The 65,736-nt window shown below is 33.3% G+C and overlaps 3 protein-coding genes, 2 long non-coding RNA genes and 1 other non-coding gene across 12 annotated transcripts; 2 read left to right on the top strand and 4 right to left on the bottom strand.

Moving 5' to 3' along the window:
* Positions 1-20,999: 20,999 nt before the first annotated feature.
* On the bottom strand, positions 21,000-23,725 carry LOC133696925 (uncharacterized). Of its 2 annotated transcripts, XR_009842763.1 has the most exons (5): positions 23,236-23,725; positions 22,426-22,961; positions 22,256-22,338; positions 21,648-21,720; positions 21,000-21,286 (listed from the first exon to the last, which is right to left on the bottom strand). It is a non-coding gene; the product is annotated as an uncharacterized LOC133696925 (long non-coding RNA). The 2 variants fall into 2 exon arrangements; XR_009842762.1 differs by lacking the exon at positions 23,236-23,725 and having other exon boundaries at positions 22,426-23,225.
* Positions 23,726-39,823: 16,098 nt separating this feature from the next.
* LOC133697016 (uncharacterized) lies at positions 39,824-40,454 on the bottom strand. Its single transcript, XR_009842796.1, has 2 exons — positions 40,395-40,454; positions 39,824-40,306 (listed from the first exon to the last, which is right to left on the bottom strand). It is a non-coding gene; the product is annotated as an uncharacterized LOC133697016 (long non-coding RNA).
* A 4,353-nt stretch (positions 40,455-44,807) lies between these two features.
* LOC133697720 (actin-related protein 5) lies at positions 44,808-49,952 on the top strand. 3 transcript variants are annotated; one of them, XM_062120465.1, is made up of 12 exons: positions 44,808-45,099; positions 45,217-45,287; positions 45,382-45,506; positions 45,720-45,764; positions 46,473-46,575; positions 46,706-46,815; positions 47,332-47,441; positions 47,530-47,620; positions 47,705-48,136; positions 48,374-48,501; positions 48,805-49,144; positions 49,269-49,952. In XM_062120465.1, exons 1-12 carry the CDS (start codon positions 44,999-45,001, stop codon positions 49,773-49,775), a joined length of 2,163 nt encoding a protein of 720 aa, XP_061976449.1. In that variant the 5' UTR covers positions 44,808-44,998; the 3' UTR covers positions 49,776-49,952. The 3 variants fall into 3 exon arrangements, with proteins under 3 accessions (XP_061976449.1, XP_061976448.1, XP_061976450.1); XM_062120464.1 differs by lacking the exon at positions 44,808-45,099 and having other exon boundaries at positions 46,529-46,575; XM_062120466.1 differs by lacking the exons at positions 44,808-45,099; positions 45,217-45,287 and having other exon boundaries at positions 45,412-45,506; positions 46,468-46,575.
* A 795-nt stretch (positions 49,953-50,747) lies between these two features.
* Positions 50,748-54,359, top strand: LOC133695822 (protein FIZZY-RELATED 3-like). Its single transcript, XM_062117772.1, has 10 exons — positions 50,748-51,511; positions 51,675-51,797; positions 51,957-52,061; positions 52,150-52,329; positions 52,459-52,521; positions 53,123-53,317; positions 53,436-53,537; positions 53,655-53,717; positions 53,875-53,943; positions 54,047-54,359. The coding sequence occupies exons 1-10, from the start codon at positions 51,008-51,010 to the stop codon at positions 54,098-54,100; spliced, it is 1,458 nt and encodes a 485-aa protein (XP_061973756.1). The 5' UTR covers positions 50,748-51,007; the 3' UTR covers positions 54,101-54,359.
* Positions 54,360-54,405: 46 nt separating this feature from the next.
* Positions 54,406-56,680, bottom strand: LOC133695823 (uncharacterized). 4 transcript variants are annotated; one of them, XM_062117773.1, is made up of 6 exons: positions 56,555-56,680; positions 56,349-56,435; positions 56,150-56,212; positions 55,884-55,985; positions 54,866-55,121; positions 54,406-54,776 (listed from the first exon to the last, which is right to left on the bottom strand). In XM_062117773.1, the coding sequence occupies exons 1-6, from the start codon at positions 56,630-56,632 to the stop codon at positions 54,664-54,666; spliced, it is 699 nt and encodes a 232-aa protein (XP_061973757.1). In that variant the 5' UTR covers positions 56,633-56,680; the 3' UTR covers positions 54,406-54,663. The 4 variants fall into 4 exon arrangements, with proteins under 4 accessions (XP_061973757.1, XP_061973758.1, XP_061973759.1 ...); XM_062117774.1 differs by having other exon boundaries at positions 54,866-55,118; XM_062117775.1 differs by having other exon boundaries at positions 55,905-55,985.
* A 6,777-nt stretch (positions 56,681-63,457) lies between these two features.
* Positions 63,458-63,617, bottom strand: LOC133698067 (U1 spliceosomal RNA). The gene has a single exon (XR_009842991.1). It is a non-coding gene; the product is annotated as a U1 spliceosomal RNA (small nuclear RNA).
* Positions 63,618-65,736: the final 2,119 nt, after the last annotated feature.

Genomic DNA, 65,736 nt, shown 5'->3' with positions numbered 1-65,736 from the left:
AAATGATCTCCATTGACAGAATTACCCCCCAAACTACATGCTAATTTACCACTCACATGCCTCAGAGATTTACCCCCACCCTTTATCACTGATGTTCACGTGAAAAGTACAAGAACAACCCTGAACAGGATAAGCAGTCAAAGTGGTCCTTGCCCCGGTCAGGGGCTCGAGAATGCAGGATATTATCGTCATTTGGAGCATTATACTGGGCATTGAGATTCGCGCCCATTAACTTCCCTAGCTAGGACAAGGAAACCCTATTTAGTAGAAATGACAGTGCATAAACAGTGCTAAGTGTAATCTTTAATTTCTTCAAAATCAAGCTTTATTGACTGCCATGGCAGTTAATGTGGAAAAATAATTGAAGAAAAAGGCATCTCTTTTGCGCTCTTTTTGGGCCATTGAAGGACCTAAGAAAGATACTCGCTCCCCCCACTTGATCCATCTTCTCACTGAGACGACTATACTAATTTCATTAATTATCAACATCCATGATGGTGATACATTAAAAATTAAAAAAAAGTGAAGTAAAAATAGTAACTGATGCAGCCACAATCCCACACAGGCACACCTGCAATAGCTGCTGCAATGGTTGAATGGAATCTCTCTGTCTCTCTCACAAAGTCCAGAGAGAGAGAGGAAACTAGAGTGATGTGAAATCACACCCTCCACTTCAATCAATAAGACAAAGGGAAAATAGATAATGGACATGGAAGAATAGTGAGAATTACGCATGGATGATCTCTCTATCATATTAATCTCTAACACTGAAACTAACAGTAACATCAAGAAACCATCTCCTTCTAAGGAGTTTCCAGATTCCAAAAAAAAAAAAAACAAAACCAAAAAGCAAAAGAATGCAAAAAAACAAAAAGGCTAAAAAATCTGTATATACATGTATATATATCTTGCCCTTCCTCTTCCTCTTGGATGCCAAGAAAATGCCTTGAAAATGGGTTTTTATTGAAGCAAAACCCCAGAAACCATCTCATTGAAAGAAGGAGATATAAAGTTAAGAGTCCAAAAAAGGAGAGAAAATTCGACCAATGTTTCTCTCACTAGATCCCTTTGTCTTTCCTTTCTTTCTCTTCCCAAATTCTTTAAGCATCACTATAGTCTCTCCAGCAAATAAGCATCGTCACACACCTCCTAACGATGTAGAACCTAGCTCTTTGTTCTTTAACAAGCCTTGCACACTTTCTTGTAAAAGAACATCTCCTTTGAGATGAATCCTTCATCAGAGAAGAAGTTGAGGATCTGCTTCTTGATGACCCCTCTTTCTTGGACAATTTCCACTTCTCATCAAAGTAGAATTGTGGTGGTTCACTTGCACTATGAGTGAGAGTAATAGCCATGACAATTAACCAAAAAATTACTTCTCAAGAATACTCAAAATTCTCAATTCCCTCTTTCAATGGGCTTCTAAGCAAGAATGGAGAGAGAAAAAACGAGTTACAGGAAGTGAAAACGAAACAGTGAGTTTCTTGGAGTATTGAGAGTTGAGGCCGCGTCACTGAGGCAGATTAGTGGGTTAGGGGCTCCTATTTATAATAAATTAAGAGTGAATAAAAAGGGTTGCAGACGGGTGTGGCAGCGGGTATGACCCGGGCCTTCTTTGCCTCGAGAGGCCCACCATGTAATTTTTTTTTATTGTTTAATTATTTTATATAAAATCCATTTGTATTTTGTTGAGGTTGGTTCCCAATACACACGTCATGGGCCATGGAAGGGAGAGAGAGGGTGAAGGAAATTTAATGCAGGAAGTCTCACTGAGCTGTGTGGGGCTGTAAGCCTGTAACTGTAAATTTCTTAGTAATTAGAAAAGGCATTTTTTCCCCCTTGGTGTTAGAAAAAAAAAAAACCTTTGTCTCGGTGTATATCGTGAATATGCGCCTGATTTTCACTTGTATTTTTGCCGTGAATTGTATATGAAATTTAGACAAACCATAATTTGTAATTTTCCCTACAAAGACAATGTTTTGTTCATGTCGCCTCCAATTTTTTTTTTATTTTTGGTTCGTCTATGCAGTTACAAAAATGAAGATATTTTTTATTTTTGGTTCATTTTTTGTAGGGAAAAATGAAGATATTTTTCCCTACAAAAACCTCTCAATCTTGTTCTATGATGGCATTTTGTGTTTGTGCTGCTTTAAGAGCCCTGCGAAGCAAGTAAAAATTGGGGATGCATAAATCAGCAGAGAGGAGCATGTACCAGTAAGTATTTACATTCATAAATAATCATTAATACATTCACAAAATATAAATCTAGCAGATCTCTCTGCTTTCAACTGAGTCGATCGAATAAATAGACATGATTTTACGGGGCACGATTCACAAATTGAAAAACATGCAGTCGAGGGCCTTCCAGCGATTTCTGACATGCCTATCATCCACAGACCATCAATAAAAAGAAAATGGTATCTTGCACGCAATGAAATCTACAAAGAGGGGAGGCTATGTTTTCTAAAATGCTTTCCGAATTGTTATTTATTTGAGTAGAATATTAAATTAATTTTTTAATAATTTTATATATTAATGTTAAAAATAAAAACATATTATTTTAATATATTTATAATAAAAGAATAGTTTAAAAAAATAATGCAGCACGCTACCGAACCTTATAACGAATTTTCTTAAAAACCGGCCAGGAATGCAAATTTCGAGGTTACAGGCATCCATAGCTTCGGTTACGATAATCCAGCCTCTTCAACAACTAAAAGGCGCTCCATTTGCATGATGTCATCCATTTTATAGCCTTTTCAATGGATAGGTGTCCAGCTGCAGTGCTTTCATATCAAAAAATATATATATATATATAATTGAAAGGCACCCGGTTAGTGCTAATGTTTAGCAATCTCTTTTCGTATAATTATTTTTTAAATAATTTTTTATTTAAAAATATATTAAAATATATTTTTATTTTTTAAAAATTATTTTAATATCAACATATTAAAATAATCTAAAAATATATTAATTTAAAATAAAAAAATATATTTTTTAATTTTTTTAAAAATATTTTTAAAATTAAAAAAACAAATCGTAACCGTGCCTAAAGTCTAAACTTTAAAAGCTCTAGAAAGGCCCTAGAGGGCTTAATTCGTCGCTTCCAATTTGATAACCTTTTTTTTTTGTTTTGTTTTTTTTGCATGCCGCTCTTTTAAGAGAGGGTGTGATATTTTTTGTCTTTTTTCCACGCTTTCGGGTTGGTAAACAGTCCATTTTTTAAGTTGGTGATTGATATTTAAATTCAATAATGTTTTTGAAAAAAAAATAATTATTTTTTATATATTTTTAAATAGTTGTTGATGTGATGATGTCTATAATAAATTTTAAAAAATATATTATTTTAATATATTTTTGAAAAACAATTTGTTTAACGCTTCAAGATATATTTTTTAAACAAACTTGGCTAGATTCTATGCAGTGATGTGAGAAAACCGGATACAAATTATATTTTATCTTAATTATAATTTTAAAAGTGTTTAGGTAATAAATACATATTATAATTTTACATTGATCTCACTAAGTGTATATCTAATATTGTGATACATAGTGTTTTTTAAAAATAATTAATTTTAACTTGAAATTGTATTAAAAAATTTCATATATTTTATTTAATGTTAGCATATCAATTTATGCATTTTCAAATTAAATATACATTTGAAACGCAATAAAATACAATTTCAAATACAAAAACAAGCTTTCCAAAAGTATAACTTGTAACTTCTTATGAATCTATTTTTTAAAATCACTACTTAAAAAATATTACAATCTCAAATACAATCCGAGTTTCATTGATGCAACCGAAACCTAAAAACTTTGGCACCTGAAAATCTTCCCCAGTTAGAGTGCCATTTTGGAAAAATCCGAGCACATATCAAATCCCTTCATTGGTTTAAGCAAGAGGGTGCGGAACTTTATGGTAAATAATATATTTTTATTTATTTTAACTGTTCTATTAAAAAATTATTGAAAATATCCTAAAAAATCTTAATCACTGTGATAACAACAACAACAATAATAAAAAATGATAAAATAAATAAAAATCATAAATTTTTTTCTCTTTTCTCACGTTTTTTTTTTATATTTTTAAGATTATTTTTTTTACTGATTATAGAGAAAATATAAAGAATAAAAAAGACTTGTAAGGTGTTTTTTTCATGTCATTTTTTCACTAGAACATCCAAGAAGGGTCATATTCAATTATTCACATTATTTAAAATGGAAATGAAGAATTTTTTATTCAAAGTACTTGTTTTCTCAGGCATATTTTACAATTGAGCCTTCTTAGGAAGTTGGACGTATTGTAAAAGAAAAAAGAAAAAGAAAAAGTGAAGCAGCCCAGGATTTTATCTTCTTAGAAAAAGGACAAAAGATCTTCTTGATTTTCACCACAAGATCCAGAAATTCACAGGTGGCAACTCATCGTCAAATAAACTTGAAGTGGTGTCGAGTACAGAAAGAGAGTAAAGTTTTTTGTGATTACTCTAATGACTAATGAGTATGCATGGATTGTTAAATTTGAGACTCTAGTCGAGACTGACAAAGGAGTACAGTTTCTATACACTTACCTGAGTGCACGAACCCACCGCCCACACACCCAAAACCACCAAAACAACACGGAGCATGCTCCGACGTCCCACTAGTTTACACGCATTCCATTTCTTTTTTCATTATATATAATTATGTCTTCGAGTACAATATCACAGAGATTTTGATGTTTTATTCTGGATAGAGTAATTGATTTTTGTTATATAATTCTTAATTAGAGTCACGGAGCAGTTATAATTCTTAATTAGAGTCACTTAATAAAATACGACATTATTTTTTTTGTACGGACGTATAAGTTCAAATGTTGGGCCAGAGTGCGATGAGTAAGCAATCTCCACCATCAATAAAAATTCCAAAAGTTTTTTTTTTTTTTTTGCATTTTACTAGTGATGAAAGCATTGGGCACCATGACAAGGCGTTTTTTTTTTTAATATTCCAAAATTTGAATTTCAGCATTTTTACTGGAATTGATGGCCCAGAATGTGCACACAGCTTCATAGAAAGAGATGTATAGATATAGAAAAGCCAAAATTTCAGCATTGACTTTCTTTTTCTTTGTTTTTTTTTGGAATGGAAGTTTCATTGGCTCAACTAATCAAAATTCAATCCCAATGTTATAAATCGAGATTTAATATATCCAAAAACTCTAAAAACATATTTTTTTTAGCTCGGTCAAGAAAAAAACTCAATTTTTTTTAAACTCCATAAAGGGAAGGACCTACCTCCCTTAGACTCGGCTAAAAAAATTGACTCATCTCTTTTGAGTTCAACCTAGGAAAGAGTCTAGTCCTCTGGACATAACTACATTTTGAATTATACTCTCCATACACTCTTTAGTGTATAAAAATTCTTTAAGGGTCCATCATATTTCCATCAATATTAATACATATATCATGGATATTTTCCATCAACAGTAATACAGATGTCAGAGATATTTTAACTCATTACAATTATTAAGGCAATATTACGTTTTAAACCCTCCTCTCCATTAAGAGACTTATGAGATATAAATAGATCATTAATTCTTCAACCAAAAAAGATTTGAAATCTCCATTCTCCATTCCATATTTATTTTAAAAATATCTCTTTGTAATATTATAATGACTTAATCATTGAAGAGTCTCCAAATTCACTAAAAGAGACTTTTTACAGGTATTTGGCACCCACCTCCAGCCACTTTAGATAGGGAGAATGAATCAAATTATTAGAACCAAAAGATTAACTGATTATCCAAATATAAGTCTTGCCCCCCGAGCTACTTGGATTTTTTAGGACTTTATCAAAATAGCCTATATGAGTAACTAATAAAAAAACTATCAGTTTCTTTCTAATGACATTTCAAAATCATCTCATAGCACACAACCACGACACATTTGGGATAAAATGTTTGATGGATATACCCGTTACCACAAGCACTTGTGCTCATTCGGACTTCCAACAACTCATCAACCAAGAGCAACCCATCTTATTTTACCGCTCAGAGGTAAAATTAAGTTTTGCCACCTCAGCAAATCTTAACACCCACAACATCCCCATCATTAGAAGGGATTGACCAAGGATATCTCTAGTGTAATAGCACCACTCTTCAAGGGATTGATTAGAGGGCTCCTTAGAGTTCAACAAATCATATTGAGATATATTATCCTTGATATGAAGTAACTTTGTTTTAAAATTAAAATAATTGTCTCTCTGATATATATTTTCTATCTACAGATCTTCAATGGAAGCTTATAGACTCCTGCACAATCTCTTTAAAAGAGGTACTCCTTAACGTGATTGCATATTTTTCTTGCAAGGGGTTCTCCTTAGTGCGATTGCACAATCTCTTTGGAAGGGGTTCTCTCTAATGCGATAACTCCATCCTCCATGATAACTTGAGATGGACAACTTCAACAAAGCAATAAAACCCTTATTTTATGGACAAATATACACCATCAAGGTCAATTGAAACCCAAAAAACTAACACAACTCTCCAGACAGGCTCTCAGACCTAATATTATCTTCAAGGATGATCTCGAATCTCCCACTATCAGGTTTGATCTCTCTCTGGTAAGGGGTTCTGACGCCTCATGACCTTATCATGGAGGCCACAAACCTCCCACTTTTAAAAAATACATTCACTTTTCAAGGGAGGGATTGACTTGGTGTAATATCCCACATCAGTGGGTGAAGATTTGATAGCTAACCTTATTAGTAATGCTGGTTGTTGACTTTTCAGACGCGTTTTAAGGCCATGTGTGGTCACCAAGAACAAATCTGTGACGGCGGTAAGGCCCAAGACAAACAATATCTTGCAAGTTGGGCCGGGTTGTGACATTTGGTATCAGAACCGGTCTCATTGGTTGTCCGGTTGTGCCGACGGGGTCATCGGGCTCCTTAAGGGAGTGAATTATAATATCCCACATCAGCGAGTAAGGATTTGGTAGCTGACATTATTAGTAGTGCTGGTTCATGACTTGTCAAACGCGTTTTGAGACCATGTGTGGTCACCAATAATGAATCCGTAAGGGTGGTAAGGCCGAAAGCGAATAATATCTGACAGGTTGGGCCTGGCTGTGATATTTGGTCTTCCTGATGCAATAACATCACCCTCATTGAATTTCTCCCAGCCATTAAGAAATTGTCTAAGTACAGACTCTTCCCCCATGAGTTTCTCCACTTATTAGAAAATCTTTTTCTAAGTATGGGGTTCACCTCTATGTACTTAGAAATTTCTTTTTCAAACATGGTGCACACCCTGCACACGAGCTCTCTAGTATATCAGTCAGAGTTTTCACCTTGCTTCTATACAAAAAAATTCAACAAACTTGTCGTATCGAGTACTTTTACAAGTCTTTGCATACAAATATCACAAAGACTTGAAGGCTACTAATAAACCCAGATTTAAGGGGACTAAAAAACCCTAAAAAAACCACCTCCTCTAGGCTCAGCTAGGGAAAAGACCTAACCTTCATTTGACTCGGTCAAGGGAATAACTCAGCTTATTTGGGCTCAACTTAAGGAAATAACTCAATTTCACATGCACAACTACATCTTGGATCTTTATAAAGACTTTGAGACTATTGATAAACCTATATTTAACGAGTGTAAAAAACCCCAATAAAACCACCTCTATTAGGTTCAACCACGGAAAAGACCTAACCTTCATTAAGCTCAACCAGAAGAATGGCTCGGTTCCTTTGGGCCCAGCCTAAGGAAAAAGCTCAGTCTAATGAGTACAACTACATCTTGGATTCTACTCTCCCTCAAACCTCGAGTGTATTAAAGTCATTTAAGAGCCCATTATATTTCCATTGATACCAATGTCGTGTAAGAGATAGTGTATAAAAGTCTTCTAAGAGCCAACAATTGTATTTCTATTAATGTCTATAGTCATCTTTGTCAGCTTTTTCTAATATAATACATACTTTGGAGATATTTTTCATCAACATTAACACTTATGTTTGGAATATTTTCCTTTAATATTAGTACATGTATCATGGATATTTTTCACATTAAAATTATCAATATAATATTATGTTTTAGCATTTTCTCTTCTATTTCAGCCATCTTGGCTAGAAAAAATAAATTAAATTATCAAAACTAAAAAGCTAATTAATTAGCCAAAACATAAATCTTGGACGCAAATTACTTGGATTTATTTCATGGGACTGAATCGAAATGCAAACTCGGGGACTTTCTAGAATTCTGCAAGAGTTAACTGACGAAATAAACACAAATCTTTATGCCCATTGAACTTGTTAGCTTCCAGTTAGTGAAATGATTACGTGGGTCAGTAGATGCGACCGTACACAGTAACTGAGCCGACATGCTCTTCACATTGGGTAACCTAGTGCAGGAAATCACCTCCATTCTACAAAGACATGACGAAGAAGGGCTAATGACCCAGTGACTGACGGCTGGCGTGCTTTCTATTTTAAGCTCTATGATCTTTACAAATGGTGGCCCCAATTGTTCATCATGCGTGGCTACGACAAAGGTGGCTGTAAAGATAAAAATAATGTTTAGCGAAATATGACAGAAATATGACAGAAAGCACATTTGCAATTTTAGCGAAAGTGTACCGTATATTTAATGTTAGGAGAACGAAGTTATGATTTTTTCTTCTTCCTGAAATGCCTGAAATCCATGTAAAATCTGAACTATTGTTGATAAAAGAAAAAATTAGCTAGAGATATGAAGCTCTTCAGTTTAAGTTTTGCTATCAAATTATTTAAGAATTTCTAATATAATACCCCTAAACATTAAAAAAAAATAATTTAGAAAATGGGATTTCCCTGGTAGTTTTTACCATACAACATTTTTATTTTTACATAGTGTATGTATGATATTGTAATGCATAATGTTTCTTTTTAATATTAAAATAATATATATATATATATATATATTAATATCAATACATTAAAACAATAAAAATATCAATTTAACATAATTTTTAAATAAAACACATTTTTAAAATGCTTTAAAAAATAAAAGTTATCATACACCCCCAACACCCATTCAAGTCTCGAAACTGTAGTCTGAATGAAATGTTAATGTTGAGCATGAAATTCCCCGCCGTTAACTCGATTGTTAATAAGACAAATCCTGGAACAACGAATCTGAAAACTGCAGTGCTAGTTAGTGTAGCCTTTTGCTATTCAACCGGGATTGAAGGCAGCATTTCAATGACTTGACCATTACAATTTTATCAGCTTAATTTCAAATTCATCTAATATGGATAATTTTAAGGATAAAAATACTACTAATATTATTTGAATTATACATGAATTTTCAAAAATAATAGAACACAATAAAAATATTATACCCTAAATTTTCGTTTTTTTACCAAACATTTTGAGTAAATTATATTTCTAATAGCCATATCATTCTAGGGGACATTTTCCCTAAAGACATCCGTGTTTACTTTCTAAAATTTAGCTTTTTTTTTAAGGTGTTATTTCATTCGACCATGAACTAGTTTAATGAGTGAAATAATAGCTAGTATTTCACAAAAGGACTAATAATTAGATTTAGTTGACATTAAAGTTAGCTAATTAATTCGTTTCCAAGCTTCATTATAGTTTTTATTTTATTTTAATTTATTTTGATAATTATCCAAAACTCAGGAGGTAAAAGATACGATAACGATGGACTAAAACAATAAAATTAAATAAAAGGAATTCTTAAAGTATATTGGGCACTTAATTTGTGTAAAATATACAGGAATAATTGAATTTAAAGAATACCAATTTAGTATCATGTATATGCAGTAGAGGGAAGCATTATTCTTCTTGAATAGCGTCATCTCGTAGACTGGTGTGATCACATGGTGCACATGATGACAATGTCGACAGAGGCCAGCTTTTTATAGATTGTTTACGCATCGTATGGTAATTTAGTTAGGCTAAACTATACTCCAATATCCCCTTAATTGTGTTATATTCAGTTTCAGTTTCCATAGTTGAAGGTGCATATGTATCAACTCTATAAAGTTTTTGAAAAAGTTCAATATGACCCTTTTCCATTAAATAACTAACCACAATTAGTGGTGGGATTTTGAATTTTCTTGATTTTCTTTGGACTTATAAGGGTTTCTATAGAAAAATATTGCATGTATGGTCAGGGACGGAGCCAGGGGGTGGCAAGCAGGGGCCCGGTCCCTGCAAAATATTTTAAAATTTTCTATTATTTAATATTTTTAATTTAAATAAATAAGCTTTTTTATAATATGTATTATTATATTAGTTTTGGCCTCCCTATAAATTTCACCTAGTTCCGCCCCTGTGTATGGTGTTTTGAGAGAAAAAAGTAGGACTGAACAAGAAAAAATGAAAAACAAAAGAGCATTCCCATATTGAAAGTCTATGTGAAGTATTGAGGTTACTCGTGCCTCTTTGCCGAGGTGTTGATCGGCACTACAGAAGCTTTGTGTCTCGGGTCACAGAGATCGAAAGTCCTTATCGACCCTTCTTTTTTGGTCAAACGTCAACGTCTATACACGAGCGACAAGAGAGAGAGAATCTGGTGCGTACACGTATAAATAAGGTAGAAGGTGATTTCCGAGGCAGTTTTTTTGGGCATTGTGAATAGAAAGAAAAACTAAAAAGGTTCATTGAATGGAAATTAGTCTGATAAATTTTGGATGTTGTCCGGTCAATGGTTCCAACATTTTTTTAAAAATGATCACATGTCAATCATATAGCAAGAATTCTAGTACGGGAGTCATGATAAATTGATCCAATTGCATTTAAAATTAATTCGAGAATTGTTTGAAGTTTGAACTGCATTATGATTTGATATGCGCTTCTACCTTTGTAGTTTAGTCCTTATATGTTATTTTACTAATGGTAAAAACATATTTGAATTCATTATATATCAAAACTAAGTTAATTCTGGATCGAGATATAAGTAAATCATTAGACCTAAAATATAAAGGTAGTATTTAACTGATCAATTACATGCTCACATTCATATGATTTAGGAATTAGGATCCACTTGTAAAATGCAAACACGATATTTCTTTCCCTTGCATGCGTGAATGTGAGAGAGACCGTTGCATTAGAAGAACTGAATAGTCTCTCAGACTTGTAGTCCTTCTCATTGGTTTTGAAATAAATCTTTAACCTGGGTAAGTTGACATTCAGACAACCCTTAGATTTTCTTCCTGTTAATCTGAATGCAATAAAGGTCGGATGACTAGGGCGTCTTCAGAGGAAACATGGTGCACATTTAGAATGAAGATCCTGTGACATTTCTTGTATAAATCAGCTCTTTCTATGCAGTCTTGAGGGTCAGGTTGGAGACAAATTTAAATACAATAGTGCAAGTGATTCCTATATATGTCAACAACTTGTTGAAAATTAATCTCTAAAGAGTAAATCGATGACATTAAATGACCACCTTAAGAAATGCAATGAGCATTTCAAGGATCCTAATGTGCCCGTGTTCATCAGCTTAAAGTTGCAGTTTGTCCCGATCGAATGTACCTGTTCGGACAAGAACATATATATGGACTGGTTTAGTTGATGTTCTCACTAATATAGAGGTTCGGTTAAGTGCATTTAGACAAACAATTATAACCGGAGGAGTTCGGTTTCAGTCTCTGGCGAAATCGTTGAATTAACGGTGAATAAAAATTCAAGGTCAACTTGGACAAGCTGAAAAAGGGATCCAATCCATGCCTCTGTTACAATCCTGGGACAATCTTTGGATGTACAGACAAGAAATTTTGATCGCATCCTACAATCCGAAGTATGTGTTTTGCTCATTTATTCATTGCAATTTTATTGGCAGAAGTTCCTAAAGTGAAAATCCCAAATGGAAATTTCTTGCTTATACTGTGATGATGTTCCAAAATATATAATTAAAAGGTTATTTAATGTTTGAGATAGTTGTTAATCAATATATTTAAATGCTTAAATTTCTTCTTTTTAATTTAAGAAACTAAGGCTAATAATAAAAGCTTGAATATCTATAAAAACGGACCTAATCGAAGAACCTAAAAACCTTTCGATAATAAAGTCAATATATTTATGAGGAATGTATAAAATGATTTAAGATAATAAATTATTTAAAAGAGCTTTAAATTCAAGAAACAAAAATGTTTATTTTTTAGTTTTAAGTTGATTAATGCTCTAAAATCTATTTATATTTTATTTTAAGAGATGAAAAGTTATTAACTTTTTACCTGAATGGTTCATGAGGTATTTATACCCCTGAACCTTGTCGTTTCAGAAAAAAAAACTGCAAAGTCCTTTCTTTTCGGTAACATTAATGAGAGACAAATATCTTTTATATATCATTAATAAGTATGGTAATTAAATTCCTTAAGAGATATTGTATACACCTATAATTATAGAGAAATTATTACCTTAATATGAACGTTATTCTAGATGAAGAAAAATAACGATTCATCACGTTTTTTATAATTATATTGTGGAGAATTATTCAGGATCAGACATATAGCCTTGATACTTAGTAATGTCCAAGTTCTTTCGGTCTATCATGGTTACCAAATTTATATTTTCTTGGACTTGACTGATTGTTAAATTCAAGTTTTTTAGGTTTGCCATGTTTGGCAAACCCATGTTTTCTTAATTTGACTGACTATCAAGTCTAAATTTTTTTAATTTGATATGTTCGTGAAACTCACGTTACTTTAGATTTGACTGATTGTCAAATCCAAATACTTTGAGTTTATTATGATTGCGAGACCCATTTTATTTAAGAAGATTTTTTATAAATAAAAATCTTAACAAAAAAAAAAAAGTATTACCAAAATGGAGCACATAGTCTTATTCTTGTTTATAACGAAACCTTGACTAAATCCCATGAATCAGAATTTGAAGAGAATTGAAAGTACGTAGTAGTCTTTTATTTACTGTTGCACTTTGGCTCATCCCAGATTTTATGCTACTGTCTTTGATCAACTGGGAGTTGAACCACCGAACTCCAAATTAATCCTCTTTTCCTCGGAGGATGCACTATCAATTGTCGAGACTGCGTATTGAGCTGCGTTCTCAACTTTTTGTGAATACATTGTGAAAATTAAGGACTAGCTCTGACGAGGAAGGCAATGTTCATGGGTGCACATTTACCCTGAAAATATTCATCAGCAGTTTTTTTCCACATAAATTCCTATGGTGTCATTATTTTTCTTGCGATGATTAGTTGATGTTTTCTTTTTCTTGATAAAAATGATTAGGTTAGTTGAGCAGTCAAAGCTCTCCTCAACTGAGAAATGGATGCCAGCATACTAAAGAATTCAGTTTGTGACATCAATGTGACAACGCATGAAATTGGAAACGGCTAAAATAAGGAAGGAATAGTTTAGCCTCTTCGGATCATGAGGAGGCTAATCAAGTGTCTTATCTTAACTAACCAATTAGAGCCTCTTGTCCTTCTCGGTCGTGCCCTTTAATGGTTTCTAAATCAAGGTTTGGGACCACTAACCATGCTTTTGACTTTGCTTAGGCAAGCTTGGGCATGATTTATCTTCCTCTTTCTGGATATGTGTTTCTTTGGACACTGTTTCTAAATAAGAGTCGACTGTTCCCCTTGTGACTTCTTTTATCATCGTGCAGGAGTGTCTTCACCTCTAAAGTTACAGTAATGTTCTAAAAGCAAAGGTCAAAAAAAGAGGAACAAACTCTGGTATCAGCTTTAATGTGCTGCATTTCAAGTCGTGTAATTCCATAAAAACTTCGAATTTTAAGTCAGTGGACAAACAGTCTTCCTGCACAACTTTTCCGTTTTGTCATTTGTTTAATCAAAGCGGGATTAGAATCTCACATGCCTCCATGACAGTATAGCCTGCAAATTGGTAATCAAACCTATTGTTATGTATTGGCACTAAGCACTTGGCTGTGAATGTCAAAGTTATTTCACACAACATCTACTTTGCAAAGCTGCTATAAGATAAAAAAAATTTGCAGGACTTTTCCAAGCCTTGATCAAAATATTTTTTGTCCCAGCTTGGTCAAATCCATGTGAGTCAATTTGAAAGAGAGGGTCAATAAGGGAACATTAAACACCATTACCCATGTCTTTGTTCAAAGGAAATTATTTTTATTATCTTTCCTGTCGGAGTCTTCGTGACGTAGAATATGATATTTGGAGCAACACAATTGTTTTAGACAATGAATGCTGCCTGTATTTTTAAATTGTGGTGTCATACTTGATTGATTTTCTAATCAGATGATTAATATGGATAATGATCGGAGGAGATTTTCTGCCCCTTTGAACTTTTTTCTATTAATGATGATGGCCTTGGAACTTGGAAACAATTATCTTTCTCAAGTTATGCCTATGTCAGTATTAGGTTTCAAAAGCGTAAAATTGCAACGAAGTTCCCTTGTGGCAAAGCATTAACGCTGCTTTGATTTTCTGTTCCAACTGAATGTATGAATTAAATGAAGGCACGCCGTTCATACAAAATCGTATGTTTGATTACTACAAGTACCGAACAACGTTCTTATTTCCAAAAAACGAGAAACCAAGAAAAAATTTACTTGAATTCCACTAAAATGGATCTTCAGTATAGTCCCTAGAGAATTCTTGCCCACAATAATAACTGAGGTCAATGATTTGTCTATCTGCAAACCCTATAGGAATTTCTTTTCATGCAGCTTGCTTATAAAAAGACCTAGGCTCCTGCTTTGCATTAAAAATGGAAAAGAATGCAGCGGGCTCTTCATCGATGCCGATGAAAATCTATCACCAACTCCACTGCTGGAAATTAAAACATTTCTTTTTGAAAATACTATATGAAACAAAATTGCAAAAGCAGGAGCAGCTCCCTTAAAGCATGCCATGTTCTAAGGACAGGATGCATCCACTCTAAACTTATCAGCCCCCCCATTGGTTTCCATGGCATCTTTATTTTCTTTGTGATTATCTGACTTGACCCGAAAAAATTCTTCTCAGATGTAAATTGCAGTACCATTCAAGCACAGAATTAATTTTCTCATTCGGCACATGAACTCAAACGTCCAAATTAAGAAATGAAGAGAAGGAATCTGGGATCATGGAGTAGTTAATTTTTTTGTCTTAATATAGCTTAATTAAGTTTTGTAGTTGATTGCAATCTTTGTCCTACTCGGTCGCGTGCTTCGCTATTGATTTTGAATTTATTGTTTCGTCATCTAGGATAATAACATTGCTGCTTATAGTCTACCCTTCCTACTAACCCTGCATTGTCAAGGTCTTCTTTGTTGTTATTTTAACTCCTAATTTATGATTCCATGCTCTACACATAACATGAAGTTTGCCTCTAACATTGTCCAAACATTTCCCTTTTAAGTTGCAGCCTGTCAACAAAAGAAGCCTGTATCTTACCTCTAAACCAATTTTTTCACATTCCTGCTGCTAGTTATTTTTATCTAACCAGTACCGATTAACATCTTAATAATGTTCAGCTATCATCGTTGAATTTTTAAACCACCACCTCAATGCAGTCATCATTATGCAACCATTGGTATCCTTAAATTTGTAATCACTTACTGTGAAGTTTGAATAGCACAAGCTACAACTTGAAACATATTGGTATTGTTAAATTACAGTCTGGTGGGAGCTCTTACTGATTGAGATGATAATATCACATGCATCCACGTGGACTACATGGTTTAAATCTTCAAAGTAGAGGCTTCAGTACTTGCCCTATCCTTTTCCAAAATAAATTTAAGTTTCTCATTGTTATAAGAATCTAGATGCACTAGAAAGATAACTCGGAGGAAGACAAAAATCATGCAGGATGATTCGATGCATTCCGAGCCTCCTATTTCTGATATTTTATTCAGATATAGTTATTCTCCTTGATTGTGTCAGCAGAGGACAGTCAATATATGTGTATATTAACTTCATTTCTGTCTAATCACATATTTTTCCCCATCTGATCAATTCAACACATTGTTTGTTTTATGATGACTATATCTATCACATGATCACATATGTTTTGCTTTCTAATTTAATTTTTCGCTGACTGATCTTATTGTGGCATTTCAATGTTGTAAGTTTCAAAAGGCTGAGTAGATAATCAGTAGAAAAGGAAAAAATTGAAAAACAATTGATCTTTACTGTATCTAAACAATCAAAGAAGCCCAAGTTTTATGACTGCTAACATTTTCTTGCAAGCAATGACAGATTGAAGGCATATATAGTACCTCATAGAAACAACAAGCATGAACATTTATGCATGCGATCTGGTCATATACCTGCATGCATTCGAGCTTGAAGTTCCACTGTGTCCTAATTAAATGAATCAGTTGGATGAGAATGCGTTGTTTGGTCTACTCTTACAATTTATAACTAGTTTTGTTGCTTTTAGACAAGTTATCTTCCTCAGCAAAACAATCTGCTTTTGTTCCCATTGAAAAAGCGATGTTCTTGCTGCTAGCTACAAATCCCAGTCCTTCCACAGACAGGCAGATTTTGCTTGCGGTAGAAGTATCAAACCAATAAACAGGAAGATCTTCTCGCTTCATATACAGTAACGATTTTGTTTGTTACTTCATTCTCACTCAAATAGATCATACCTTCAAGGACAGCAACTCCTCTATGAGTTTCTTACTTGAATGTTCAGACCAATTCTTACAGATTTGCTATGTGTGTGGTAATTTATTTTTTTTTACTGAATATGAAGGCTTTCTTCCACAGAAAAATCAACTCTAGTCTGATAAAATGAAAGCCAAAATCAAGGACTAATGGTGGAATGGGAGTTGAAATTAAAGAACAATTAGTAATTGTGTGATTTTCGATGTCAATGCATTTCCAATCATGGGCTCCATATAAGTAACAGCATTTTTATAATTATAATGAACTGATCATTGCAAAGTAGGGGCAACTCCCTTAAAGCTTGCTTGCCATGTCTAAAGGATAGGAAGCACTCAAAAAATATTCATCCTTTTTTATTCGTTTTTTTTTTGGTGAGGTCTTTGATTTAATTACTCTCCTGGCATTTTTTTTTAAATTTTGGTTCGTGATTAATTAGCTGATAACTTGACTAGTCAAAATTCTCTCAAATGCTGCATGTACAATAGCATGCAAGCAAGATTTTTTTTTTTTTTTTGGCATTTAAAGCTCATCTACCACATGGAAAACAAAACCAAAACAAATTTATAAAGGAGAGAAAGCATCTAGGATCATGGGATATCGGTCAATCTGTTCTCTTAAGCAAGCTAACTTGTAATCTATACTTGATTAACCTACATTTTAAAGTCTTTAATTTTCTATTCTTTTGATTCCAAATTTATATATGGTTTTGTCCGACACTAACTTTAATGTTCACGAGCACTAGTCCAAATTTCCTCTTTTTTTTTCCTGCTTATCGAAAGCATTGAAGTTGAAAAAAATAAAAAAAAAATGCAGAAACTGAACACATGCCTTTAGTTAACAATGTAATCGTTAGCTAATTGAACAATGATCGTGTCCGATTTCCTTACGGGAAGACTTAACTGAATCTTTTTTTGTCTTTGAACATGGGGGATAAGAATACCACAGGCGCATGTGATCTGCTTGTTCTAGTTCTGATGCAATGACGTTATGTACCGCATAATTTTACAGCAGAGAGAGAATCGTTATGGGAACATGAGACATCATTCCCCGTATCTTTGTTCAAATCAATTTCTCTTTTTTTTTTCTTTTTTTCCTGGCTGTCTGAACCGAAATGTGTTAAAAATATGACGTGGAGGAACAAGAAATCGTCCATGATGATTCGGAGCAAGCTAAATTATCACTGCATATTTATTGCTTGATTTCGTGATCTTACTGTTGATTACGATTAAGAATTCAGGATTTTGTTCTCCTTTGTCAGACAATCTTGTACAAAGATCATGGATTTAACTTTAAAAACAAACATCATGTCAAGATGCTTGCTTTTTTATCTTATCGCCAGAAAAAAAAAAATATTTTTTGTATGTAACTCGAACCCCAAAATAAAGGGAAAAAATAAAGTTAAAAAAAAGCAAAAAAAATTATTGGGTTAATTTGTCACTCGACCCAAATAAAAGCGAGATCATTTTAGCTAGGCCCATTAAACGCTGCCTGGAATTATTGTTGGGCCGTGTGGCACTCTATCGAAAAGTTTATAAAGCCTCAGAGACCATTGAGCTGCCAGAAGCCCAAGGATGCTGATAAACTTTCTAAGTATTTTTGAAAGCATGATAATAATTATTTTAAAAATATTTTTTATTTAAAAATCTATCAAATAATTTTTATATTTTAAAAATTATTTCATATTAACATATTAAAATAATTTAAAAATATCAAAAAAATATTGATTTAAAACAAAATTATAAAATAAAAAATTATAAAATTATTTAAAAATACTTTTAAAATGCAAGGTTAAATACACCCTAATCATGCCCCAAATAGGTCTCTGATTCCTTATTTTTATTTTTAATTTTTTACGAATGTTGAATTATTCAAGAGTAGGAATAATTTGAGAAAACTATTTGGAACATGATTTTTCAGAATCATAGCATTAATCCAGCAATTAACCACTAATATATGTAAATAAAGATATATATAAAAAAAAGGACAATGAAAAGAAAGAAACGTCCCCAGTTCTCCAAGATACGCAGCCCTCTGAATAGAAAAAACAATTTCAAAACATCACGGTATAAGGACAAAAATGGTTGCTTACTTAACGATTTAACATTTCTGATAAAAACATATTTTAATTTGTAGGTGCATTGAGAGATTTACATTTTTTAAGGTTTAGATTTAGCGAAATTGTTGACTTTTTTTTTTTTCTTAGAATGACCTAATCAATAGCTTCATCCGTTATATATTTTTGTGTGAAATTTGGTGCATGCAATTAATTATATTATATTCATTACCGCATGTTTTATTTTAGTTACAACTAAGGTCTAAGGTTAGATTAAAAAGATTTTAGGTCATGATTTTTTATAACATCAAAAAATGTGTTTAGGATATAAAAAATTATTTGATATTGTTATTAAATCTGATTTAACAATTCAACATTAAATTCTTCAAATCTAACTCCTTACCTGGCCCTAGTTTAAATTTAATTTCAAAAAAATTGTTCTAACCTGATCTAATTTATCTTATGAGTATAAAAACAACTTGAATAACTGATTAAATTGATCAAAGTTTTGTAACTCATCTTATAAAACTTTTGAGTCAGGTCATGAATTTTGTTGGATTTAAATATTTATGTTTTAAAAGATTTTATATTTAATGATATGATAATAAAAATAAATGTTTGTAAGAATTAAGTATCAACTAAATGTCAAGATATATGTTTAAAATTGTGATGATTTTTGAAAAATACAAAATAAATTATGAATAACGAATTTAAAATTAATAAAATATTAAATGATAAAATTGAAAGTAAAAAACTTTAAAAGGTAGAATTTTTTAAAAAGAAAAAAAATTAAAAAAAAATAAGATGTTTTACGGTTTGTATAATACTAAATAAATACTAAATTAAGCACTGTAATGTTTTCTATTTAGAGAGTAATAAAAGAAGTGTTGAATTATGGAAAATTTAACTGTAGTACTTTATTTCTTGTAACTTCCCTAAAAATCTTGTAACAACGTGTAAGCCATAATTTTTCGGCCGTGTTTGTTAGTGTAATTGCGGATGCTTTTCAAATAACTTTTCGTGCTAAAATACATGCCAACGATGTTTTTTTATTTTTTAAAAATTATTTTTGATATCAGCACATCAAAACGATCCAAAACATACAAACCATATTAAATTTTAATAAAAAAAATTTTTAAAATTTTTTAAAAACACAGCCACAGCCACATTCCCAAACGAGACCTTCATCAACTTTGTACTAAAATAGTTCTGCGTGTTCGGAACGGGCTTCCCTCGAGTTTTAGTTTCCTCCATTTTATTCGATCAGTTAATTAGGTTAATGATGTCTGGTATAAAAACACAACAATACAACTAATAACTACCATAACCTCTTTTGATTCATCTTCTAAATGTTTCCTTTTCTTTTTTCCTTTTTTTTTTCTCGGATCAGTTTACACATAAATTGAAAATAATTTATTTCTTAAATGATTCTAGTGACACATTCTTCGTATTAGAATGATACATTCAGAAGATTTTAAATAAGTTTAGCTTTCAAGTTCGAAACTAGAAATCTAAGAGAAAATCTCCGTCAATCCTTCGAGATTTCTCTTTTCCTTATATAACACGTGTTTTCAATACTAAAAAAGGGAATAGAAGAAGACTACACGAACAAAACTTCAAAAGTTCCGTTAATATTATCGACTCGATTTCTTCATATGTTGATAAAGATTTTCGCTGTCGAGAACTCAAGTCGCCAAAATTCATCACTTATTAACACTCAATCTGTTTGTTGGCGCTATGAGATCACTTGATAAAATGAACTTTATTCAAGGTTTTTGGTTAATTTGTTTATTGCTCATCTTCTGTTCGAAATTGGAAAATGAATTTATTTTATACGGACAAAAAGAAAGAGAAAGAGTTGGCGGAAATTTGCTTGAATCCTTAGTTAATTTTGTGAGGATAACGACATATATATATATATAGTGTCTTGAGGGTTAAAGAATTGTAAAAAATAAGTTGAATATTTATCAGTTGAGAGATAATTTTAAATTACTTGTCACTAATCGACTTAATCATTCTTGGAGAATTATACTTGAGGGGAGAAGGATCCAAGAAAATCACAACCTTTTTATTTTGAAATTTCGAATTCGTCCATGCTGCTTCGATTATTTCTGCGTTTTCTTTTCTTTTCAATCAATTATTAGACATTTGCTTGGTATCAATTACGCTCTAATTGACATAAAAAAGATAGATTTTCCACCATTTTTAACTACTAGCTAAGAAAAAAATAATGATGATAGTAACTGAATATTTATTAGAATCTATCCATATATATTGAATTAACATGATGTTGTCTGCTTTGATGAGCGGATGCTATCCAACTCGCCGGCTTCAAGTCAATTGCTGTAATGCAAACGCAAGAAGAACAAGAAATTCATCTTATGAAGGTAAACATTGCAAATAACATCATTTGACTTGAATCTCACGCAAATTACAAAACTTCAGCTAAATATTAGGGTTTACTAATTTTGTTGTTTATTCTTTCAGATAACACAGCAGGCTCAATCCAAACCCTTGTTATAAATGAAGTCAACGCGCGAATTCAAGTGTCACTAGGCGTTCAACTAGATGATCATGAGTTTAAAAGAGTGATCTTGAGATATTGACCATCACTCAAACATTCTGCAGCCAAAGCACTTCACTGCACACCTAGAACACAGGATTGCCCAACGTTAAAAACAGAACACCCTAAATTGTCCAAAAACATAGGTAGCATCAAATATAAAGCAATCCAAATACAATACAAACTTCCATTTCATTTTCTCTAATTAAGCTCTGTAATGGCATTAGTTGCCTGGGCATGAGAGTTTATTAGTTCCAATTCCATGCATGGATTTAGTTAAAATATCTGTATACTCAGCTGTATAGCGGAACTAATTTGAATAGTACTTGGTACTTGCAGGAAGATTTATGACAATTAAGAAAAGATATGGGAGACGTTAAACCATTATACAGAATTGGTACGTCAGGAATGATGTCATCGACATCCATCACTCACAAAATCACTTACAATAACATGGTTCCTTTCAAGATTGATCATCATATAGCACAGGTTTCTTACGATGACTTGGAAATCACTTTACCTGGCATAATCGAATATGCAATATGTACATCAGATTACAATGGATAAATATATACAAGGAAGACAATTGCCACCAAAATGGAAAGAGAACAAAAGGTGAAGGATTTATGTTGAGTAGAAGAATTTAAGACAATATTGAAATGTTTATATAAACGGTTGTTTCGGTCAAAAAAGAAAGGATTCTAGTACCGATTAAAAGCCTACAGGGTAAAGCGGACAATCCACTTCATCATCTAGCTCCTACAATAGAACTACAATCAATGCTGCAAATTCTTTCTTTTCAGCCAGATCGATCAACACAAAATAATTCCCATTATTATATACGGCATGAGCAATTTCCTGAGTAGTGTATATTTCAGATTGCGTGAGCAGTACTTCCACAAGATATAATTAGACAGCCAATTGGTTTATCTTTTGCACATACATTAACTATTTACAGCAAAAACAAAAATCAAATGTCAATCTAATTAAGGTATCTCATTCCCATGGTATCTAAAATAATTATTTTGCTTTAGAAAGAAAAACATATATAGTACCTGGTAAAAACTCAGTTAATTAAACGCGTATGGGTGTATTATTATACACCAAGTAGCCTATCAAGCTAGGCACAAGCTATTATCTGAAAGAATAAACAACAAAATTAGTAAACCCTAACAAATAGCTTAAAATTAAACGGATATTTTCTTGAATATTTTATCACACACACCCCGAAATTTTGAGAAATCAGAAGATCTTCCCTGAACCTGAAAAAACAAAACATAGTTTCCAAGAATATGGTTAGAAGAACACACGGTAATTCCTTCTTTTAATGCTCAAATGTACACCTACAATATTGCTGATGAGAAACTGAAAGGCAAAATACGAAAATCCCGTCACCAAGCTAAAGATTTCCATGAAGAGGCAACGGAACAATCAAAACTCTAAAAATCTACATGTACAAAAGAGCAACAAAATGATTGTATGTGTGACTTGGTGTATTCAAGCACATCATATCCCGGGAATAATTAAAAGCTTTGTCAGTAATCTGAACACTTGCACATATTATACACAGCTGGGAATGATGATCAAGATCTAAAGAAAGGACGATAAGAGAAGAAACATATATAGAGAGAACAAAAGAACCTCCATGTATCCAAGAAATAAAAGAGGCCCACGATGTCTAACGATGTACAGGTTCATACCGAAGTACAGACATCCTTAATAAGATCAGATCAAGTGGTGGTGACAGCACCAAAAAATCACCTGAAAAAGTAAGTCAGATAAAAGCACTCAAAAGGAATCATCACAACAAATTCAAATCTCTTCAGTGAACACAGAGATTTACACCCTATTACCAAAACCCTGGTGCAAGTTCGGGTTAAACAACACAAAACCCTAATAGGTATCAAAGACTGAAAATAGCTACAACAAGTTAAGTAGTGAACCGAAACATAAGCTCCAAGAATGCTGTTTAATAATTTAACTGAGTAAAAAAAAAAGGTATATATTTCAATTTCAAAGTATTTAGTGAGTTTACCTTCATCTTTGGGAGCCGGTAAAGTTGGAGAAAAGGAGATAAATAAGCCATTTATTGCCGCTGCAGCATCATCAAGATTCCCAATTCAAAGGGCTATTGGATTGAAAAAAAGGGACCACCAAAAGCCACCATCATCACCACACACTAGCCCTAATAATGCTTGTGAATCTTGATGATGCTCCATAGGCAAACAGTGACTGGTTTCGTTAATTTCTTTTAGATCTTCGCAACCATCATCATCTCACTATCCCCATGCAAAAGAGAAGACAAAACAAATGGGAAAGACCAGAGTAGAGAGCTATTTGGCTAATTAGGACTTTTTCTCTCCTACCTTTATTTTTCTTTAACAAAGGTAACCCTAATCCAAACCCTAAATCTATCCAATGAGGGGAAAGTGAAGGGAAAAAAAGTATAACGAACGATAAATAAAAAAAGCTTTAAAAGTTTAAGCCCATGTCCAGGAGTGGGAAATAAGTTAGACCCACTTGGTACAAAAAGCTATTACTGGCGCCTGTTCTTAAGCACAAACCGACAAGTGCTAAAGAAAGATTCAAGAGAACACGGAGAACTATTTACTCAACAAAATAAAAAGCCTCAAGAAAAAGACTCAATGGGAAGACAAGGGAAGGAAAGGAGAAGATGGTTTGAGTGCTGAAACATTGAAGGGTGTTAGGGGTATAAATACTCTTAGTACTTAGTAGAGGCTCACTAGGGTTACCATGGGGAATGAATACTAGAGGTGCGATGATTATTTGGTTGGATTTGTAAGGCGGGTGGTGTGTGGGTGGGCTGTTGGTGTGCCCACAACAGTTATCCATCGTAATCCACGGTACCAAATATACCAAAATCTTTAAACCTCACTGACCAAGTCATTCTTTCTTTTATCAAAGGAACAATAGCCACTTTGAGAATGAGAAAATGAACTTCTGACCGCCAGTAATGGTAGATGTTGATAAAGGTTGCGTCTTCTACAAGCATTTTCAAGTGGGCGGCATGGGGGATGGAATTGACAAGGCCACGACCAGTCCTCGCATATCAAGTGACCCGGGAAGGTGGAGAAGGGGGTCTCCTAGGGTTTCAGGTTCCTTGTTTTGATCCCTCACTTGCTATTTTGGGCCCTTTTGAAGCTTTTCTCCGTGACTAAGTCTTGCAAAGTTTATGCCCACTTTTGTTTTTTGTTTTTTTTTTTTAAGTTTTATCTACAGTCTAAATATTTATCCAACAGGCCAAGAGTACTTAACTAGATACGTAAAGTAATACTTACTTGTTTCTCTAGTGCTCATTTTCATCGACATATATACCCTACATACCCCCCTCTTTCAGGCTCCACTTCATCATTGAGATTCAGTGTTTTCGTGGGTTATATAATTTAATTTGTACTCCCATTTTCATGTCTGTATATATATCTTCCATTTTTTTTATGAACACACACACACACACACACATATACTTACATGGTTTTTTAAGTTAAAAATATGGACGAGATACTTGTAAGTTCTGATCTTTCTGTGCATCTATCTATACACATGCATATGTAACTTAAGATTTGCTCCAGCCTCCAGCTGATATAATGTTCAAGTAGACGTGGAGTGATCACTGCCGTGTATATTGTGAGAGACAATTAATGGTATATGCTCCCGGTTCCTTTTCTCATGGTAATTATTTCTTGTTTGAAGGGCTTGTCCATACATTTCCTCTATGTGCATTCTAGCTTCAGGGATATGGGGTCATCGTTGAATTATTGAATTTCAGTAGGCCCCTCGAAGTACATTAATTAATTTACTTTCGCATTGATTTGCAGTCGACTGGAGTATCCTAGTCTTTCGTGAAATTATTCCCCTATCCACCGGCCTCTTTCTCACTGGAATTTTCATGTGAGGTTCGATTTTCTACTGATCAGGTGTTTCAATTTGAAAGGCCTATCCAAGATATTTCTGTTTCTATTTAATTACCACTGATTCAGAATTCTCAGTTTCCATTCACACGGTACGGTACGTGTTATCGGTTCCAGGGCCTCCACCACCTAGCTAGATCGATTATGCAGATTTTCTTTTTGGCCAATACTTCAGACAATTTTTGTGCAATGTACGTTTATTTAAGCATATATATGTACTAGTCAGATATCAAATTAAAAAAAAAATATGCGTGAAATCTTTGTCTTCGTTCATTAAAGTTTTTGAAACTTGGAAGACCAAGAGGAAATTGTGATAAACCACCCCCCCACCCCCACCCCAGCAATTTAGCTATATTAACCACCTTCTGTGTATATATATATATATATATATATATATATATATATATATATATATATATATATATATATATATATATATATATATATATATATGATGGTAATTTAAAATTTAATATGCTCAAGAATAAAAAAAAAATGCTAGAGATTAACCACACACTCATGTTAATATTTTATTTTCCAGCATTTAAGAAGTTGATGGATGATGATACAAGACTCATCATCTATAAAATAATTTATTTAATGGGATTTAACTAGGGATTCTTTGATGATAAAATCAATGATTTTTAATAAGAGATTATAATAAATAAGAAAATGAGTTTAAAATTATTAAAAACAATAATATTTGTTTTTAATTATGCATGATAAATACTATGTAAAATAAGAGTATAAAAATAGAGATTTATCTGCCCCGCATATTAATTATATATGATAAATACCAAGTGGAATGAATTTAAGATCATTTCATGTGAGATTTTTTATGTTCATTGTATGTATATCGTTCTTGGCTTCCACTTTGCATACCAACTTGCGCACAATTTCTAAACTTACGTCTCTTTCTGAGGGACTCCAATTGTAATATTCTAGATTTCTTTCGCTTACGATGCAGCAAGTATCACCATCATCGTCAACAAAATCACAATGTGAATGGTGACTTGTATAATTACGGGTTTGAATCTAAGCTTTGAGACATTACCTAGGATAATGAAGAAAGCCATTTTCAATTTAATGATAATTAATTAGTTGCTCTGTAGGGTTTGCTTTGTTATTGGCATGGCTATATGCTAACCAAAGCAAGACATAAGATTACAGCAGCAATAACAATTGCTGTAATAATAATTGTATATTTGAATTTTGTGAGAAATTGTAAGAAAATTAACTTTCATTTCAATTTTTTTCTTAAATGAAAATCATTAAATTGCCATCCAGGTGTAATGGTGGGTTATATTAATGGCCGTCGATCATATAACTCTCAACGAGCTTATGAGCTATAACTAATATGCAATATATTTTTTTAAGAATAAGCACTGGCTATACCTCCGTGTTTGATAAGCTATAATCCAATTATTTTTTTGAACAATTCAGCTTATCCAATTAGGCCTGCAAAGTACCAAGTGATTTGATTGGATAACTTTCACCTTGTCATCCATGAAACTTGCATTGGTGAGGAGAGAGGATATATAGGCATGTTGATTGGATAACTTCTTATATTGAGTTGATGTTATTGATGTTGTTTGGATTGTTGGTTTACATGATAATATAATAATGACTACCTAGTGGATAAGATAATTTATAGTATGAATATAATTATGCATTCTTATTATTATGGTGTCCTGGTTATGTATTTTTTTTCTGGGTTAATTATAATAATTGTTGACCAGTAGATTTGTATATATTTTTTTGTTTTTTTATATTATAATGCAATTTGTTGTTTATGGACTTGTACAAACTTATATTATCTTGTACTTGATTTTTATCAAATAAATAGAGGTGGTGAGATTCGAACTCATTATCACTTAGTCATTAAGACTTTGATATCATGTCTAAGAACTATCTCAACCCAATAGCTTAAAATATTAGATAAAATCTTAGAATATAATTTATATTATTTTCTAACATTAAATTAATGGTATCGTATTTTCTTACCGATGTTGATTATTATCAAAACATGAATTCTCATGAATATGATATAATCAAACATTATTTGTAAAAGACCAGCTACATACATGCACGTGAGCTCCCTTTTTTCGTCAGTTATAAACCTCTATAAGTATTGACTAGAGCTTTTAACAAGTGTGTATTAATTGATATTATACGGAGAGTATTGTTTTTAAAGTATATTTAATTTAAAGATACATTAAAATATTTTTTTATTTTTTATGAATTTTTAAAATGAATATATAAAAAAATACTTTTTCCTACCAAATAGTCTTTCAAAGCGCACCCACGTTCAGGCTGAATGGCAATGTCAAATAGCCTCCTCCTACAATACATGGCTGTGTGGTACATTGGTAGTTGAGAGAGTTCTCCCTGGGCCTTTATGTCCAAAGAAAACCATCAACGCTAGGAATTAAAAAAAACACCTGAGAAAGAGAAAAAGGACTTGATGACTGATGTGACAATGTTGATGTTGCTGCCTGTCGTACGGTGTCTTAAAAACAGAGAGGAACCAGTGTTGAACACAGTGAAAGTGGTGCAGTTTACCCATATTGCTCAATGCCAACTAGCAAGCATCCTCCTCGTACGTACAAACTCCTGCCTTCTCTTTCTCGTTTTTGTTACTACTTTGTCGACCCTCTATGTTGCAGCAATGTTTTGCCCTCCTTGATGCAATAATTAATGTTGTTATATAAATGTCTAGCAGCATTTCTACATATTCTAGCGACGCTCTCCCCTGTGTACTGGGTTTGTTTTCATGCTTCAACTATGCTGTAAAAAGGTTCCAATAATATATCTCTTATTTTTAAATAAAAATATTTTAAAATATCTATTATTTTTCCAAACATCCTCTCATGTGAGTTGTGGTTAAATAAGTCTGTAGTTATTTAAAAAAAAAAAAACCTAAACTCGCCTCACCTGACTTCCAAATACTGCATCTTTTCCTCCCTAGACCCTTTTCTATCATGCTATTAAATATTCAATTTTTCTATCATATTCTTATTAAAAATTTTATTTTAAACAGTTATATATATATATATATATATATATAGATAGAGAGAGAGAGAGAGAGAGAGAGAGAGAGAGGTCACGAGTTCAAATTTTTGAAATTGTTAATTTCTAACGAGGGATATAAAGTTCGTGTCTTAAAAAAATCGACTGTTGATAGTTGATAGGAGATGGAATTGGACATGAGATGGATCTTTATCAGTACTCAAGTACCACTATAGCCTGGTTGATGTTTTATTTTTTCTATAATGTATTTGTTTCCATGCGCACTTTTGGACTGCGGTTTGTTAGGCTCTATTACTCTTGCCTATCAAAAACAAAAAGGGGAGAGATAGAATTGATTACTTCATAAATTACAGGGACTTGAATGTATATACTGTAGAAAAAATAAAAAAATCATAGGCTAACTTGGATTTTTCATTCAAATTCAAATGCCGAAAAATATGGGATGTGTTTAGAGGATCGTGGAGTTTACTAATTCGTTAGATAGTTTTGGATAAATCTACGAGTGATATATATATATATATATATATATATATATATATATATATATATATATAACTAAAAAAAATTGAAAACATGTCCAATTATAATATATAATCTATTTTTTAATGTATTTTTTCCTCGTCATTTTTATATTTTTAAATAAAATAAATTTTAAAAAAATATAATACGAATGAAAAGGATTAAGTTATAAATAGATTTAAAACACAACAACTAACTAATTAGTTAATTAATTCATTTTGCAAAAACGAAAAGGACTGATTTAATTTTATCTACGTCTTTAAACTCTGTATAGCTGGAGAACTTGATAACATTTTCCCTGGAAATAAAATGACAAATATAATTATCATCACTAGTGATCAATCTTTACTTGAGAAGAACCAGTATATATATAAATATCCTTGTTTAGGTAGCTGTAACTATATGCAGACTTCTAGAGACGAAGTACAACTTATTAATCAAATATCAGCTGCATGCAGGCTTTAAATCATGCAGCCAATCTCGCAGAAAACTGGAAGGAGAATGTATAAGCCATAGCAGATGCTATATCTAGGGATAGGTTAGTTTTTTTTTTTTTTTGGTTTGCTTAGGATTTGATTGTTAGTTTAGTTATTGTTCAGAGTTTTTGGATTTATGTGTAAATTAGGGTTAATTCATGATTTGCTAGAAATTATGGTTTTCAATCATGATATTTATCAAATATTGTGGTCTGCAATCGCAATGTCCTTGCATGTGTTGTCTGAGAACAGTGAGAAGTAAGAAAATTAAGTGCTATTTTGTAAATATTTTTTTGTTTTGCCAAACCTTTTGCTTTAGTAAACGAAAATACTCTTAATTCTAGCCTTTTTCTAAAATAGCTCTTTTTCAAAAAATAATAATTAGAAAAGTATCCCAGGTTAAACCAATATTCGAGAAATAACATATTCAATGGGTTGCCTTGTAGAAAACAAAGCAACAATTTCAGAGGTTACACAAATATTGAATACAACTAATTAACCTGTTAAAATTATATTTTTTTTTATTTTGATTTTGATTTTGATTTTAAATGATATGTATCGTCGAAAAATCAAAATAATTAATTTATTAATGTCATTTTAATAGAATTACTTGACTTATTAGATTAAATAATCATTATAATAATTATCAATAAAAAAAGGGGTTATGGTCAAATTAAAATTCAATGGGATTCCTTACTTAATAGGTTAGTTTTAGACTTTTAGTTGTAGTGAATTTAAATTTCAATAGGGTTACAAACTTAATAGGTTCATTAATTAATAATCATGAATACAATTTTGAAAATAAAATGATTTTAGTAAACCTGTTGTTTTGATAAGTTAGAAAATAGATAAATATTGAGAATAAAAAACATATAAAATAATTTTTTTATCTAGTATATAATTAATGTGTTGGTAAATAATTTTATCTCGGAAATATAGTGATCAAATTTAAGTTTATATTTATATGATATAGAACGGATTAGAAATATAGATAAATATTAAGAATAAAAAAATATATAAAATAAATTTTTATCACGTAAGAAAATATATTTACCTATAAAAGGTAAAAATGAAATTTAGATTTATCTGGTAATTAAATCACTAATTTAAATAAAACAATTAATGATTAAAAAAACTTGTGTATTAATTTCAAAATAAATTAATTAAGCTGTGTTGTTACTATAAACACAATCTACTGTATTGATATTTTTTTTTTAAAAAAAAAAAACATCTATTTTCTAAACAGGACGCAGCTTACGCATCGAGCTTGTTACGTTTTTCCTTCCATTCACAATCTATCTCAAATCTCACCCCTTTCTCTAATGTTTCCTCGCCTCTCTTTCAGTGTCGAAATGGTTTTCCAGACTCAAATTTTCACAGGTAACGAACAGTCAGTGTATATATATATAAGCAAAATGATTTCCAGATACAAATTATTAGAGGCTAACGCGAAATCCATCTCTAATACATCGAAACGACAACGTTTAGATATGATCTAGGTTTTTTTTTAATCGATAATATAAAGTCCAGCGACAGTATTTTAACTTTTTCACGTGTAAAAAGAAAACCGATGTGATATATAGAAATGCTCAATTTCGCATTCATAAACATTTTAAATATATTTAGTGGTGGAATATTTTTGCTGCTCTACAAGTATTAAAATGCCTCTAAAAAATTATAAAAGTGAGTTTAAAATATTTTTTCCATTAATTTCTAAAACTATTAATATATTTTTAGTGGAAAAACATCTTCTAGACATTAAGCAGCTTCGAGAAATGATAGTGCATATATACTTTTAAACACTTTATCTGTTTCTCTCGTGGTGTATCTCTTGAACATGCTCGCATCATAATATTTATTTACATTAAAACCTATGAAAAAATTATTTAAATTAATTAGGGATTTAACGATAACGTCGTACGTATAGCTCCCAAATTGCTCACTCGGAGCCGATGTTAAGCTTCCGTGGAGGGGCAAATTAATTAAGCTCTGAAAACTCCCAAGCTGATTAGTAGCTGGTTGCAATGTGATCCTATCCACTTGAATGAAAAAAATTAAGCTACTAGATGAGGCTTGAACAATGATTTTATGCTATATTCTTTTTTCCATGTTGAGTTTTAGTTTATTTTTCTCGTCCATCGTAAATATAATCTATATCTGAATCAGTATATTCATCATTTCACGCGTTATGACCTTTTTCTTGAACTATGATTGCAAGTGATCGAGCACATTTTTTACCTTGACCACCTGTCTGCTCATCGGGTCACCGTTTAATTAAATTAATTGTGCAGATTTTATACAATTATTCATCGCAGTGCATGTTAATATGTGATGAAAAAACAGAGTTTCTTTTTTAAAAAAAGTAGCATGTTAGAAAAAACATTTTAGGAAAATAATACTATTTCAAAATATAACGAGTCGTAGAATCATTTCATTAGAATGCTCGAGCTACAATTTTATTAATTTTTTAAATTTTAAATTTAATAAATAAATAAATATTATATTTATTACAGATAAAAATAATATTTATTTGCTTTTAACGGATTCGAACTTGGATGGATGTAATCAAGAATATAAATTTTTATCTCTTAATTGATTTTTTTATTTCAAAATCATGCCTACGAAGTTTTTTTTTTCTGTAAATTTGTTCTAGTCATTGGGTCCTGGTTGCCAAGTCCTACAATATTATTTTTTTATGTTTTTTTATATAATGGCTATATTTGTAAATCTTTGTTTCAATTAAAATATATTTTATTATTACCAAGTTATTCTTGTTAGAGGGTTCCTTGTCATTACATAGCCTATTTTTATAATATATATTTTCTATTCAATACTAGATAAATTTGATGATTTTTTTTAATTATATGAAATACAATTTGATAAATATTTAATAAATATTATTTGTTAATTTATCTTTATATCGAGACTAATATTTATTTATTAAAAATAAATAAATATTATCTTTATAACAATTTTTTTATTAAGTTTTGTACTGCATTATTTTATTTTTTTTACTGGTTTAGTTAAAAAAAAAGTTTCGCTTAACGTGCGGTTCATATTATGGCATTAATTATATTACTGTTTGTAAAAGCAAAAAATACGATCGATATTCGAAAATCAATATAAGTAACAGGTTGTCACCACAGATCCAGAATTTTTGGGTAGTCGTGAAACTCTTGCCAGCGAAATCACATCCTTCATCGACAGGTGAGAAAGATTGGATTTACTTACACGAGTATCTGAGAGATTTAGACACCAACTAGGAGCTGTGGGGTTTTTGCTCATCCAGGTAAAAGGCCTCGTGTATCAACTTGCCCATTTAGGTCGTCTTTACTTGCAGAACTCGTGCATTAATTATGTGGCTGTATGTAGTAAGAAACGGTTTCAGCTTTCAATTCTGGCATTGGATTTGATGGGGCTGGTTCGAGAGCTAGAGAGAGTAAGCTCTGCTTCTAGCTGCCAAAGATGATGCGGGAAGCCATGCATCTAAGCTATTCTATGATAGTGATCGATTGTGCTTCTAATTTAATTTAAATTTACTCTGCTCTCGCCTCTCAGTAGTGGAAGTGACCATTTTCTATCGTGTTGTGACATGATGGGGTTAAATCATCCACGTCAAAGGAAATGTCTTGTGGAGTACCAGGTTCATCGGATGATCCATGTATATCTTTTGGTTGCTAACGAGAGAAAATGAAGACGTCCACCAAACCTTAACTGGTTAGCATTAAAGTAAATAGTTTTCTTCCTTGGATGTGACTAGATTGGTTGATGTATCATGGACCTGTATTTAGCGTGATTTTGTTATTAATTCTGTGGATAATATTGATTCTTAAAAGTGTTTTTTCTTGGTAATTTATTAAAAAACACAGTTACAAACTCACTTTTAAAGACTAGTTCAGTAGTTCCCCCGACTTAAAAGCAATTGCGCTCGTTAATATTGTCACATGCATCAAGTTCATTCGCATCAATATCCCAGTTTTAATACTCGCCGCGAAAGAATTCATGATTTCATGTAATGTAATTTATTTACTGTGTGTTTGATACATTGAGCAAAATTAGAAGGACAAGAGTATTGAACTACACACTAACTAGACAAGACAAGTAGTTATCATGCCCATTGCTTAAATACATTCTAGATTATTGCTTGTTTGGTATTATATTTTCAACTCTATTTAGATGCAATTCAAAAATGTATTTTTCTTCAAAAAAATAGCAAATTAATGTTATTTTTAGTAATTTATATTTATTTTAATATGCTAATATAAAAAAATAAAAAAAATATTTCAATACATTTTCAAATAAAAAATATATTGTACTACAATACCCAGTAACTTTTTATTTAAGTTTTGGTAAGCTTGGACCAGAACAAAACAACTTGTTATACTAACACAATATCATTATCCCATCTCATGATGTATATAAACGTAGAAATAATTGTGTAATCATTTGTAAAATATATAAATAATTAATTTTTTTATGAATTATAAGAAATAATTTTAATTATCTTTCTTTTAAAATAATTTTTTATATATAATTTAAAAGTTAATATATTTTTAATGTGCAGACTTTAAGTTTTTTTTTTAATTTAATTGTTCCCACTTGTATTTCTGCTATATGAGTGCATGAATTTTTAGATGGCATTTGGTCATGAAACAAAAGAGATGGAGATAGTAAAAATAAGATAAAAACAAAATTATGTTTGGTAGTCATGTATAAGATAAAATTATTGTCTCTGTATCATGTTTGCTATGGTGAATATGACAAAATAAAATATCAAAAAATTGATTATACCCTTAAAATATATTGTTCTCAAACTTACATATTTTAAAAAATAATTAGATATTTTTTTACTTTAGTTTATATTGAGTATTGAAATTAATAATATTATATTAACCTTAGTCATAAAATCAAAACTAACTTGACGGGTTGATCTGAAGTCTGAACTGGTCTAAGTTTAAAAAGAATAAATGAATGATTGACTCGACTTGACCCGATCAAAAACTCAGATCAACTTAGGATAAAATACATGTCAAGAACTCGTTGACTTTTTTGAAGAAAAAAATAGTCAAAACAAGGTTGCTTTGATTATTAAAAAAAAAACATTAGGTCAACCGGGTTGACCCTTCTGACCCAAGACCAGAACCTTGCCCCGGGTCAATTATCGAGCCGAGTTTTAAAATTATAATAATAATCAATTTTATCTATATGTTGACCCTTCCGACCCATGATCTGGGCCCTGCCCCGGCAAACCCCAAGTCATATTTTAAAACTATGATAATAACAACTTTTATCATAATGTTGACCCTCCTGGTTCGAGACCCCGGCCTTACCCCGGGTTGACCCTCGAGTCGGGTTTTAAAATTATGATAATAACCACTTTTATTTTTATATTAATTCGAGTCATTATCAACCCAGGTGAATATAAAATTGTATTTAAGAATAAATAATTAAAAATTTTAAATATGAAGATAGGGGAGATATATTAAATCAAGTTTTTTTTATTTTGGCAATTCACTTTTTATTCTTATTTTCTTATAATTTAAATAATTGTTATTGTTATTTTATTTAAATTTGTCAGATATGACCTATATAAGAAAGTGAAATTTTCAAAAATCCAATTGAGAAATTTTTAAAAGCAAATAGAAAAAAATAAATGTAGGTATATATACTTATATACAAAAATAAAAATAAAAATACTCTATTTAATAAAGTGTAATTTTTATGCATACTTTACATATACGACAACATGTATTTGACGTAAACTAAAAGAAGCGTTGATTAGTAAAAAAAAATTGAAAGTTAACGCATTCAAATAGCAAAAATAAAAGTTGGTACGCTCAAGTAGAAACATATATATATATATATATATATATATATATATATATATATATATATATAAAGAGAGTCTTTAAAAAATTTGTTATTTTATTTACTTATATTTTTTTTCTAAAATATAATATACCGTGGGTAAAAACGAAATTAATCCAAAAAAATGAAAGAAAACGAGTACGAGCTATTTGATGTGTAAATCCATGAGACAGGACGAGCTTGTTCCAAAAGGATGATAGGACCAAAACATCACTTCTTAGTTCTTGCCTCGTCCCACTGTATATATGTATGAAACACCTTCGCAAATCATATATCATATCTTGTCCTGTACGTCTTGTACGTATACCAAACAGATCTTTAAATATTGGTGTATATAAAGACCCAGTACATGTATTAATTAACTTCAAGCATCTATTCTGGCATAATTACCAGAATAGAAAAAAAATTAATTAATTAAAGACAAGAAGGTTCGCCACTTCGCCTGTGCGTGTCTGGACTCTGGAGAAAATTTAAGAAGCGCGACGTGTATTTACTGGTAGGTGACGTGGCCCGAACCATCTTCCCAGAAATACCAAGCCATTAGGCTGTCGGGTCTATAATTTCTTACATGGGTATTAAAAAAAAGTCATTGGTAGTACTCATTTATTTTAATTCGTTGGAATTTTTATCAATACCTTTTTCAACGATTCTTCTTGTTTAGTATAACATATTTATTTGGTAAGGTTTTAATTTAATATGGACTTTATTTTATTTTTGGTTAAAGAAGAATAGAATTTAGTGTTGTCTCTGTAAATAGAGGGTGTGAGTGAAAGTAACTCGGAGTTTTGGGGCAGGGAATGCTGGAGCACTCTTGTATTCAAAGAGGCATCGTTTTCTTATGATAGTCCTTTCGAGTGCTAAGGCGTGTTAAGTAGGAGTTTGTTATTGAATTTTGTTTAGACAACGATGTAGTGTGAGAATATAGAGTAATAACTAGAAAACCATGTGAGTGTAATCTGTTTTTTAATATTGAGATTTTTTAAAGTGATTAATAGGTGATTATAATCAAAGATAATAATTTAATCAGAACTCGATAGATATTGATTTAATATAAATGAATGAATATTTTTTTAATTTGGTAAATAATAAATAATATATGAATACTATAAAATTCAGCCCAAAACCCATCTAGAATATATATTTATATTATATAAATATATTTGTAGAATATTTAGATTTTTTTTAATACAATATGGTATATAAGTACCTTAATATTAATATAAAACCATAGTTTTCAAACCCGGACTTACCTAGCGAGTCAACTCGAGGCTGAAACCAGGTCGAGTTTAAAAAAAACAGGGAAAGAAGAAACTCGATGTGACCCGGCGACTCGGTCAAAAACCCGACTGCAACCCGTTGATTTTTATTTGTTTTTTTACTAAAAAGATGTCATTTTGATTTTAAAAAAACTAATTGAGTACCCCGGCGACCCAGTCAAAACCCGGAACCCGGACCTTAGATCGAGTCAGGTTTAAAAACTATGTATAAAACACATATATATAAATAATATTTATTATTTTATCATTTAACATACATACACATACTTTATATATATATATATATATATATATATATATATTAACTATTTTATTTTTTGTTGATTAATAAATAATAGTAGGTAATAGATACTCATTAAATATCCAAAATCATATGAATAGTTTATGGATATTTAAATTTTGGCTAGCATATGAATATCAAGAAATTCAATTTGCATATACTCATAGTCATTTTTAATTATAATATTTTTATTTGATGAGTCATGCTATTTTTTTTAAAAAATAAAAATTAATTGGTAGCAGAATATTTTGGATGATCAAGGAGTGGGATCTCTCTCCAACTATTAAAGTTCTTCTGAAACCAATTCCAGTGTTGGTTTCAATAGATTCAGAGTTATCTTATTTTATAGCATATAAAAAATAATTATCGAATAGGTTAGCCGAATCACATTAAATTATGTCCACATTTTATCTATAAATATAAACTAATATCCTCTCATACTTGCTAACACGTGATCTATCATGCATGTCAAATCCTAATCTTTCAACTCAAATCAATAACTAACATTGACACGTGCTCTTTTTCAATTTTAAAGTAAACCCAACTTATATAGTTAATTAATTATGTTACAGGTTATGTTAAATTTTTCTTGAATATAAAATAAGTATTTAAATATTGTTAATTTTTCTTGAAGTAAACCCAACTTATAGTTTTTTTTTGTTGTTGTTGATATTAATGTTGATATTAATGCTATTTATCATTCGAATGGAAGGGTAGATGGTCTTTTATCTAGTGGGAACTTTGGACTCGAAAGTCACTGGGTTGGGTTGCGAAAAGGACAGTGTTACCCGTGGCTGTGGACCACTAGAGAAGTTAAGTATGGGCCTAGAACCTAGAGCTGCCTGCGTGAGAGTCTCGAGTGGCGGCTCCACCATTTCTAGGTGGGCCAATGATCTCGATAGAGTCGGAGGACCAATAATAGACCTTCCAAGAAAAATCAATCAAGGAGGAGAAGAAGTATCGAGTTTATATTTTTTATAGGAACAGCAAAATGGTCTCAATTTGAAATACTATAAATACACAGCATCTATCAGACATTTTTTTTAAAAAAAAATTCTACTCAATTGTCTGTACCAATTCTAACTCCACAGACAAATATATATCATATTGAAAAGAAGAAAAAAACATTTCCCCATTCAAATTTACGAACCAAAAATCATTCGAGCATTCACAGAAGATGATGTTCTAGAGTCGTATCATGGTACAACCTATCAATTTATTTATAAATGGTAGTACAAATTACAATTTGCGGTCCGGTCCCTATAAGAAGGAACTAGACCCAGGATACCACCTGAAGATGCATGGTATCCGATGCCGTCGTACAAGAAATACGAGCTCCGAACCAAAGAATCCGCTACACACTCGTACACTGGACAACATTGCAACAGGTACCCTTTAATCAATGAGGCTCGCCTCATGCAAGGTACAATAATTGAACCCAGCGACATTCAAATGTCACAACCTTCGAAATTTTTAAACCTCTCTTATTATTCCTTCCATGGATCAAGGGCTCCAGCTTTGAGCAAAAAAAATAGCATCATTTCTGGATACTGGGAAACATCGCTGTAAGTTCACGGCTAATTAACATTTATGTAATTGAAACCAGTTACAGAAATTGTTACAACTGCTTCAGTACTTGATTATCAGCAGTGTCAGACAGATATGTTCAAGAAATGCATTGATATATGGAGCTTAAAGATGGGTTTGGTATTCCTTGCTAGTCGATGAACCTCAAACAAACAAGTCCTGTGGAAATGATGAGCTCGGTGGAAAAACTAGCTAGGTTCTCCTCGGATTCTTGTTTAAGAGTTTCTATTTACGATGTAGTTATTGAGATGTTGGTTTTGCTACTTTCATTAATTTCTGACAGAATATTGGCAGTGAAGGGAGCATTCATGATAGTATTTTGATAGAATATTGGCAGTATAACGGTGGTGGCGAAGTAGGTTGGGGCCATTGTGCTAGCGGTAATTAACTGCGATGGTGGAGATAGGTCAACAGCCAATCTTTCAGCAAACTCGATTCTGATAAAATGTAAGCAGAATAAGGCCTTGTTTTGCAAATGTCGAATGTTATTATAGTAGCCAGCCTATTGATCCAAGCACAAGAGTACTACTGTAGTCAAGGCCCAATAATACCCGCCTGAGATAGGTAATGAGTTGGGGCATGGGATAGCAGTTTAGCTCGGCCTCGAAGCCATACAAGGGCCCATCCTTGATGGAGGTGAAATTCCACTTTCACCTAGACAAGTAGACCTTAAGGATTGAGGAGCATCAATCCTTGAGTGACTTACAACACGGTGGCTTTGCTAATGAGAGCTACCATGTAAGAATACTTGACTTCACAGGGGAGAAAAAATTGACAGTTGAAGCATGACATTACTACACATATTCAACGGCAAAACATATATGATTTACACTTGAACCGATCAATCATTGCCAGGTGGTTAGGTCATTCACAAGGGACTCCATTTTAATGTGTTGTACAATTGTTGCCTTGTCTATCAATGTTTAATCCTTTGCCCAGTGCCCAGAGTCATCCACTCTCCAGAAGAGCTGAATTTCTTCTCAGCAGAAATAGGCACAAAGATGCTTGATATAATATTTACTCGTTGATAGAATTGGGTTTTTGACTTGGTGCTGCTACCCAATGTCCTGCTAGCTGCTGCTCCGCAAATTGCTTCATGCAATATACGGGCTAGTGACTCGGAAGGGTTAAGCTTAACTGGTCTGCTGGTTTGAAATTTGAACCCCAACCTTGCCAAATGACACGAGGAGAATTATGTTGCAGCGTGGGAGGGCCACGCCTCCCTCCAAATATTACCTAGCCCCCCTGTTAAATTCTACTTACTTCCCTCCCTACCTCTGTCAAAGGAGCAAAAACTTTCCTTCCTCTACCAACAACGTGATTATCTGGATTTATTGACACCGCATTCGAAAATTCATTAAAAAGTCTGGCCTGGGCAGAAAAAATGCTACTGCTATATCTTTTGCTGATCCTTTACGGAGTAGTTCCTAATTACGTCCCAAATCCCAGTGGACAAGTAAGCACACAAGACTAGAGACATGGAACTCTTCAAAATCCAATGCTAGTGGAATTCCCACCTTTTAATAACCTTAAAACCAGCTCAGACATGGATAAATAATCAATCGAAACACTCATTGATTTCAATCCCACAAGAAAAGAAAAGAAAAGAAAAGAAAAGAAATACAGTAAACACCTCCAGCAAAAATACAACATAGCGTGAGTGAAGAGGAACCATTATATATAGCAAGAGTGATAGACATCCATCGTATGAAAGTTTAAGAACCTGAGAAACAGAGTGCAAGAATAGAACATGTTTCTAATTACTAGCCTAGCTAGCCACAATCCTGCTAACAAACAAGTAGTTTTCCTTCTAGGGATTGGCAGTTTATCTTCAATTAGAGAAAGATGATGTAATCCAAGGATCTCAACAAGCTACAAGTATACAAAACTAGTTACGTAATTAAAAAATAAAAGCCACCTTACTTCACAGTTGTTGCACACAGCTAGCTAGCTGGTCAAGCACAAGCTTCCCTTCTTGCTGCAATATTCAGCAAGATTGCTTCAAGATCAGGAGGCTGAAAATATCCTTCCTTTGGAGGGTTCCTTCTTTGCTTCGCATAACAGGGTTTCTTCTTGGGCGGTGGCGGGCACACCAGAGCCGCTGGTATCTGATATTCGCTGCGTCTTGGTGTCCTGCATCCTTCATCAACTTCCATAATTAGTTCAAACAAGATTGAATTCGTAATCGAAGTGAAACTTAGTTTTATTGAGCTGTTTGTGGTCTGAACCTAGAGTCTGGACTGGTTCGGCAACTGCAGTTTTGGGTAAGCATGCGTCCTTTTTTAAGAGGCTAAAACAGCGCGCCAGCTTGCTAAGGAAGGTGCTGTTTTTAACCTTTTTATTTTTATTTTTGTAGTTTAAAAATATTATTTTAATATACTTTAAAAATCAATTACTAACCATAAAGCTTTCACGAACCCAGGTCCAAAAGGACCCAACTTTTTTTTGCTTACATACCATGTCCCGATTTTTTTTTTCTTGGACCTAAATATGTTACAATGATTCGAAAATCCACAGGAAGGAAGGTAATTACTTTTTTAATTACAAGATCGACCCAGCAATTTATATTAATTTGATTTTGATGTATATGGAAACAAATTTAAATATTGTATTTCAATAATTTTATTTTTTTTTCAAAGTTTTAATGTTGAGGTCTCAAGATGCAAACTTTTTTTTTTTTGATTTATGTGAGGTGTTCGGGACAGCTTGCGCGCACCATGACTATTTCTCACTGCTCATTGGACATCCTGCAAGCACAGGAGCAGGTAAGGCACCGCGGGGGTGATAGACGTACATATAAAGGATCGAACTCTAAACGGGACGAAACAAGTCACACAATTAACCACAGCAGCTAGACCCTGAATTGCAATGCAAACTTTGTTTGCTTACATGGGAGCTTCGTGGAAATATGATTTGCTTATTTAAAATGATGATGCGCTCCTTGTTTCTAGAATGTTCAACTTTGTTGGGCGCGGCGCGAGAAGGTTCGAGGAATTGATGGATTTAAATCTGGACCACACGTTTAGTATATGTAGCAGGGACTGAGGTTATGGGCTTGGTAGGCCGAGCAGGTACCTGGGCCCATGAGGGGAGTTTCTTAATGGTGGCATAAGGTAGGTACGTGTACACTGAGCATTGGCATTTCACCGTGTCATTTTCGTAGAAAACGTCACCTGCATGGGCATACGCTCTGTAGGCATTAGAAATTAATTTTTAAAGTATATTTTATTTTAAAATATATTAAAATAATATATTTTTTAATATTTTTATATTAACATGTCAAAATATCTGTAAATATATATAAAAAAATAGAAGCAAAGAAAAAAAATGATTTTCTCTCAAGAACAACCAGGTAATTGCTTTAAAAAATTGGTTTAAGAAAAGCAGTATTAGTGGTGGCCCTAAAAGGTTTACAAAAATATATTTTTGATTAAAATTATTGTGAGGTGGTTTTTTACATGCAAAAATAAATGAAAAGCATGTCTTTATAAATGAAAAACATGTTATTTAACTTTTACATAACAAATGTTTGAAATGCTATTATAAATGGATCCCAGTATAAAAAGTAGAGGTTATTTGACTAACAAAATTTTTTTTTTATGCGCTTGAAAAAAATAATCAAAATACTAGATTATGCTTAAAAGGAGAGTGATGCAAAAGCTGAATTCAAATGTTGTTGAATCTTCAAGTTCCAGCATGGTAGTAGCTTTTATTTTTTATCTAATTATAAATAAATAATTATTTGGTTACCGAATAACTTTTATTTTTTATATTAGATCTCATATATAATTGTATTTTAAATTTTAATTTCATATAAACTAAAATAACATGTTTTTGATGGAGATTTGTTTTTTATTTATTTTACATACAAAAAATTATTTCACAACAATTTTAATCAAATATGTATTTTTTAAAAACCTAAAAACATTTTTAAAAAACGTATTTTAAAAACTTTTTTGGACTTTAACTACAAAAACTAAAAATAAAAAATAAAAAACACACACTTTTAATTCTTGAGTTGGTACCTAGGCATGGACCTGGTTTTTTTAACCCACTTCTGGAGAGCCGTGATCGCAAGCAGCCGAGTGCTTATACCTGGGCTAGAATAGTAATTAAGCATCTTGTACTAGGCCCATTTCATGACGGGATTTATTACAGTTTGAATGCGGGTGGCTCAGGCCAGGGTTTCAAAGAAGCTTCGGCCTTATCGGATAATTAGTGCTCCACTTGTTATTATCTCCTTCTGAATATAGCGACACGTCATAAGAAAAAAAATATACTAAAAGTCTAAAATGCACGACCAGACAGGAAAAAAGTTTTATCTCAGTTCACGAAAATTTGTTTAAGAGCACGTGGTTGTTAAAAATAGGAATACGTCACGTGATCGTAAAAAAAAAAGAAAAATGAAGGATCAGGGCATGTACTTTAAAAGGGCGGAGCTACATGTGAGAGATTTCCCCTCCAGATTTATTTTCAAAAAGTTCATGTTAGTCCTTGATAGTGTAAGAATTTTGAATTTGACCCCTTTTTTCTAGACATTTGCTCCCTGCATTTTTTTTTCCTAGTCTTCCCATTACCCCATGACATATTTGCTGAGATAATTTATTCAGAACAGCTGTGCAGTAAAGACCATTTGTGTATTATAATACAATTTTGTTAAAATCCAATATTGCATGATATCGTAATGCTATTTATATAACAATTCTCATCGAAATAGTATTTTTATTTTCTACCCCACTTAACTAGAATTCGAGTTTTAGCATTGGCTTTCATCTATTAAAGTATTTGATTAAATACGAGAATGTAAAGAATTGAAGTAGAGTTTTTTTTTTTAAAAAAAAATATTTTTTGTTTAAAAATATAATAAAATATATATTTTAATTTGTTTTTCTTTTTTCCATGTGTACCTCTATCTTTAAAGTATTATTTATTAAAATAGTTCTTTGTTTTTTTTCTTTTTCAGTTAATATTTTTTAAAAAAATATTTAAATTGTTTTTTTATTTGATTATTTCACTCTCGTGACATGAATTACAAGTTTGACAAGTTAACACGGTTGATTCATATTTCTTTTTATTTTTTTTATAATTTTATCATTTGATATTGAGTTGATTGTAAATTAAATTTAATGATTTATTTTGTTTGCTTTTTATTAGGTTATTCAGATCTCGTAACTCGAAAATAATGCTTAATAGGTTAGCTCGAGTTGATTTATGTTGTTTTTTTTAATTTTTTCTGATTGATTTTTTTAAATTTTATTATTCAGCATTAGGTTGGTTGTGAATTAAGTTTCAAATTTGTTTTGACATGCTTTATATAGAAAATATCTTGGTTTCGTGATTGGGGTCGTGGTTTTAGCATTTTAAACACGACTAAATCAAGCTGTTTTTTTTTTTCCAAAAAAGTTATCTTGGCCTCATGATTCAAGTTGTAAATTTTATGAATTTAATCAATTGACTCAATTTTTTTTAATTGACTTTCCCCCCTATTTTTATCATCTAATATTTTGTTTGTTTGAAAAATAAATTTTATGATTTATTTTGGTTTGTTTTTTATCAGTAAATTAAGGATGGTACCTAACAAGTTAATCCATGTTAACTTGGCTTTTTTGTGTTATTTTTTTAATTATATTTTTTACAAATTTTATTATTTAATACTGGGTCTAAAATGGACGATTGAGAATTAAGTTTCATAAATTATTTTTTATTTGTTTCACGTAAGGTTATTTCAATTTCATGATTAAAATCACGAACTTGATAGGTCAACTCGAGTTAAATTAGATTAATTTTTTATTTTATTTTTATAAGGTTATCTCAATCTTATGATCCATATAACGAGTTTAACAGATTGACTCGAGTTGTTTTTTATATTTTTTATATTATTTTTTTAATCTTATTATTTAATATTGAACTTATTAAAAATTAAATTTTATAATTTATTTTAATTTATTTTTCACGAGGTTATTTTTCTACTGCTAGCAATAAATATTTTTTATTTTATAAAAATTGACTCGACTAATGATACAGCAAGAGTATGTAATCTAGTGGAGACCTAAAGAAACATACAATTATCTAATTTCTTGTAAATATAAAATCAAGAGGGGGAGGAGGGGGAACAACCAGCTTGCGTGGCATTTCTTAAACTAGACGTAAAAGCACTCCAAATCTGATTGAAGCCACCATGTCCAGAGCCAACGCGAGCAAGGAAATCAATGCATCGATTACCAGGGTGGTTCATTGATATATCGGGCGATGTTCTGATATATAATTGAATTTAATCCAACTTCAAATATTATATACAATATAAATCCGATCATTTCAGTAAAAAATTAGATCCAAACGGACGGGATATATTAAATTGAACTAAAATTGTTGTTGATATTACAAATATTTACATGATAAATATATTAATCCTCTTATTATTGCAATTATACAAGATCCCTAAAATACATACCAAGGATAATGATATTATCTATTAAGTGGGAGTTAGATGTTTGAAATTTCTGAAGATTTTATTTTGAGATCAGTGTTTTCTGGATATATATATGATATTTTAACCGGTTCAGGTAATTTTTTCTCGACCAAATAGCTATGGCTCATCCATATTGTATCAATTTAATCATTCCCACTACTGAAAAACCACATCAGTCCTCGTCTTTTAGAGAGGAAACCGGTTCTGGTCAAAACCGTGTGGCTTGCCTTCCCAACCAAACCGGTTCATGTCTGCCTGCTACTTCTTTTTGCTACTTATCATGAACTAAACACAGAAACGGAAAGCATAGAAGAAGCTTCAAAACCCCCCCAAAAAAACCACTTGCAGTGCGAGAATAAAAAAATGCCTTTTGTTTCCCAGATAAAAAGACAAACAGATTACAATCTCTACTCTTCAACTACTCCTATAGTAATCGACAATGGTGCCTCCAATTTTCGTATTGGGTAATTACAAAAAGAAAAAAATACAAAAACCCTAGCTCTTATCACAACGAATAAATTAATATTAGTTTTTTTTTTTTAGATTTCTGCTCTAATTTTGTGATTTTGTGGTTTAAACAGATGGGCGGGGGAGAACGATCCTCGAGTTATTTTCCGTAACATTGTTCAAAGACCACGCCACAAAACCACTGGTAAATTACGAATAAACTTCCTTTTTTTTCTAGAAATATATATATTTTTAATTTGTTTTTGTTTTTGTTGTTGCTGGTGATGGTGGTGGTGTAGGTGAAACGGTTAGTATTGTTGGGGATCATGATACTACATTGTTGAAGTACTTCGATTGTAGTCGGTCGGGGCCTCGCTCTGCTTTCGATAGCAATGTTGTTTATCAGTTCGAGATTATGGAATATGTAAGCAGCTACTGAGAAGTACTATTTGGGTTGTCGAATTTTATTTACACTAAACAAATTGTTAAATAATATCTCATTGTTTTTTAACCTTTATGGCAAGCACGAGAGAGTTTATTAAAAATCTTACAGGGTAAAGATGCATGGTTTGCTAATTTCTTCGCGTAAATATGTCAGGGTTGGGTTTTACTAATAATCAAATGTTTTGTTCTGTAGATTCTTGACTTTGGTTTCGATCGGCTGGGAGCAAATGGATCAGAGGTATAATCAGGAAGTAGTTTGATTAGAGGGATTAATATTTTTAGGCTTCTACAATAAATTGCATGTAGTTTGTGCATTACTCAGTCTGTTTTGAGAAGTATTCTATTCTGCTATAGCTGCCTAAATTCAGGTTGGCAGCAGCTAGTCACATGTAGTCATCTGTGATCTCTTTGTTTCTTATTGGTTGTCAGCACTTTGTTTTTTTCTCTTTCTAATCTTAATTACCCACAATGAAATGTGTGGCTTGCATGCGCGATCCTGGTTTGGGTGAGGGAATATGTTTGCCATTGATATGGATAGTTTATTAGATACTGTGAATCACTTTTTTTTGAACTTCTTTTCTGGTTTTAAGGAGCTAGGGCGGGACTTGATTAGAATCCCTCTCCCTCTTACTATGCAGGGGAGACTCTGGCACTAGTCTAAACACCCATCGGCCACTTTTTTAAGTTGACTTCAACTGAGTTGAGTGTGCCACACCATCCTGAGTCAATTGTGAGAGTTTGAGATGATATCTAACATGTATAATATAAACTTCACGGCAGAAGCATTTGAAATGACTTATTCAGATGTACTTGGTGTTACCACAGTGCATGCATGGCAATTGATGCTGTAGAGTTCTCAGCAATTTATATATGCCTTTTCTGTCAGATTAATCAATGCATTCTCAAGACTGTTTCTTAATTTTTTGTTCATTTGAGCTCAGAACAGATTGATCATCCTGTCCTGATCACAGAATGCATACTCAACCCTGTTCAATCTCGCAGTAAAATGGCGGAGCTGCTTTTTGAAACTTATGGAGTTCCATCTGTAGGTAGGATATAGACTTTTGACTGTCCGTCATTAGAAAACTTTCCAGCTCCTTAAAGGAAATGTTTTTAACTCTCATTCCATGTGCATGACTATTCTAATTAACCTGGATTATTTTTGTTCTTTCATCACAGCGTTCGGTGTTGATGCTGCATTCAGCTATAAGTATAATCAACAGCATGGGATTTGTGATAAAGATGGGCTTGCTATTTGTCCAGGATTTACAACAACTCATGTTATTCCGGTATTGCTTAGTTGGAATATATTTGATCATAGTTTATTTGTACTTGCAATTCAAGTACATAAAACAGCTTTGCAAGGTTGCTAGTGCCCTGCAGTTATAAATTGTTTAGTCAATAAGTTTTGGCTTGGGATTCTTTTTTAAGTGTCAATTATATGGAGGCTGGTAATGCATATCAAGATTGAATGGAACTGGAAATAGAAATCTCTCTCTCTCTCTCTCTCGCGCGCGCGCGCACACACACAGAGACCTACTGTGTTTGTGTCATTGCATTAATATGAGCTGCACATGTTTCTGTTGAAAGATGTATATTTATTTCTTACTGCAGCTGTTTCAGTATTTCTTTACCAGAAACAGTATCACTAAAGATGCTTTGTCAGACATCTTTACATTCATTGTATCAATGTCCATTTGAATCCCAAGTATTTCCAATGTTCTGGTCCCCATGATTCAATCTAACCCCCTATTTCTAATTGCTTTAAATTAATGGCATAACATGAGGTGTGTTTCTGTTCCCAGTTTATTGATGGAGAGCCTGTTTATAAAGGGTGCTCCCGAACTAATATTGGTGGATACCATGTCACCGATTACTTGAAGCAGCTCCTTTCACTTAAATACCCTCATCACATGTGAGTAATGTTCATCTGGACTCTGCTTCAATCTAATCAGTGCAGTTTATAATCCTTTTATGTTATGTTTTCCTTGTGCATGCAATAGGGCTCGGTTAACATGGGAGAAGGTTGAAGACCTGAAAATGGAGCATTGTTATATTGCAACAGACTATGCTTCAGAAGCTCGATTATTTCAGGCAAACTCATAATACATCATCTTTTGTTTCTTCCTGTTTTCTTTTTGAGATGGATAGCTGTTAACTTTTGTAGTTATGTGACAGAAAGGGACCAAGGAAGCTGAAGAAAAAACGAGGTGTTGGCAGCTCCCTTGGGTTCCACCACCAGTTGAGGAGCCACCATCAGAAGAAGAGATTGCCAGAAAGGCAGCTATAAAGGAAAGACAAGGTCAACGGTTGCGAGAAATGGCTGAGGCAAAAAGGTCAACGAGGATAAATGAGCTAGAGAACCAGTTGCATGGCTTGGAATTCCTTTTGCAGCAGCTGGAACAAGTGGAAGAGAGTGAAATTCCATATTTCCTGAAAGATACTGGCTATGTTTCCAGGCAAGAAATAGAAACTGCTCTTGCCAAAGCAACGCAGTCATTACGAAAAGTAAAGGGTGAGCCAAAGGGTGAACAGGTTGAAGTTGAAGAAAAGACTGATGAAAAATATCCTCTTGTCAATATTCCTGATAACATGCTGACCCAAGATCAGGTATGCCTCTATACCAATTGGTTGATCCTATGCTTTTCTGTTGTGAAGTTTCTATCTCTGTTGTTTGTAGAATAGAGGTAAAAAATGACTTCTCATATCATTGTTGCATCTCATATTCTTGCAAAAGCAACCTCATGCTTTCAATCAGCTTGATATAAGTGATCACATTTGTCTTGATGGTTTAGTGATTGTTAGCTTTTCTGCATACATTCACTCTTTGATTGCCTTTCTTTACAGCTAAGAGAAAAGAGAAGACAGATGTTCCTTAAAACCACATCTGATGGCCGCCAACGAGCTAAACAGAAACGTGTTGAAGAGGACCTGGAACGAGAAAGGAAAAATCAGCTAGATGAACAAAAACGCTTGTATGTACCTAGGCTCTTGAATGCTTCTGTTATTTAGTTCAGCTTAGCTTTTAAGGAGAAAGTATTTAGGTTTGGTTTTATTGTTAGGCAAACAAGAGAAGGGAAATGGGAAAACTGGATATGGATTCAAACTTGATGCATGGTTTTTATGTGCAATTTGCTCACTTAACTGCATGACTAGCACTTTGAATTCCATAAAACCATTTTTTGTTTCACATTTTGTAGATTTTAGTGAAACTAGCTGATTTTCTACCTGCCTATGTACCATCTCTCGGTATTGATTATTTTGTTCTTTCTATGTAGAGAGAACCCAGAGCTTTATCTAGGAGAAATGCGTACTAAATACAAAGAACTTTGTGAGAAAGTTGAGCAGCGAAAACGACTCAAGCCAAATGGGAACCACTCAAATGGAAATGGTATGTCTGGTGGTGTTGGTCGCGGTGAGAGATTGAATGCTGCCCAAAGAGAAAGGATGCGCCTCTTAACAACAGCAGCTTTTGACCGAGGGAAGGGTGAGGATAATTTTGGTGCCAAAGATGAAGATTGGCAACTTTACAAACTGATGAGCAAAGATAACGATGATGATGATGAGGGGCCAGATGAGGATGAGACAGAGCTTGCCCGTGTATCTTCCAGGCTTCAGGTAAGATTTATTTATTCTGGTATATGGACCAGCTGCTTCATTGTTCTTACTTCTCACGTCCTGTTCTTGATGATTCAACTCTTGTATGGGGAATTACATAACTTATTGATTATTGACATGGCAGGAGATAGACCCAACATTTGTTCCCAAGCCAGAACCAGGGCCCTCACAATCAGCTGCTGACATGCCACGGTCTCGTCCTCTTACCAAGGAAGATTTCCAAATTCTGCTCGGGGTTGAAAGGTTTCGATGCCCTGAAATTCTGTTTCATCCTAACTTAGTTGGAATCGACCAGGCAGGCCTAGATGAGACGGCTGGGGTCTCAATGAGGAGGCTATCATCCAAGGACCAAGTCTTGGAGGAAAGACTGACCAATTCAATTCTGATGACTGGTGGAAGCTGCCTTTACCCTGGTCTGAGTGAGCGCTTAGAAGCTGGAATCCGAATGATTAGGCCATGTGGGTCACCCATAAAGGTGGTCAGAGCACTTGATCCTGTTCTTGACGCTTGGCGCGGGGCTTCTCTTTATGCTGCTGCAGTTCAATTCCCACAACAGACATTTAGTAGAATGGATTACTTTGAGAAGGGTGAAGATTGGCTTCGCGGATACCAATTTCAATACACTTTATAATCATATTGTCACACTCGTGTACTTGAATCTTCATATGAGATGGCTGCAAATTGATCCCAATTTGAACAAATTATTGGACCTTGGCAGTTCATGCCATATTTTGTTTCTGCCACTGCTAAACACTGACAACGCTATTGATTTTTTTTTAGCTAGTTCTATATTTGCTCTGCCATGAAATCTGTTCTGTTTCAAGTCTTAACTTTGATATTTCAGTTATCAACTCAAACCTTCGTATTATCTCCAGTGGAATTGTTTGCCCAGATTGTCTTCTAGCTCAGCCTTTCAAGGAAAAACAGTTTTTGTTTTCTATTATGCTTACCGTAGATGCGGGCTGGATTCTTTTTATCAGTGATAACAGCATGGCACAGGTCAAGCATTCCATCCTAGATCGGTTCGATTAAATATTCCAGAGAGAATCAGTGGTTTGGGGGCTTTGGAGCATTGCAAAAATATTATTTTTTGTTATATTTTAATATAAAAAATATTTTAAAAAATAACTGTGACTACACTGTTACACAAATATCAATCTTTAAACGCACCCAGTCTTCTCTATTGATGTTAATTCTTCCCTTTAAAAAATTGATGACATTATTTACAAGAATAAGATTTTATACTGTTGCAAAGATATCACAACATTAACATAATTTTAATTTTACTCCAAAGATTTATCTCATGCTACATTAAATTGATTTAATAACTAAGGAAGAGGAATTTACTATAGTATATTGTATTGTAGTAGTGAATGTTTTTTAAAATATTTTTTATTTAAAAATATATTAAAAATATATTTTTTTATTTTTAAAATTTATTTTTTACATCATTATAAATACTAAAAAAAACATATTAATTTTTTTTTAAAAAAATTAAAAACACAAAAAAAAATAAACTTTCATTTCAAACAACGGACGACAGATACAGCTCTAATAAAAATGAGCTCGACTCAAGCAATTGACCGTTAGAATCTTGCACCATACACATTAATAAATAAAAGAACTTCAAACACCCCAAAAACCCTTTTTCTCTACCAACTCCGCTCCTATCATCCCCTACCCAAATTCGACCGTTGCAAATCTTCTTCCACGCAAAAGAACCCTGAAACAAAAACCCTCCATTGAAAAGCCCTCTCTTTCCTTCCACAGGGAGAGGCCTTTTCAATAATCTTCACCGCTCATCAACAAAATCAAAATCAAAAGAATACCATAGCTCAAGATTATCGAAAACATCAAGCAAATATGGATTCTACACCAAGAAGAAAGAGTGGCCTCAACCTCCCATCTGGGATGAATGAGACTTCTTTAAGACTGGAGACCTTTTCTTCTTCAAGTTCTTTTAGAGCAGTCACATGCGTATCATCACCAAGAGCAATATCAAGCTTATCTTCACCCTCAAAAACCTCTTCTTGTAGTGATAGATTCATACCTTGCAGATCATCTTCAAGGCTACAAACTTTTGGACTCATAGAGAAAGGATCTCCTGTTAAAGAAGGAGGCAATGAGGCGTATGCAAGGTTGTTGAAATCTGAGCTTTTTGGGTCTGATTTTGGTTCCTTTTCTTCTCCTGCAGGTGGTCAAGGAGGGTTGGGTAGTCCTAGCAAGAATATGTTGAGGTTCAAGACTGATCATTCAGGCCCTAATTCGCCGTATTCTCCTTCAATCTTGGGACATGATAGTGGGATTTCTAGCGAGTCTTCTACTACTCCGAAGCCACCAAGAAAAGTCCCTAAGACACCCCATAAGGTAAGTACCGAGTTTTTTTTCTTCTTCCAGTTTTTGTTGGGTTTTTCAGAGAATCGTAGATAAAGAAGATTGTTTTGAACCCCTTTTGTTTTAAATTTCGATAAAAAATATTGAAGATTCAGTCCAAGAAATGGTAAATCATTGAAGGTTAATTTTGCTGCAGGTTTTGGATGCCCCATCACTTCAAGATGACTTCTATTTGAATCTTGTGGATTGGTCCTCACAGAATGTACTCGCAGTTGGGCTGGGAACTTGTGTCTATTTATGGACCGCATCAAATAGTAAAGTAAGTTTGACATTTCAAGGTTCTTAGCATGTTGACAACCCCAATAATTTACTCAATCCAATGGAAGATTGTCTATTAAGTAATATCTTTAGATGCGAATTTGCTATTTAAAATGGAGCCGACCAAGTGTTTCAACCTTTTTTGTTATCTTGTTCTCAGGTGACCAGGCTGTGTGATTTAGGGCCTAATGACAGTGTATGCTCCGTGCAATGGACCCGGGAAGGCTCATACATATCAATTGGCACACATCTTGGTCAAGTTCAGGTAGCTCTAGCACTCTAATTAGTCCCAAATCTTGCATTATTACGCGATTCATTTTGATTGATGATCTATTGTCGAATGCTTTTTATAGGTGTGGGATGGAACACAGTGCAAGAGGGTCCGAACCATGGGCGGGCATCAAACAAGAACAAGTGTCTTGGCTTGGAACTCTAGGACACTAGCATCAGGAAGCAGGGACCGCAACATACTTCAGCATGATCTTCGAGTTTCTAGTGACCATGTTAGCAAACTTATTGGTCACAAATCTGAGGTAGAGTCGAGAATTGCATAAATGGTTCAGCTCAACAATTCCTGACTTCACACCCCAAATTATATGGACTAAAATTACTTGCACAAATGGGAGTAAGAAGCCCATCTAAATTCTTATCACTTTATCCAGGTATGTGGCTTAAAATGGTCTCATGATGACAGAGAACTTGCATCAGGTGGAAATGATAACCAGGTAAAAGATAACTCCATCTTTCTTGCTCACAATATGAATTTGTTTTCATTTCTTCATTAACTAACAAATATTCTAGTGGTTAGGGCTGTCAGCGTATCAGATTTGTTAAATGAATAGATTCGGATAGAATCTTTATGAATTCCAATCAGGTTTTCCAATTGTTAATCCGGATCTAGATCCTATCGTATTCGGATATTTGTCTCATTTAAAATCATGCTTTGATGTAAAATGAGTTTCAAGTACAGTACATTAATAAAGTATGTTATGATCCTATACAGCATGCTATTTCTTCTAAAAAAAAATCAAAATATCTCACTAAATGATTCTAATAAAAATTTATATTAAAGGTCAAACCTAATTTAAATTAGGCAAGAAGTACAAAAAAACTAAAAGAGAGAATAATAAAAATCCTAATGTTTTTCCAAAAAAATCGAAATAGATAAAAATTCAGATTTTATCAAGACATAATAAATTAGAAACTTAAGCATAATAATGAATCGGATTCAGGTCATTGACGACAGCGCTACCAGTGGTTAGTCCCTTTTTGTTTGAGTGTGTATTAATGTGTATCTCATCAAATCAATGTCCTGTTGGTGATCAGCTCTTGGTATGGAACCAGCACTCGCAGCTACCAGTTTTGACATTGACAGAACACACAGCTGCTGTCAAGGCCATTGCTTGGTCACCCCACCAGAGTGGTCTCCTTGCATCTGGAGGTGGAACTGCTGATCGATGTATTCGCTTTTGGAACACCACCAATGGTCATCAGTTAAACCATGTTGACACAGGAAGCCAGGTTTATTAATTCTCTTCACTCTTCTTCATTTTCACTAGATTATGGAACCAACTTCATAGAACAAATTTGCAGTTTCCTAAAGCCCTCTTCTTACTGATTTTTCACTGGCTGACTGCAGGTCTGCAATCTAGCCTGGAGCAAGAATGTTAATGAACTGGTCAGCACTCATGGGTACTCCCAGAATCAAATCATGGTGTGGAAATATCCATCGTTATCCAAGGTATTAGCTAGGGCTATTAGTTAATTCTTTGTAGTTAATGGGTTTCATAGCTGTCGCGCTAGTTCAAGATTTGCAAGATTCATCCTGTTAAGAATCCGTTTTCGGTTTGTGGTATAGGTTGCAACTCTAGTTGGTCACAGTATGCGAGTCCTCTATCTTGCCATGTCTCCTGATGGTCAGGTACTTCAACATCTCCTCCATTTCTAAACATTACTTGCAAAAATATATTTCAATTTTGTTTCTTTATTTCAAGATCAAATTACATGGTCACAGTAGCAATAATTTTTTTTGAATGTTGAATAAATTTGTAATGTCTAAAACTCTGTTCATCATGTAGACAATAGTAACTGGAGCAGGGGATGAGACGTTGAGGTTTTGGAATGTGTTTCCATCTATGAAAACGCAGGTAAGCAGGAGTGGTAGCAGAATCCATTTTACAGGTTGTTGTAACTTGTAACCTGCCTGCCTCTGTATTAAGCATTTCTCTTTTACCCCTTCTGTGGTTGCAGACAATAGTGAAAGATACAGGACTTTGGTCATTAGGAAGAACCCAGATTCGGTGACAGCACCACGCAAATCTTAAGCTAAATTATATTATATTGTTAATGCACACACTCAAAGTCCAGAGGTTGCCACTACGACGTGCAGGAAGGAGCTTGATCTCTTCATTTTCTGGCCGACTTCGAACTTTGACTGGTTTGCTAAATTATACTGTCGAATTCGAACAGGATTTGTATAGTGTACTTATTTTTTTTTTCCTACACCTACATCGATTACAGTGTTGTGACGTCATTGTATAAAGCAATTCTTATGGTTTTTTTCTTCCTGTTGTCTCTCATTTTAGTGATTGAAATTGATTACATCAAACTTAATAGCAAAAACAGAAGCACTGTTAACGAAGAAGAAAAGTTTCTGTGTGTAAGGATCGTGGTACATCAGAAGATTCACAAGAAGAGTTCCACTTTCCCTTTCACCAGCAAGAGCTCTCGATTCACTTTTCCTGTGTTAAACCAAGAAACAAGAGAATAGAGTTCCACTTTTCCTTTCACCAGCAAGCTCTCGATTCTGTTTTCCTGTGTTAAAACCAAGAAACAAGAGAAAAATCGCCTACCAAAGAAAAGTCTGCCTAAGACAGCAGACCTTGACAAATCAAATAAATCTCTCTCGATGAAGACCTCGTGGCCTTGGGCCTCAACCATGATGCCTTTCTGAAGAGTGGCTTGCAAATCCGGCTAAATTCTGCAAGGCAAACAGTTAAATGGAAGTAAGAAATGTACTGATACCACACATCTACTGGTATCTGATCTGCTCCATAAACATATTCCCACCTTTGTTATCCTCACTCTCTAGAAGCTTAATTACTAGGTGTCCACCTGGTTGCAATATACCATTATCATCTGCAGTGCACACAGAATCATTTAACAGCCTGTCTGTTCTAATCTCATCAACATGAGCTGCTGCTGCTCGACCTACAGCCAGACCAAGTGCTTGCATTCCTAACTCCGCAGATAAAGCTGCATCTCTAGTTGTGATACCAGAAACCAAGGGACACATGTCTGATAGTACCACAGAAAAACCCTTCTGCTGCATAAGACACAAATCAAACCCAAATCAGTAGATCCACAAAGACAGACAAGATACAAGGATAAAAGTTTTGCTTTCAGAGAAACCAAGGTAAACCATCAAGTTGAAATTCAGGACAATTCACTCTGTTAATAATGGAGATAAAAATGGCTCTAAGAATGATGTTTATCAAGTCATAAGTTTTAGATTAAAAAAATGTGTATATAAGGGTCCATAAACATGTTTATCACATGGAGAAAAGTTTTGCTTTCAGAGAAACCAAGGTAAACCATCAAGTTGAAATTCAGGACAATTCACTCTGTTAATAATGGAGATAAAAATGGCTCATAAGAATGATGTTTATCACACCATAAGTTCTAGAATAAAAAAAGTGTGTATATAAGGGTGCATAGAACATAGATTAGGACCTCGTGGGACCTTCAACCTTTTAGAAGGTTAGGAACCGGTTCAGGGTACGATGGTAAGCCTTATTTCTTAAGAGCATCAAGAGTTCACTGGAGCTTAATGGAAGTTAATTAATTCCCTTTGTTGTTTTCAAATCACCTACCTCGAGATGATCATACATACAAAAACAAATAGCGCAGCTCATTGCATCTATTTTGTAAATGATTCTAAGATTAAATCCTAGTTCATCAGAGCAAACCAGATAAGCATTCTAAAAACAAATTAATAAAAAAGAGTTGGTAGCAATTCATATAGAGAGGAAAGAGGTAAAAAACTTGACAAAGATGTGAAAATTAATTTACATAATTAAAGTAGTACCCGAGGAGAGAGTGCCCTAACTTGGTTTTTGGGGAGTTTCATAACATCAGCACAAACAGTTTGAACCCTTGAATCACAGTAAAGAGGAGGGACTTTCACCTTCTGTTCTGCATATCCCCACATTTAAAATCAATCAAACGTGGCATGGTATAATTCACTTATCAAAGAAGCCCAACTTTAACCTCTTCGATTCCAAAAAATATAACAGTTTCAACACAATGGCCAAAATCAAAACCTGAAATACAAAGAGCAAGTGAAGAACACACCTTGAGATCAATACCCACAACAGCCCCACCATTCTTTAGAGGACCCAAGCTCTGGCAAGCAACCTGCAATGATACTATTATGTTATATAAAAACACCAAGAACAACCTTAAACGAACAAGAACAAAAACAAAAACATAGATGTTGTCCAAAACCCACAAAAGAAACATTGAAATAACACTAAAAAGAAAGAGACGAGACCTGGAGCCAAGCACCAGGAGCACAACCAAGGTCAAGAACAGAGGAACCTGGGGCTATCAACTTGTGCTTTTTTTGTATCTGAAGAAGCTGATTTTTTAATTTTTTTTGCAACAAGAAGCAAGAAATTGTGTGCAAGTGAATTAGCAGAGAAAAGTGAGATATAAAAGAAATGAATGGAGTGTTAAGTTTGGTAAGACGGTTTAAACCTTGAAAGCAGAACGAGCAACATATCCAAGGCGTTGAGCTTCTCTGTAGAAGAAATCCGGTGTTCCTGCTCCACTCATTTTTCTCTCCAAAACCCTGCTTTGCTTTTGGAGGCAGACAAGGGTTTTTGTCAATTATTACTTAGAAATAAAAGTTTTTTTTAAAAAAATATATCCATTATATGGGCTGGTTATCAGAACCAGTTGTCCGACGCAGGGGTAGTAGACTCCTGTATGTTTGGGCTCCCAGCCCACCTTTATACATTGGACAGATTCATTGGGCATTTTTGTTTTTTGATTTTAATAATTTGAGAATTTAGTAGCTTTTATTTTTTAAAATATTAAAATAATATTTTTTTAAAAAAATAATTCTTGACATCAATATATAATTCAAAAATATATAAAAAATTAATTTTAAATAAAATAAATTTAAATTCTTAAAAACCGCAATGCGTTCCCAATAAAAAAAAGTAAATGTGTTATGAAGCCTTTTAACATGGCTTTGGAACCAATTTCTCGTTTCATCAAGGATAAGAATTTATTTATTTTAAGCTAAAATAAATTAATTTGGTACGGTTAATAAGAAGAACAGATTTATGATTAGGTTTCAGGTTCGAACCATGTGGTTACTCATATGATGATTACTGGAGGCTTATATGGTCGTTAACTTTAAGGCCTGTGAGATTAGTCGCCTGTGAGATTAGTCGAGGTGCGCGCAAGCTGGTTCGGATATCCACGATTAAAAAAAAAAAAAACAGATTTATGGTAGCATGCATAACTAGGACTTGTCTGCAGTCTTTACTCCATGGCGCAACACCTTCATCTCAGCTACAGACAAGTGTATCAAGGAGAACTTTTCTTTATGCCTTTACTTAAAGATGCATCGAATCGAGTTCTCATCAGAAGAACAAAAAAGATGTACTGAATTGTAATTAAAATTTTAGAATTCTTCTCCATCCTGCAAAACTACCCTTTTCCATTCCAAATCAAGGAATTTGAACCTGAACTTCTAGTGGCTCGGCATTCCAACATTTTTATCCCTGAGCTTTTAGTTTTTTGTTGAGTGGACAATAACCACGACGGACTTGTATCATAAGCAAAGAACACTGTAAAATCTATACAGGAGTAAGACTCACATATCTTCTTGATATATCATCATCAGAATGTCATAGCAACGAACACTATTTTTATTTATTTATTAATATAGGTGTTTGGACTAGCTTGCGTGTACCTCGACTAATCCACGGGCCATGAAGTTAACGACCATATAAACCTCCAGTGGCTCTAAAATTTGTAGGATTCGAACTTGTGATTTTTAAAAAGCAAACCTAGAATCCAACCAATTAAACTACATCTCTCAGGGTTGAACGTTGCTATTTTTTGTTTGCGGAATTGTTACATGAAGTCACTTTGTTTTGTGAGGATATTGTCATTAAGTGGCAATACCCCACCACTAAGCAAATGGTTGCTCCATTAATGCCACAAATGGTGGCATACTTTAAGGCTTGCTTGTCCCACCAAATTTGACAAGAGTGCTAGAGAAGGTTGTCATGTTTGCCTATAAAAGAGGCAATTATTTGAGAGCAAAATTGTGAGAGTTGTGAGAGTGAACGTGAGAATAAAGAGAGAAAGAGAGAGCTGCAATGGCAGCAGCCTTGCTGTCATTGCAGCAGCTGCAAGAGCAGCATAGAGAGCAGTGAGTTGAGTAGAGTTGAATGATCCTCCTTCTCCATGTATTTATTGTATCCTTTCTCTATCTCTAAATAAAATGGATCTCTCTTGTGAATGTAGGCGATTTGTCGAACCACATAAAATATTGTGTCAGTGTGTTTACCCTCCGATGAGCAAATATCAGAACACTACCGATCGGATTCCCCAGCATGTTTTACATCATTGCCAGATCGTTAAGTAAAAATTAAGAAAAATGAAGTAATGATGTCTGCTATAACCAAACTCTCCGTAGTTGAATACTGAAGATGCATATACTGAATACTAAAAGTTATTTGATACCCTAAATAGCAAGTGCTCAGAAATTATCCCTTATCCCTTCCTACCTTTATACACACGATATTGAGCTTTCCACCGAGATATAAGGTTTGACATTCTACTAGGCTGCAGCCTGCAGCATTTGTCTAATCATGTTAAGATCACATCATATTTTGCATGCTGGTAATGCATGCATCAGGTAACATAGCAGTTGTAGCGCAGCAGCTCTTTGCTGGTATATAAATATACGTACTATTACTAATAAGAGGTCGAGAAGAACAGCAGATGACATAACAATGATGCTTCGCAATGATTATACATGAACTTGAAAAGGAAATGAAACCACCACTCTTTTCCTGGCAGCAATCAGAAATTTGATAATCGTTTTACTTCTCTTCATGTCAAGATGCATGTAAGGGCTTTCTTTTGCCTCTTTGGGGACTGAATCTAGCACCATAAACACCTGTGTATATCATCGTGTATGTCTTACAGCGTGCATCATAGATTGCCGTAATGCGTCTCTTCATGCCGAAATGCATGAGATCAAGTAAACCCAAGATTTTGCAAATACATTCTATCATTCCCATTTATCAGGTCTTTAATAACATGAAATGGATGAATGGAACAATAATGCTGGGTTTACTTCGAAGTCCTTGTTAGCATGTGCATAATTAAAAATATTGCGTATAAAGTCAAAACTTCCTTAATTATACTGATGAAACTTCCCAAAGTAGAATCTCTCTGCATAAATATTAGGAAAATCAGATTAAGAAATTCATGTTAACAGTTGACCTTTCATCCATTGAGTGGAGTAAACCCTTTTTCTTTTGTTTTTCTATTAGATTTATCTCCAATCATTCTCGTTTCCTACCCTTCCACATCAAGCTCGTGTAAACTTCTCTGACAAGCAAGTGGTTTTCACTTGTGATTTGCAACAACAAACAGAGTGCTTTCCTTCAACCCTACACCACTCCTCTTCGTGATTGCATAAAAAAACTACGATTGACTCGAAAATGGAACAATGTGAATGCAAATAGGCTGTAGTTGATGGTGACATTTGATTGGGTCAACTGATAGATGTGTACTGATTCAACTAGACAGAGAACGACTGCTAAGCAACACACAACGATGCATGCATTTTTTAACTTAGGTGCTGATTTTATGCTGTAGAACTTTATTAAAGATATGCTCGAATATCTGGGAAACGGGAAGGCATGAGTTAATAGGAGCCATTTCACAAGACTTTTGCTAAATTAGGCTAACATGGATCTGGTCAGATGAATCAGTTTGCATTTCTGTAGATGATGGGTGAAGCTGCAATACAACATCTTATACAACAAAAACCAAGAACAAGAGTATTCTTGGTAGCAATTTCATTATTATATTTAGTAGTGTGAAAATGCCACACTTAAGAAGATAATATGCACAGGGATCACTTAAAACTACAGAAACAAGATTGCTGCTTGAACAAAAAAAATGTCCAAGTACAAGAAGAACCTGGGCAGTAATGCATAAACATTATCTTCTTCGACTGCAGAGACTCCTCAAAATCATCATGATTTCCACAACCCACTAGCGCTAACTTGAACATCATCACTGCTTACAGATATCTTTCCTTTAATTATGACACTTTAAGTAGCGTTTGGAAACACGTGTTTTTAAAAAATTAAATTTTTTTTTTTAAAATTAATTTTTTATATATATTTTAGGTCCTAAAGCCGACTCCTCAAGACGAGGACTCTTCTTTCTCCTCAAACCATCCGTGTAGCTCTCATTTTCATTCTTTTCCTCTGTCATAGCTAACACATCCTTGGCATCTTCCTTCGGGTCTCTTAGAAACAGACCATTAATCTCCAAATCAGTGAACAGATCGCCGTTTGGAATGAACTTCCTCTCCTCCTCAAACCCTTTCTTAAACTGCATAACAGACTCACTCTCCCTAAATATCTCAGCAACCATATTAGGACCCACTGGAGAGTCAACATATCCATCAACAATAACAGTACTGTTACCTGAACTATAGGATGACCGGGAAGCAAACTGAGAAGCACGTCTCGAGAACTTGTAATCCCCAAGATCAACCAAGTTACTGCCACTAGTACGGCTTGTACTGCTTGTATAATTACTGCAATTCATGATTTTTATCTGGGCTTTCACGCGTTTGATCAAAACGAGGTACCGGGTATTTGGGTGAAGAAGGATACTTCTCCCCAATAAGCTCATACAATGATTTCTCCGCAGCAAGAAGTGCCGCTGAAGATTCTTGAAACATGCATGTCTTGTCCTCCATTTCCTCTTCCATAACCATCTGGCTAATATATTTCAGAACCACATCACTGAAATCAAAATCTTCATGAGAATCTACCTCTTGACTCATGCTTGGAGACACAACTGGCTGATTAAATGTTGAATCGAGAGGCAGATGAGGAATATTTACGTAGTTTTGGTTGACACAGTTGTTTTTCGACTTGAACACATTAACAAGATTCTGATCCAATAAAACAATTTGGCTTTCATTGCTAGTTAAGTTTCAATTCATTTACAGAACCATATAAACTTCTTAAGGGTTGATCCATGATCATCAACACCTCAAAAATTTCCCAACTTCCAGCGCACTCCAAAAAGCTAGATGTTTCAGCCCGCAGAAACAATAATACCGCGTGCCAAAAGGCCAAAATATAATTCTTCAGTTTATATTCTCCAAATAAACAGCTGCCCAGTAAGTAATAGCTGTCACTAAGTACGGAAGTCTAGATTTTTATACCCTAATACCACCAGAAGTACACACATAAATGGTTGAACAGTCAAGAAAACACAAAAAAAAAATTGCAGACAGCATAGAAATCATCAAAGCTTTACTCCATAAGAAAAGGATGCTTTTCTGATCCTCAAAACAAAAGCTTTGAAATCAATCAGCACGGTTTTTAAATTCTTGGAGAAAAGAAATAATGAATTAATAGAAAAAAGTAGCAGAACAGTATTAAAAAGAGAGACAAAAAGTTCCAGTCTAGCAAAACTAAAAGAACAAAGAGAAAGCTAAGAAAGCGAGAAGTCCTAACGGTGGTGATGATTTAAGGTGGCTGTGGTTTGGTTTGGAACAATCTAAGCCAACCAGAAGCCTGTCCTTTTTTATTCTTCAGCCCGTTCACTGTGACTCGTATACTGTTTTTTTTTCCAGCCAGTACTTTCTTGTTTTATCAAGATTTGTTTTGATTAAAATGCTTGTCATCGTGTATTGTATCTTTTTCTTGCAAAGAAATTGGTGTGCAAATAGACTAATCATATACTGTTTAGTAAAAAATATTGTATTTCACTCACGTATACATCCTAGCGAGATTCCACTGCACCAAATAGCTAAATTAAAGCTTGTTTGATCCATGTTTTTCTAATTTTTAATGTTTTAAGGTAAGGTTATACAAGTTCTTACATGATTATTTGAAAAACAGCTTTAACTCCATTATTTAACTTTGATTTAATGATACTGGTATCGATGTATGACAAATAATATTACGTAATTGCAATTGAGTGTTCGTGATTGCAATTTTTTTATTAGCTCTGGTTAAAAAAAACTTATTAATTAAATTGTTTTCCATTTTTTCTTGAAAAGTAGCAGCTGCCTTCAAGGTGTAAGTACTTCTCTTTTTCCATTTTTCTTCTTTATTCTGCCAATTAATAAAATTAGAAAAGGTTTTTCACCTACGACCCTTTTTTTATATATATAAATTAAAAAGAGGAAAACAATGGTTGGCAGCTCAAATTCGAGCATGTTTTCTTGGATACAGGCCTGTCAACAGATTCCTGCATGTGAATAGTGCACACTTAAAGTTCTCCTTGTCCTTCTCTTCGTATTTGGTATCTGGTAGCAGACCAGATGAAGGGCGCCGGGCGCCGGGCCGTAGGCAAAGGCATGGAGCCGTAGACCATAACAGCATGAAACACTTTTACGCCTGAAAATGATTGGTGAAAGGGACATCGATATCAACCAACAGTTTCCCTTACATTTGGTAGTTGTTACGGGGCGTATCTGACTGTGTTTAGCAGATAGGAACAGGAAGAAAAGAATAGGGGGCTGAAGCTATAAGGCCGGCCCGACCAAAGACTGAAAGCCCGGTCTGCGCAATCAATGTTATGGAACTAATCTGACCAAACTGGGTCTAATGGAACAAGATCTTAATCTCAATAAGGAATTTGAATCTGGAAGGGCCGGCAAGAATCAATGCGATAGCGAGATTGAGCAGTAGTGAGGGGCGATAGCAAAGGCGTGGTTCATCCTCCAAGAGAAAGTAGATGCTAAGGTTCGGATCGAAGATCTTCGCAAGACGGCCCGTGAATCTTGAGAATCGAGCGTGGGGCTTAAAGACCCTACCGCATTCCGGCCCCAGGGCATGGTACGGAAAGAAGAAGAATGCATCTAAAGCAGAGTATACTGAAATTCAGTCTTATTGCTAATTCAATTCCTTTCTTTTCGACATCGCATTCCCTTATTCCCGCGAGTCAACTACCCCGCTCGTTGCTTGGATAAATGCAACAACCTTTTCATTCGACCATGCTTACTTACGCTTAGCTACTGTGACGCGGGAATCAAGGCAGGCAGCTAAAGGACTACGTGACCACCAGAGCTAAAACTCCAGGAGATATTCTCTATAGAACGGAGTTTTGAGCTATTATGGCATCATCAATGATCTACTCTTTGCTCTATTCTTCTGTATTAACAAGATGCTCGTGGGATTCATTCGGAATTGTGATCGTAGTGCTGTAAGATCGATAAACTTTTTATCACAAGCATAATTTTTCAACAAAGGGTCAAGAATAGAACAGTCCCCGTTTTATCTGGTTGTGTTTCACATATAGGAACAGGAAGGGAAAAATAAGGGAATGAGTCGAACCAGGTTATAATTCAACATCTTCACTAGAATTGGGCAGAGGCCGCGACTTGCGCAGCCCCCTCTAACACAAATTTTGACGTAGGCTCTTCCTCTTGGGAAGACCTTAAACCAGCACCCCTCCTGCGTGCAATGGAGGTCACTGATCTAGACCATGGGCATTCTTGATCACCCATTGATCCCGTCCAGGTAAGTACGTCTATCGTGGCCGTGGGTTCCTTATTTATACACGGCACACTCGTCTGGCCTCTTGTTTTTCCTCCATGTGGGATAGTTAAGTTGAACGCGAAGCTAGGTCTCCTTTCGACCCAACTGCACCTTGACATATCTTTCTTGCTCCCAAGTTTGATTTATTGACTGGGAATCAAAACTAACAGTAAGATTTTACTTGGGACTGGAGACTTGATTTCGAGTTGTGAAGCTAAACACTGCTTCTTCACAAATACAGAATGGAGGACCAGACTAGTCTATCATCTCTCTCAGAGATCAATTGTCAACGAATTAATGGAAGATATATGTTCCTAAATGTTACATTCTGGAAGAGTAAAAAAACAATAAATTTTTTTATCCTCGATGGTGAGAAGCTTAGCTTTCAGATTATATAGTTTTTTTGACGTGATATCATAAGTTTAATAACTAAATAATTATGTTTATTTCTAAAATTAATTACCAATACAGTGTAATATGATTTTGTATAAGTTTTATACATAAATAATTTTTTTAAGAGGATATATTAGAAAATAATATAAATTATAATTTAAAATCTTAATTTTTATTACAAAATTCACACCTTATGTACCACTATATATTTCTTTGACGTTTTATTTTTTTTTTTTTATTTTTTTTTTTGTTTTTGTTTTTGTAAGGTAATTCATAACTTCTACCAATGTGCCATGACATCCTAGTCCTAGCTTGTGCTTTTGATCAAATGCTTAATTTGGATATATTTTTTCTTTTATATGAAAAGGTTAGTCAATTAATCTATCTAAAAAATTTGAGAATTAGATCCACCATATGAGGATAAATGGAATAGCTTAGAACCTGCCAGGGACATTAAAATTAAGTATTGTAAAATCGCATCTACCATGAATTAATTATCCAATAAACTTCATGTTAATATTATATTTATCATACTCTTTTTAGATGCGGTTTAACATTAGCAGAGTCAAATTATCAATATCATCTCAGATATTTTGGTAAGATTTAAAGAGTAGTTGAGTTTTTCATAGATTGTTTTTTCTTAAGTTGATATTGATAATATATTTAGCAGTTGTATAAACACAAGCTTTATAATTGAACTAGATGACATGACCGCGCGATACCACAGATTTGTGGCATGTTTGTGCGTTATTGTGGGTCCGTAGAAAAAATAAAAAAATATATATGAAGAAAAATTATTGTAATTCACGGTGTTTTTTAAAAAAAAATTACAAACTTAAATTCTTAACCATGTTAATATTAAAAAAAAATGAACAAAGAAAATTTTGAAAAAAAATCATAATGAAAGGGGAAAAAAATCATGCAATGAAACACTATAGCAATCTACAGTGTTTCATGAGAAAATTTACAGTTGCAATTCTTAATCAGCTCAATATTAAAAATAATAAAATTGATAAAGATAATTTTTAAAAAAATCATAACAAAAAAAAATCATGTAGGGGAACACTGTAGCAATCCACGGTGTTTTTAAAAAAAAGCTACAAAGCTAAATTCTCAACCAGCTCAATATATAAAAAATAAAATCGACAAAGACAATTATGAAAAAAAAAAAGCATGTGGAGAAACACTGTAGCAATCTACAATGTTTTAAAGAAAAAAACTACAAAGTTAAATTCTCAACTAGCTCCATATTAAAAAAAATCAACAAAGCAATTCTGGAAAAAAAAACACATAAAAATAAAAAAAACAATTTTGGAAAAAAAGAAAAAAAATAAAAAAAAACATGTGGGAAAAGTTAAAACTAAATTTTTAACCAGCACAATATTAAAAAAAATCGATAAAGATAATTTTGAAAAAAAACATGTGGGGAAATACTGTAGCAAAACAAAAACCATGTGGGAAAATATTGTAACAATCCACAGTGTTAATTTAAAGAAAAAAAACTATAAAACAAAATTCTCAACCAACTGAAAAAATAAAATTGACAAAGATCATTTTGAAAAAAAAATTCATAAAAAAAAAAAAACTCGAAGAATACTCTTAACTATTTTCTTTTTTAAAAAAATATAATAAATAGATCTCTCGCATGTTGCGCTATGTAAGTTCGATTCGATTCATGCTTAGGGCTCTCAATTCTTATCGAATCCAAAATAGAGA

The sequence above is a fragment of the Populus nigra genome, chromosome 6 (assembly GCF_951802175.1).
Source record: "Populus nigra chromosome 6, ddPopNigr1.1, whole genome shotgun sequence".
In the NCBI taxonomy this organism is placed as follows: domain Eukaryota; kingdom Viridiplantae; phylum Streptophyta; class Magnoliopsida; order Malpighiales; family Salicaceae; genus Populus; species Populus nigra.
The sequence above is the reverse complement of the archived record's forward strand: the minus strand, read 5'-3'. Positions and strand labels throughout refer to the sequence as shown.

Bases quoted from the DNA above. Each gene is read 5' to 3' on its own strand.
- LOC133697720 (XM_062120465.1), top strand. From the start codon at position 44,999: ATGCCTTTTGTTTCCCAGATAAAAAGACAAACAGATTACAATCTCTAC. The intron at 45,288-45,381 runs GTAAATTACGAA...GTGGTGGTGTAG, and splicing joins ACCACGCCACAAAACCACTG to GTGAAACGGTTAGTATTGTT. The intron at 46,816-47,331 runs GTATTGCTTAGT...TTCTGTTCCCAG, and splicing joins CAACAACTCATGTTATTCCG to TTTATTGATGGAGAGCCTGT.
- LOC133695822 (XM_062117772.1), top strand. From the start codon at position 51,008: ATGGATTCTACACCAAGAAGAAAGAGTGGCCTCAACCTCCCATCTGGG. The intron at 51,798-51,956 runs GTAAGTTTGACA...TCTTGTTCTCAG, and splicing joins GGACCGCATCAAATAGTAAA to GTGACCAGGCTGTGTGATTT. The intron at 53,538-53,654 runs GTATTAGCTAGG...TTTGTGGTATAG, and splicing joins AATATCCATCGTTATCCAAG to GTTGCAACTCTAGTTGGTCA.
- LOC133695823 (XM_062117773.1), bottom strand. From the start codon at position 56,632: ATGAGTGGAGCAGGAACACCGGATTTCTTCTACAGAGAAGCTCAACGC. The intron at 56,436-56,554 runs GTTTAAACCGTC...TTAAAAAATCAG, and splicing joins TTGCTCGTTCTGCTTTCAAG to CTTCTTCAGATACAAAAAAA. The intron at 55,986-56,149 runs GTGTGTTCTTCA...TATGCAGAACAG, and splicing joins TTGTGGGTATTGATCTCAAG to AAGGTGAAAGTCCCTCCTCT.